Here is a 72,089-nt window from a genome sequence, read left to right as displayed (position 1 = left end):
TCTGCCACCATATGAAATGTACCTTTTACCTTCCACCACGATTGTGAGGCTTCCCCAGGCACATGGAACTGAGTTCTTCATTAAATCTCTTTCGTTTATAAATTACCCTGTCTTGGGTATGTCTTTATCAACAGCATAAAAATGGACAAATACATCCATATATCCTACATACATAGAGTCTGCTTTACTCTCAAACTTCTAGAATTTCTGCCCATGGACCATAAAACAAAGTGTCCTGGGAGAAAAGGCTGGTTGCAAATGTAAGCCTAGGCCATAGAGTTCGTTCACCTTGTCTAACCTCAATCTTTGTAAGCTTCCCACCCTAACCCAACCAGGCAGATTGACCTATTTATCATCATACACTTAATCCACCTCCATTTGAGTCTTTGCCCTCACCCCTTCCCTTGTCTGGATTCCTTTATTGCTTCCCATTTGTCCACTGTTAAACATTTCTGCTCATCTTTCAAGTTCTACTTCCTTGACCCATGGAAGTGACATTTTATATTGACCACCCCATCCCATACAACACTTACTCTCTAGAACACAGCTTCTCAAACGACCTGTGGTGATGCCAGGTCTGTCCCACAGATCCTGGTTGAGTGATGGATGAAAGGAGTGCTCAGACAAAGGTATTCAGTGTAAGAGCAACTAGGGGTCTGTCAGGCTCTAGTGAGCCAAGGTTCAGCAGCCGCAACAAGCTGGAGCTGCTTGCTTTTATTCGGTGTAGACATAATACTGAAAGCCTGGAGCATACACAATCAGCGGGTAATTAACATTTATTCTTCCCGCTTTCAAGGAACAGTCACGCACATGAATGATCAAAGGTCAGCTCCTGGTCAACATAAGTAAACAAGACTGTTTAAGATAAATTCCCCTACACTCCCTTGTACCTACTCCTCGCCTTCTACCCTTGAAGCTCTGCAGAGCCTTCTGACCTTTCAGAAGTCCTGCTCCTTTCCCTGTAGTTTCTCCCACCATTCTGACCGACCTCCTACATGGTGAAGGACCATGGGTTTTGTTTTGTTCCTTGTTCAGTGAGATAAGTCCATTGACCATGGGCTTGACTGCTGTGGCAATGTCAAGTTGCTATAAAAATGCTTTCTCTCAGTCGATGTTCTTATCCCATCAAGTAGTTCGGAGACTAGTGCTAGTCCACAGACCACACTTTGCCTTAGAAGTCTCATTTGTCATTAAGCATATTCAGCCTTCAATGTTAAACAAGTGACATTTCTTGTCTTGCCAGCCAAAAGGTAACCTCCATATCTTATTTATCTGTGAAACCTCCTGTGCAAGTGGTAGTATGTATGCACTAACCGACAGTGGACCCATAGAAGATTTCATGGGAAGTCTGAAATTAAAGTAAATGAAAATATAATGGCAATCAAATAAATCACTCTATTATAATCTTAATACAAATATCAGAAATATGGGACCAGTGAACCAAGGATATGATTACAGTTGTTACAAATTCCTGCTTCCTTGATCCACACATCCCCAACCTCCTCACAGCACCCACTAAAGATACTGCCCCTAAGATGAACGAGAGAAATACCTGAAAGCTGACAGACTCAGATGTCTTCCACTCTCTAACTGGAATCATGTCTCCCACTCTCAAAGCCTGTTTATTTTACACAGACCATTAATGTACCTGGATTTCCTATCATATCCCATGGGACTATGCAGAAAACAAAAATATGTTCGTAATTAAAATGCAATGAAAAGAAAAAACTGTTATGTGCATTTGGGTGAGAGTAGAAGTTGAAAGTTTCATGGCCAAGAATGTAGTAAGAGAGAGAAAGAAAAGAGGGGAAATGTGGGAAAATAAAGAAAAAAGAATAAAAGTAAAGAAAAAAGAACATAAAGGAAGAAGAAAGAATGAAAAATATGAGAGAAAGGCAAAAACAATGAGAGGAATGGGAGTTACAGAAAAGGGAAGTATGCCTGAAAGCCTGCCCTACAAAACAGCTGGTGACAACTTGTTTCTGATAGTGAATTTGTGTACTCTGATCTGAGTGACAAAAGTCAGTAAGTCTCCCAAAGGCTTTCATTATAATCACCCTGACATGACTTTCTTAAAATCTTTAACAAATTAAGGCATATTGCTCTCTGAAAGAGTCTCGATTTCTAGAAGGAATTATACGGAGGTGATTCTCACTAAGTGCCCCCATATAAATACCTTCAATTTCTAGAAATATCTTTGAGAATAATACAGGTTGGGTTTTCCATACCCAGAATGCTTGGGACCAAAAGGGTTTTGAATTTTTTTTTTTAAGATTTTGGGACATTTGCATATACCGTGAGATATCTTGGGAATGAGACCCAAGTCTAAACACAAAATTCATTTGTTTTACATGTACCTTATACACATAACCTGAAGGTATTTTCACATAAAATTTTTAATAATTTTGTGCATGAAATAAAGTTTGTGTACACTGAACCATCAGAAAGCAAAGATGTCAAGTGTAGAATTTTGTGGCATCATATCAGCACTTGGTTTCAGATTTTGGAGCATTTCAGATTTTTGATTTTCAGATTAGGAATGTCCAACCTATAGTGACCAAAAATATCCTACATTATCAGACCACTCCAACATCAAGTAATCCCTGCTCAGTATCCCCTACTTTGAGTATTGGAGAATCAGTGAGGATGCTCTTATTGAGTAATGCTGAAATTCTGTAAGCAGCAAATAAGACTTTGGAAACAGGGAAGGGAAATGAAGTCTCACCCACAGAAGTCAGACTTCTGTAGTTCTCTCACATAACATCCCTGTAGAAGGCCCTCTGTGTAGAGTCCAAACATGCCCACTCTTCCTAAGAGAAACTCACTGCCATCTCCTCCAATGTCAGCAGTTCCTGGAATGGCATGAGAACATAAGCGTGAGACCCACAAGAGACTAAAAGACAAGAAGGGACACTTGGGCATGTAAGGGGCAGCAAGATACAAAGAAAGAGAAGAATGGCATGAAAAGCAGACAGAGGGTGACCAAAAGAGAAAATGGGGCCAACTGCAGGGAGAATAAATAAAATGCCCAGCACTGTTTAACAAGTAGAATCACAGCATCAAGATTCACTGGGGGATTTGAGCAGGAAAATGAGTTCATCTGGTCCAGTCTCATCATTTTGGAGATGAGAAAACAAAGGCCTAGAGTGGCTATAATGTGTCCAAAGTCACACGGCAATCTAGAGGCTAAGTCAGAATTAGAACCCAGGCCTACTTTGGCCCAGGCAAGTTCTCTGGCCAGTGCGCTCCTGTTGCCTCTATCTGTTGAACAACCAAATAAATAAACCCTGCTCACTGAGTGTATTAGTCCATTTGCATGTTGCCAATAAAGACATACCTGAGTCTGGGCAATTTACAAAAGAAAGAAGTTTAATTGGACTTGCAGTTCCACATGGCTGGTGAAGCCTCACAATCATGGCAGAAGGCAAGGAGAAGCAAGTCACTTCGTCCATGGGTAGCAGCTGGCAAAGAGAGAGAGACCCTGTGCAGGGGAACTCCTCTTTTCAAATCCATCAGATCTCATGAGACTTATTCACTATCATGAGAATAGCATGAAAAAGACCTGCCCCAATGATTATATTACCTTCCACTGGGTCCCTCCAACAACAGGTGGGAATTGTGGGAGTTACAATTCAAGATGAGATTTGTGTGGGGACACAGAGAAACCATATCATTCTGCCCTGGCCCCTCCCAAATCTCATGTCCTCACATATCAAAACCAATCATGTCTTCCAAACAGTCCCAGTTTCATCATGAGACATCAGTCAAAGCTGTGGATTTGAAAGAAAAGATAGGGTCAGGCTTGTGGGAATTGAATAAAGAAAAAGAGATGGCTGAATACAGGCCCCAAGAGCAAAAAGGAAAAGGAAGACACACACACACACACACACACACCAAACACACACACACAGAGTGAGTTACCACAGAAGTGGGAATGGGAAAGAGAAACAGGTGGATGAAAATATACAGGGGAAAGTCAGGAGGCCACATTCTCACCTGAACTCCAGGTGCAGAGTGCATGGATGCCATGGCTAGCCTGTGGAGGATAAAGACAGGAAAAAGTTAAGCTGAGGGGAGACCATCAGTGACCCCCATATTGAGCCCTCCACTCCATTCTACCTCCCCAAACCTAAGAACTATCTCCTCTGCTCATGACTGCCCTTGCCCCCGAGCAAGCCCTGGCCTGTTTCTTGAATTCCTACTGCTCTGTCCTTAATGATTCCTCCTTCCAGCGTTTCTCCCCTGACACTCCCTACCTTAACTTCCCCAACCCCATGGGACCCACTCGCTATAGTCCACCCCAGCACCTGATGGTATCTGCTACCAGAGGTTTCCTCATTCCTCGGCTGTGCAGAACTGAAGTAAGAAGTGACTGGGGCATCAAGGAGAGAGGGTAGAAGTCAGATGGAAGAGAAGTAAGAGAGAGACAGGGAATAAGGCAGGCTGAAGCACCAGGTAAATAAAAGGGAAAGAACAAAAAAGACCACAGAGGAAAATTACCTGGTCGTAGGGAAAGCCATGTCTGTGCATTCCGGCCAGTCTCTTGACCTTCCAACTAAGAGCTTACTCCTACAGCTTATACTTACTGATTCCCCCATCAGCGCCTCCTATGGCAGCCTGGTCCCCCACTTCACTGCTCCTCCCTGAGCTCTCTGAGATTTACAGATCAGTGCCCCAGGGAGGGCTTGGAGAGCCTAGCAGGTGGGGATCTCACGGTCTCACACAGGGCCCAGGAAAGGGATGTAGGACTCAGGAGAAGATACCGTACACTGTACAAAGGCTCCAACTCAGTCCTGGAAATGGGAGTGTGTGCTTGTCCATTGCCAGCCTCTCTGCCTCTCTCAAGTGTCTGCTCTCACTGGCCTTCATTCTTCCCAGGCAAGGTGGACTAGGAAAGGGTGGGAAAAGAAAATGTTTGGGAAAAAGGGACAGAACTGAGGTACATCAGGGCCACTAAGAAACAGAGGTCCTGAGGGGCATGGAGAAAAAGGGAAGGAAGAGGAGCTGACTGGGCTTGCTGCTCCAAAGATTCCTGGATTGGTCCTTGGACTGAGAAAAACAAGAGGTGGAATCTCAGTGCAGACTTCAGATTTCAAAGATGCCACCCACTGCCTATTGAATCTTCTTTATTTCGGCTAACCCTGTGCCCTTCTTTCAAGCCAGTGAGTAACAGCGCAGGAAGCGAGCAGCTGCTCTAAACCCAGGGATGCCCGGCTGAGCTGGTAACACTCAGCGGGACCTGGAGCAAGTCGTCCAACTTTTCAGCCTTCTTACCCGAAAAATGAGCCTACTGAAGCACGCCTTTATGAGTAGCTAAGACATGGGATGTTGAAAGACCTTTGAAGAGTGAGAAAATGCAACAGTGGTAGCTGTTAAGCTCGGAAAGTACACCCGTCCTCAGTTCCCCAGCTTGCATTCGCCTTCCCAAAGGAACGCCAGGAGCTGGCTGGCCAGGGGGCGGGGCCCCGGGTGAGCGCCTGACGGGGACGCGCAGCCGCTGCCATGGAGACGCGGAAGGCCCCCGCTTCTCCCTCTGCTTCGTCCGCTGCCCCCTGCCCTGGGCCCCTCTAGGATGCGCAGGAGGTCCGACCTTGGTGATCTTAACGCTGTCTTTTCGGAGAACAGCCATGGTTTCCATAGAGCTGGGGCAAAGCGGTGCTGACAGAGGTCAGCCCTGAAAGAGCAGGAATAAAACGAGAGGCTCTGGGGAGCCGGTTGAGCCTCAAATCCAACAGGAGAGACCTTTGCAAAAGCAGAGGATGGGGGAAACAAGGAGACAGGGAAGTAAAGCGAGAATGGTGGGAATGAATGAGAGTGGAAAGAAGGATGGACCAGAGGATACTCAAAGGAAGGAAGGCGCCGTGCCGGGGATGAGAGAGTGGGAGTGGCTTCCAGTGGCTGGAGATGATGGGAGGACGGAGTGGCCATTTAGGGGGCGAAACTCGTATGACAGAGTCCAGAGATTGTACGAGAGAAGTGGGAGTCCACGCAGACTGGAGGAGAGGAAGCGTGAATTACGAAGGGGACACTGGTAAGCGTGATGGGGGTGGGAATAATGGAAGTTTTGCTTTCAATGAAAATAATACAAGTTTCTACTCTTGAAGACATCTCTGTCCACCTGCTGACATCCATGGTGATGATTCGAATGATTCTTCCTTCAGATTCTGAAGTTATCGCTTCTTCACCCTGCACTTTCACAGAACATCCTTACTGCCTTTCTGTTTGCTTGTTTGTTTGTTCTGTGTTTTTTGTTTTGGGGTTTGTTTGTTTTTCAGACAGGTCCGTTCTGTTGCAGTGGTGCAATCACAGCTCACTGCAGCCTTAACCTCCCAAACTCAAGCGAGCTTCTTTATTTTTCAGGAGTCTCCCTATGTTGCCCAGACTGGTTTCCAACTCATGGGCTCAAGTGATCCTCCCACTGTGACCTCCCAAAGTGCTGAATTTACAGGTGTGAGCCACCACATCAGCCCAATTAAATAATTTCTAATACCTCACACCTTTCCCACACTACTATCCTTCCAAGTATCTAATTATTATCACACCATGTCCCTGTGTAGAGAGTATTTCTGTGTCTGAAGTATTTCACTTAAGATAATGGCCTCCAGTTTTATTCATATTGCTGAAAAAAAATCATGATGTCATTATTTTTATGTCCGAACAGTATTCCATTGTGTATATATAGAATATCTGGTCATCCGTTGATGGACACCTAGGTTAATTTGATATCTTTGCTATTGTGACTAGGGCTGTGAAAAATACACAAATTCAAATGTCTTTTTAACAGAACAATTTCTTTTCCTTTGAGTAGATACTCAGTAGTGCTTTTGCTGGATTGTATGGTAGTTCTATTTTTAGTTCTTTCAGTAATCTCCATAGTGTTTTCCATAGAGGTTGTATTATGGTTCTCTAGAGGGGCAGAACGAATAGAATATATGTATAAGAGAGAGTTTATTAAGGAGAATTGACTCATACATCACAAGGTAAAGTCCCATGATAGGCCATCTCCAAAGTGAGGAGCAAGGAAGCCAGTGGTGGATCAGTCCGAGTCCCAAAATCTCAAAAGCAGGGAATCTGACAGTGCAGACTTCAGTCTGTGGCCAAAGGCCTGAGAGCTCCTGGCAAACCACTGGTGTAAGTCCAAAGGCCCAAAGCTGAAGAACTTGCAAGTCTGATGCTCCAGGGCAGGAAATATCCAGCATTGGAGAAAGATGGAGGCCAGACGACTCTACAAATCTGCCCTTTCGTTGTTTCTTGCCTGCTTTATTCTAGCCCAGCTTGCAGCTAATTAGATGCTGCCCAATCACATTGAGGGTGGGTCTGCCCCTCCAAGCCCATTGACTCAAATATTGATCTCCTTTGGCAATACCTTCACAGGCACAACCAGGAACAATACTTTGCATCCTTCAATCCAATCGAGTTGACACTCAATGTTAACCATCACAGAGGTTACACTAATTTACATTCCCATCAAAATTGTGTAAGCATTCCCTTTTCTTCACATCCTCACCAACATGTTATTTTTAGTATTTTTAATGATTTATCATTCTGATTGGTGTAAGGTGATATCTCATTGTAGTTTCAATTTGCATTCTTCTGATGATTAGTAATGTTAAGCATTTTGTCATGCTTTTTGACCATTTGTCTTCTCTTAAAAATGTCCTTTGCCCATTTTTAATGGGTTTTTTGTTTTGTTTTGTTTTGTTTTTGGTATTGAGTTCCTTGCAAATTATAAATATTAGTCATCTGTCAGTGCATAGCTTGCAAATATTTCAGTTTGCAAGTTGTCTGTTCACTCTTGATTATTTCTTTCCCGTGCAGAAGCTTTTTAGTTTAACTAAGTCCAGTTTGACTGTTTTTCTTTCTATTGCCTATGATTTTGAGAGCTTAGTGATAAATTATTTGCCTAGACTAATTTCCAGAAAAGTTTTCCATAGGTTTTCTTTTAGTATTTTTACAATTTGAGGTCTTACATTTAAGTCCTTAATCCATCTTGAGTTGATTTTGTATATGGTGAGAGATATGTATCCAGGTTCATTCTTTTGCATATGGTAATACATTTTTTCCAGCACTATTTATTGAAAAGCATGTTTTTTTCCCAGTGTATGTTCTTGTTAAATTTATCAAAGATTAGTTGGCTGTAAATATTTGGCTTTAACTATACACGGGGGTCTGTTGTGGGGGAGTGGGGGGGACAGCGGGGTGTGTGGGGAGTTGGGTAGGGACAGCATGGGGAGAAATGCCAGATATAGGTGAAGGGGAGGAAGGCAGCAAATCACACTGCCACGTATGCACCTATGCAACAACCTTGCATGTTTTTCACATGTACCCCAAAACCTAAAATGCAATAAAAATAAATAAATAAATAAATAAATAAATAGATAAAAATATTTGGCTTTAATCCTGGGTACTCTATTCCATTCCACTGATCAATGTGGTCATTTTTATACTAGTACTATGCTGTTTTGGTTACTATGGCTTTGTAGTATAACTGGAAGTCAAGTAATGTGATGCCTCCAGCTTTGTTTTTTGTTGTTGTTTCTGTAGTTGGTTTGGTCTGTTTTTGTTTATGACTGTGTTGGCCATTCAGGCTCCTTTCTCATGCTATAGCAATTTTAGGAATTTTTTTCTAATTCTCTGAAAAATGACATTTATATTTTGATAAGTATTGCTGTCAATCTGTAGCTTGCTTAGCACAGTATGGTCATTTTAATTATATTATTTGTTCCAGTCCATGAGCATGGGATGCATTTCCACTCATTTTTGTTATCCACTATTTCTTTCATTAGTGTTTTGTAGTTTTACCTCCAGAGATTTTTCACCTTTTTAGTTAAATTTGTTCCTAGGATTTTGACTTTTGTGGTTATTATGAATGGAATTGCCTTCTTGATTTGGTTCTTTGCTTACTCGTTATTAGCATATAGAAATGCTACTGATTTTTGCACATTGGTTTTATATACTGAAACTTTACTCAAGTCATTTATCATGTTTAAGAGTTTATTGGAGGAGCCTTTAGAGTTGTCTAAGTTTAAAATTATACCATCAGTGAACAGAGAAAATTTGAATTCCTCTTTTCCAATTTGGATGTTTTATTTCTTTCTCTTGCCTGATTGCTCTGCAAGAAATTCCAGTACTATGTTGAATAAGAGTGGTGAACATGAGCATCCCTGTCTTGTTCCAGTTCTTAGAGGGAATGCTGTCACTTTGTCCCTGTTTAGTGTGATGTTGGCTGTGGGTTTATTGTACATGGCCTTTATTATGTTGAGATATATTCCTTTTACGCCTAGCTTTCTGAGAGTTTTTATCACAAAATGATGCTAAATTTCATCAAATGTTTTTTCTGCATCTATTGAGTTCAGCATATGGATTTTTCTCCCCTAATTCTATTATGTGACAAGCCACACTTATTGATCTGTGTATGTTGAACCATCCTCGCATCTCTGGAATAAAACCCACTTGATCATGGTGAATTACCTTTTGATGTGCTGTTAAATTCAGTTTGCTAGAGTTTTTTTTAGGATTTTTACATCGTTGTTCATCAGGAATATTGGTCTATAGTTTCCTTTTTTTTTTTTTTTTTTGTTGTTGTTGTTGTTGTTGTGTGCCTGTCTGGTTTTGGTGTCAAGGTGATACTGGCTTCATAGAATGAGTTATGGTGAAGTCCGTCCTCCTTGATTTCTTAGAACAGTTTTAAAAGGAGTGGTACCAGTTCTTCACACATTTGGTAGAATTCAACTGTTATTTTATTTGGTTCTAGGCTGTTGTTGTTGTTGTTGTTGTTGTTGTTGTTGTTGAGAGACCTTATGTTATGATTTAGTATCACCACTCATTTTTTGTCTGTTCAGGATCTCTATTTCTTCCTTGTTCTATCTTGTGAGGTTGTATGTTTTCAGAAATTTATTCATTTCCTCTAGATTTTCCAGCTTGTGAGCATAGAGTTGTTCATAATAACTTCCAATGATCTTTTGTATCTTTGTGGTATCTGTTGTAATGTCTAATTTTTTATTTCTGGTTGTATATATTTGGATCATCTTTCTTCTTTTCTTGATTAGTCTGGCTAGCAGTTAATCCTTTCAAAGAACCAACTTTTTGTTTTGTTGATCCTTTGTATTGTAGAAGGGGACTTTATTTCATTTGGTCCTGCTCTGATTTTTGTTATTTATTCTGCTAAATTTGGGTTTTGATTTGTCCTTATTTTACTAGTTCCTAGAGGAGCAACATTAGGTCATTAATTTGTAACTTTTCTGTTTTGTTTTGTTTGTTTAATATAGGTGCTTAACATTATAAACTTCCCTCATAGCATTGTTTTTGCTGTTTCCCAGATTTTTTGCCCTTTGTTATATTTCCAATTCATTCATTTCAAAAAATTGTTTAATTTTCATTTTAATTTTTTGTCATTGACTCAAAAATGGTTCAGAGGCATGTTGTTTAATTTCCATTCACTTCTATTGTTTCCAAAGTTCCTCTTGGTATTGATTTTTAGTTTAATTCTGCTGTGGTCTGAGAAGATACTTGATATTTTTACAATTTTTAAAAATATATTGAGTGTTTTGTGGCCTGACCACAGATATATCTTGGAGAATCCCTTTTGTGCGCATACAAAGAATATATATTGTGTAATTGTTGGGTACAGTGTTCTGCAAATGTTTGTTAGGTCCATTAGGTATAAAGTCCAATTCAACTCCAATATTTCTTGGTATATTTTGTATCTCAATTATCTGTTAGTGTTATGAATGAGGTGCTGAAATTTTCCACTGCTATTCTATTGCCATATATCTTCTTCTTTAAGGCTAGTTAATATTTCTTTTATAAATCTAGGTGCTCTTTTGTTGGTTGCATATATATTTAAGATGGTTACATGCTCTTGCAGAATTAATCCCTTTATCATTATAAAATGATCTTCTTTGTCATTTTCTATTGTGTTTGATTTAAAGTCTATTTTATCTGCTGTAAGTATGGGTACTCCTGCATATTTTAGGTATCTATTTACATGGAATATCATTTTCCACCCCTTTAACTTTCTATGTTCCCTTAAAGATAGAGCAAGTTTCTTATAAACAGCATGTAGTTGGATTTTTTTAAATTTATTCTACCAACAATTTATTTATTTATTTATTTAGAGACAGAGTCTTGCTCTGTCACCCAGGCTGGAGTGCAGTGGCACATCTCAGCTCACTGCGACCTCCGCATCCTGAGATGAAGCAATTTTTCTTCCTCAGCCTTCCAAGTTGCTAGGATTGCAGGCATGTGCCACCATGCCCAGCAAATTTTTGTATGTTTGGTAGAGATGGGGTTTCATCATGTTGGCCAGGCTGGTCTCGAAATCCTGACCTCAAGTGATCCACCTGCTTCAGCTTCCCAAAATGCTGGGATTACAGCTGTGAGCCACCACATCCAGCCCCTATTTTTTTTTTTTTTTTTTTTTTTTTTTTTTGAGACGGAGTTTCGCTCTTGATACCCAGGCTGGAGTGCAATGGCGCGATCTCGGCTCACCGCAACCTCCGCCTCCTGGGTTCAGGCAATTCTCCTGCCTCAGCCTCCTAAGTAGCTGGGATTACAGATACGCGCCACCGTGCCCAGCTAATTTTTTGTATTAGTAGAGACGGGGTTTCACCATGTTGACCAGATGGTCTCGATCTCTTGACCTCGTGATCCACCCGCCTCGGCCTCCCAAAGTGCTGGGATTACAGGCTTGAGCCACCGCGCCCGGCCCCCTATTTTTTTTTAAGTAGAACATTTAATACACTTACATTCAAAGTTAATATTGATATGTGGGGTTTTGTTCTTGTCATATTGTTAATTGTTATCTAGTTGTTTTATACATTCTTAGTTGTTTTTTGTCTTTGTGATTTGGTGGAGTTGTGTCATGTTACCATTTAATTCCTTTCTCTTTCTCTTTTGTATAATTGTTTTGTAAGACTTGTGAGTTTAGTGCTTTTATGTGTTTTTATGAAGGTAAGTATCAATCTTTCCTTTCCATATTTTGAACTTTTTTGAGCATTTCCAAATTGCACCTTTTAAATAAATGCAGTTTTGGGTTTTGTATGTGTGATACATACTTGGTGTATATATTAATGGGGTACATTAGGTATTTTGATGCAAGTGTGAAATGTATAATAATCACATCAAGATGAATGGGGTATCCATCCCTGGAGGCATTTATCATTTGTGTTACAAACAATCCAATTATACTCTTTTAGTTATCAGAAAATGTACAATTAAATTATTATTGACTATAAGCACCCTGTTGTGCTATCAAATAGCAGGTCTTATTAATTTTCTTCTAAGTATTGTTTGTACCCATTAACCATCACCACATCCCCTCACCCCAACTACTCCTCGCAGCCTCTAGTAAGTATTCTATCTCCATGAATTCAGCCATTTCATTTCCAGAACTGTATTCAATAACAGTAATGGAAGTGGACATTCTTGTCTTGTTCCAGAGCTTTCAGTTTTTTTCTGTTCAGTATGATACAAGCTGTTAGTCTGTCATGTGTGACTTTTATTATGTTGAGGTGTATTCCTTCTATACCAAGATTTTTTAGAGCTTTTTATTATAAAGGGATGTTGAATTTTATCAAATGTTTTTTCAGCATCGATTGAAATGATCATATGGTTTTTGTCGTTCATTCTGTTGATATGATGTATCACATTGATTTGTGTATGTTGAACCATCCTTGCATCTCTGGGATAAATTTCACTTGGTTATGAGGAATGATAATGTATTGTTGAATTCAGTGTGCTAGTATTTTGTTGAGGATTTTTGCATCAATATTTATCAGAGATAGTGACCTGTAGTTTTTTCTTGTTTTGTTTGTGTGTGTGTGTGTGTGTGTGTGTGTGTGTGTGTCTTCATCTGGTGTTAGTATCAGACTAATTCTAACCTTATAGAATGAGTTTGGAAGTATTCCCTCCTCTATTTTCAGAATAGTTCCAATAGGATTTGTATTAGTTCTTTAAATATTTGGTTGGATTCAACTTTGAAACCACTGGATCCTGGGCTTTGCTTTATTGGGATTTTTTTATTACAGCTTCAATCTCATTACTTGTTATTGGTCTTTTCAGGTTTTGGATTTCTTCTTGGTTCAATCTTGGTAGGTTTTTTATGTCTCAGAATTTCTCCATTTCCTCTAGATTTTCCAATTATTTGGCATACAGTTGCTGAGAGTAGCCACTAATCATCCTTTGAGTTTGTGCATTATCAGTTGTACTGCCTCCTTTTTCATCTCTTGATCGTATTTATTTGGGTCTTTTCTCGTTTTTCTTAGTCTGGCTAAATAGTTGTCAATTTTATTTATTTCTTAAAACCAACTTTTTGTTTCATTGATCTTCTGTGTTGTTTTTCTCATTTCAAGTTTACTTATTTCTGCTCTGACCTTTTTCTCTTCTACTAACTTTGGGTTTGTTTTTCTCTTGCTTTTCTAGTTTTTTAAAATTAATCATTAGGTTATTTGAAGTTTTTCTTCTTTTGTAATGTAGGCACTTATAGCTATAAATTTTCCTCTTAGTACTGCTTTTGCTATATCCCATAAGTTTTAGTATATTGTGTTTCCATTATCATTTGTTTCAATAATTTTTTCAATTTGCTTTTTAATTTCTTCATTTACCCATTGTTCATTCAGGAGCATAATGTTTAATTTTCATATGATTGTATGGTTTCCAAAATCCCTCTGTTATTAATTTCTAGTTTTATTCTATTTTGGTCAGAGAAGATGTTTGATATTATTTTAATTTCTTAAATGTTTCAAGACTCATTTTTCGACCTAATGTATGTTCTATCCTTGAAAATGATCCATGTGCTGAGAAAAAGAATGTGTATTTTGCAGCTAATGGAAAAAATGTTCTATAAATGTCTATTAGTTCCATTTGTTCTATAGTGCAGATTAACTCTGATGTTTCTTTATTGATTTTCTATCTGGAAGATCTGTCCAATGCTGAAAGTATTGAAATCTCCCCCATTGTTGTATTGAGATTTATTTCTTTCTTCATTCTAACAATATTTGCTTTATATATATGGATGCTCCAGTGTTGGGTGTATATATATTTACAATTGCTACATCCTCTGGTTGAATTAAATTATTTCAAACTGATGGCAACTTAACAGTGATTGAATAAGCAAACATCAAACAAGCAAAAAGAAAACTAATAAAAACTCAACAATAAATAAATAAATGTGTGTGTACATATATATATATGTATATATATATATGTATTAGACAGAGTTTTGCTCTTGTTGCCCAGGCTGGAGTGCAATGGCATGATCTCAGCTCACTTCCACCTCTAACTCTCAGGTTCAAGCGATTCTCCTGCCTCAGCCTCCCAAGTAGCTGGGATTACAGGCATGGGCTACCACATCCGGCTAATTTTTTAATTTTAGTAGAGATGGGGTTTCTCCATGTTGGTCAGGCTGGTCTCAAACTCCTGACCTCAAGTGATCCACCTACCTTGGCCTCTCAAGGTGCTGGGATTATAAGTATTAGCCACCACATCCACTATAATTTCATCATCCCGCTTTTTAACTTTTCATTTCTCTTTATGTCTTATTATACTGTGTCTTGAAAAGTTGTTGTAATTAGCATTTTTAATTGGTTCGTCATTTAGCATTTCTACTTAGGAGGATTATACACACCACAGTTATCATGTTATAATATTCTGTGTTTTTTGTGTGCTATTTACAGTGAGTTTTGTGCCTTCAGATGATTTCTTATTGCTCATTAATGTCCTTTTATTTCTGGTTGAAGAACTCCCTTTAGAATTTATTACAGGATAGATCTGGTGCTGATGAAATTCCTCAACTTTAGTTTGTCTGAAAAGATCTTTATTTCTCCTTCATGCTAAAAGGATGTTTTCACTGGATACATTATTCTGGGTAAAAGTTGTTATTTTTTTTTCTTTCAGCACTTTAAATATGTCATGCCACTCTCTCCTGGCCTACCACCCAAAAACACCGTGGTTCTTACAGACTAATAGCAATACTGCCTTCGTGGTCTTGGATAAAATCTGGAAGAATTATCTGAATTACCATGCAGAGATTCTTGTTCTCTTATCTTACTTCCTCCCAAACAAGTAAGTATCTTTCTTATGCTGAGCCATATGGAACTGGCAATGGGCTGACACAGCACCCCTGTGACCACAACCACTGGGATTGTGCTGGTTCCGACTTGAAGCCAGCACAGTACTGTGTCTCACCCAAGTCTTGCTGTTATCACTACCTGGCTGCCACCTAAGTTTGCCAAAGGCCATAGGGCTCTATGATTAGCAGATGGCATAGCCAGCAAGGTTTGTGTCCTTCCCTTCAGGGCAGTAAGTTCCCCTAGGCCTTGAGTAGGTCCAGAAATGCTGTCTTAGGAGCCAAGGACTGAAGTAAAAAGCTTTAGAAATTTATTTGATGTTCTGTTCTACACAGCCAAAATGGCACTTGAACCACAAGACAAAGTCTTTCCCACTCTTCCATCCCCTTTCTTCATGCAGAAGAACCTTTTCCTGTGGCCACTACTACCACTGGCCCGTGGAGAGTTCTGCCAGGCCACCACCAGTGTTCACTTAAAGCCCAAGAGCTCTTTGGTCAGCTTGTGATGAATGATCCCAGGCCTTGGACTCACCCTTTGCCCCAGGGCAGGTCCAGAAATGCCGACCAAGAGTGTAGGCTAGGACTCAGTGTCCCCAAGAGTCCAGTTGGTACTCTACCCCCACTGTGACTGAGCTAAAACCTAAGTTGCAAGACAGAGTCTGTTTTACTTTTCTCTCTGCTTTTTGCAGACAGAAAGAGTCTTTAAGTGTATCCACCACAGCTGAGAATGTGCTGGGTCATACCTGAAGCCAGCACATCTCAGAGCCCAATGCCCACAGGGTATTACTTGGGTATTGCTGTTGGTAATTCGGGCTCAGCAGCTCTTTAGTCAGCAGGTGCCAGAGCCAGTGAAGGGAGTACAGAATCTCCATACTTGGGAGAGGGGTGATGTTGGCACTTCAAGACTGTCTTTGCTACCCTCTCCCATGTCTCTTTCAGTAATGAAAAGTTAAAGCAGGTACTGTGATTGCTCACCTCATTTTTGGTTCTCATGTTGGTGCTTTTGGGTGTAGTTAGCTGTTAATATTTGGTATTCTCCTGGTGGGGACAGTGGAGGCTTCCATTTTGCCATCTTGCTCTACTATCTCCAGAACATCCAATACAGTTTAGTATGTAAATGATAACCTAATAATGTTCATGTAAATTTATTAAAATATCAAAACATACATCATCTATAATAATATCTCACTCTGTTTTATAAAGTACTTTCAATGCAATCAAATATGAGAAATATTAGCAATCCTAATATACAGGCACTGAGGACACAGCTATAAACAAGATAAACCTTATATCTGCCCCTCTAGAGTTCACATTCTAGTTAGGGAGACAATAAACAAATAAATGTTACCAATATGTTGAACAAGTATAATTCCAAACAGTGGGATTGCAAAAGAAAACAACTATGCTTCATTCCTTCAAATCAACTATGTGGGCAAACCAACTATGTGGGATCACTTCCCAACTGATTGGGCGAAATATTGGACAGGCCATTCAGACAATAAATGTAGTCTGATTACCTTCTGTCCCAAAAGTCTACTTAAGTAAATAAAATGACCAAAATTTTATAAAGGTCAATATTCTGAATTTCTTCCTTCTCTGAACTAGGGCCTTCCTGTGGTCGGACTTGAGAGAAGTGTCTGCCTCTATTCTACTCTTCCACTCACTAGATTGCCTGTATCTCCTCCAGATTTGGAGGTGGAAGGGAGGTGGGTATGGAGGAATAAGTTAATGGTCATAAAAGGACTTACTTGACCAGTATCTATGATTTGGCAGCTTTCCACTCATGATGGCAAATATTTAATGCTAACTGCCTCTGGACTGAGCAAATCCCAAACTAACACTTTTCCTTGGGAAGCATACATGGGGTCTCCACATACCTCCCTACTACCATCCACAGTATCTCACCTCCCTTCTTGCCATGCTTTTTATGGATGGCCTCTCACTATCCCCTCTTAATCCCCATGATTGGGGTCTCTACTCCTACTTGAGACGTGCTCTAAAAGATGATAAGGCACCAGTCTTGGACAAGTGAGGAGGAAAGTATTCCAGGAAGAAGAAACAGCAATACAAGGAGTTTACCTTGTTTAAGAAAAAGAAAGGTAGCCTATGTGCCTGATCCATAGTAATCAAGAGGTAAAAATAGCACAAGATGAGCATGATCGGGTACACAGCAGCTACAAGTAGAGCTTTGTAGGCCTGGCCCTGTGCCCACAGACATGGTGTTTTACATGCACTTGGCACAGAAAGCTATATATATATAGTGCAACTTTAAAATAATAATTTAATCTTTCACCTGTAAATGGGCAGATATTTTATTTGAATGAGAATATTTAGCAATAACTGACAGGTCGCAGAGAAACATATACACTGTACACAGCTGATAGAAGTGTACACAAAACAAAATTCTTCTGAAAAGCTGTCATTTGCTGAGCTCCTACTATGTGTCAGGGGTTTTGATACATCATATCTGATCCTCACAGCAAAGAACACTTCCATTAAGGCAGGTATTCTACTCAAATTACAGATGAGGATACTAATGCTTACAGATGTCAAATGAATTGTTCAAGGCAAGGCATCATGGCCAGTATCCAAGCCTAGGTTTTCCTGTCTGCAGAGCATATGCCCTTTCTGCTTTGTTCCCAGAGAGATAGATATGCAGATAGATGATACATAGACATATGATTGATAGGTAGGCAAGGAGAGTGACAGAGAGAAAGACAGAGAGAGACTCCACTAATTCTGAGGGCATATTTAATGGAATCTATTTCCAACACTCTTTTCTATAGAAAAAGATAAGAATACAGAAAAGTAATACTGTCTCTTATAATGTTATTTTTACTACTTTTTTAAAAAATTAAAATAACCTAGATATCCAAGAAAAGCCAATAGTTAAGAAAATTATAACAAATTTACACTGTTGACTACACATGTATCTTGTGGATACTACAGTGCCTAGTTGTTAGCAGGTGATCAATAAATGTAAATTACTTTTTTCTCTTTATAAGAAACCTTTAATAACATGGAAATTCTGTCATTATAATGTGAGATGGCTAAAGCACAGTGAAAACATAAATTTTCAGAGACCATAATGCACTCAGCTATGTTAAAAATTGAAGGAAAGGGGTGCAAAAGGGAATGTATTAAAAGATTGAAGGTGGTTAATGACAGTATTGGTTGGCTGGATTACGGGTAGGCTTTTTATCATCTATGTACTCCATATTTCCCAATTTTCCATAATCAGTATATATTACTTTATTTCAAAAAATGACTTTTGAAGTAAAAAATGAAGAACAATGTGTAAGAAAGGTCATGCATGCTGATGCAAACTATAAGAGGTTTTGGAAGTAAGAGGAAGCTCAGGAAGGCTCCTGGGGAAGGTGGAGCTTGTGCTGAGCCTTCAGGGTGAAAGAGAGCTAAGATAAAGTAGAGAGAACAACAAGGGCATTTTACTGAAGCAAAGACAAATGGAAATGCAAAGATGTGAGATAAAAAAATCATGGGCAGTCACCCAATCTGACCAGTAGTGTCATTTACATGAGGAGAAGCAGAACACCTGCTGGGCCTAAAAACTTGGGGCTGGATTGTTGGAAGTCTCCGTTGTCAGCTTTAGCTAGAGAGGAATGCAGGAGGTAGTTACATCTTTTGAACCACTGCTGATCCCTCTTACTAAGGCAGGAGACATTTAGGTTAAATTCAAGGCACATACAAAAACTCTGAAAAGATCCTGAGGGAAGAGGAAAGGAAACAGAATGAACCATGGGAAATCTTCTGTGTGTTATTATATTAATCAAGTTGTCTTTACTATGCCCCAAACACAGTTTAAGGTGCATAGAATTCTGGCCTTTTGTCATGGCCCCCGTATCTGCCATGCACATTTCTCCACCAACATCTTTGTTTGAATCAGCTCTCCTGGACTTTAATAGGAGCCTACCATGGTGAGATGAAGCCCCTGCTCCTCCTCTGAAAAGCCCTCTCCACTTCTACCTGTAATGCATGCCCCACCTTCTATCCTCACAGCACTCACTTGCCTTTCCTTGGTTGTTTACTGACTTGTGCCCTAAGTGCATTTTAAAGTAGTATTTTGCTTTGTTTTTAAGGAATTTAACTTGCCTTCTCAAATAGAGTACAAACTCCTATGGCCAGGACCTTTTATTGTGTTTTTTGTAACCCCAGTCCCAAACATTACGCTTCATAAAAAGCAACTTCTCTGAGATGATTCTGTCTCCCATTGGGACATTTGGCAATGTCCGGAGCCATTCTGATTTTCACAATTGGAGAGGTGGCACTATTGTCACCTAGTGGGTGGAGCCCTGGGATGGTTCTAAATATCCTACAATGCACGAGACAGCACCCCCAAGAAAGGATGATCCAGTCAAAAACATCAGTAGTACTAAGGTGGGGAGCACTGATTTTTATGTCTCGTGACTAGGCTTTTTCTTTCCAAGTAAGATGGAAACTGTTGGAAGATTTTGAGATAAGAAGTGGTATGATCTGAGTTGTGTTATAAATGGGTTACTCTGGCTTCCATGTTGAGAATACACTAAAGGCTAAGGGAAGAACCAGAGGATTATTTCAATCATCCAAGCAAGAAATGATGATGACAGGGACAGACCAGAGTGGTGATCCTAACAGTGGTAACAACTTGTCAGTTTTACAGCATATTTTTGCAGATAGAGCCAATAGAATTTGTGGATAGATTATATGTGGGCAAGATAAAGAAGAGTCAGTATCCCAAGATTTTTGTCTGAGAAACTAGAAGAATGAATTTTTACTACAGGAGATGAGAAAGGCTACAGAATAAGCACATTGTGGGGGAAAGGGATGGGTAGTAAGGAGCTCAGTTTATGGCATGTTAAACTTGAGATGTGTATTAGATACCAAAATGGTGCTGGTGGGTACACAATTGGACATAGAAATATGGAGTAGTTAGGAGAAAAATCCAGGCTGGTAATATAAATTTAGGAGTCATCAGCATATGATACTGGATGAGGAAAGTGCATATAAAAAGGGAAAGAGGGTCTGTTGCTGCCATGCCGCTGCTGGCTGCTGTCCCCGGACCCCTACCATGGAGAAGACTGTCGAAGATCCCCCAACATCAGCTGTCTTGCTGGATCACTGTTATTTCTCTCAGGTCATCTTTAACAGTGTGGAGAAGTTCTACATCCCTGCAGGGGATGTAACATGTCATTACACCTTCACCCAGTATTTCATCCCTCATCTAAATGATTGGATTGGCATCTTTAGAGTGGGATGGAAGACTACCCGTGAGTATTACACCTTCATGTGGGTTAATTTGCCCATTGACCTAAACAACAAATCAGCCAAACAGCAGGAAGTCCAATTCAAAGCTTACTACCTGCCCAAGGATGATGAGTATTACCAGTTCTGCTATGTGGATCAGGATGGCATGGTCTGGGGAGCAAGCATTCCTTTCCAATTTTGTCCAGAAAATGAGGAAGACATCCTAGTTGTTACCACTCAGGGAGAGGTGAAAGAGACTGAGCAGCAAAACAAGGAGCTTTGCAAAGAAAACCAGGAGCTGAAGGACAGCTGTGTCAGCCTCCAGAAGCAGAATTCAGACATGCAGGCTGAGCTCCAAAAGAAGCAGGAGGAGCTAGAAGCCCTACAGAGCATCAGTAAGACGTTGGAACTGAAAGTGAAAGAGCAGGAGGACTATTGGGAGACAGAGCTGCTTCAACTGAAAGAACAAAACCAGAAATTGTCCTCAGAAAATGAGAAGATGGGAATCAGAGTGGATCAGCCTCAGGCCCACTGTCAAATCAAGAGAAAGAAATGAGAAGCTTGTTCAGGGAGATCAAGATAAGACAGAGCAGTTAGAGCATCTGTAAAAAGAAAATGACCACCTCTTTCTCAGTTTCACTGAACAGAGGAAGGACGAGAAGAAGCTCGAGCGGACAGTGGAGGAAATGAAGCAGAATGAAACTACTGCGATGAAGAAGCAACAGGAATTAATGGATGAAAACTTTCACCTGTCAAGAAGACTGAGTGGGGACCCGGGTCGGCGCGCCCCGCCTGCCGGCCGCGCAGCTGCTGCTTCTCCTGCTGTGGGACCGCTGAGCGCGCGGCTGCTTGCTCTCCCAGCTCCAAGTACGGGCCTGGGCACCCGCCGGCAGCATAGACGCTCGCCGCGTGCCGCAGAAAGATCTCAGAGTAAAAAACTTAAAGAAATTCAGATATGTGAAGTTGATTTCCATGGAAACCTCATCATCCTCTGACGACAGTTGTGACAGCTTTGCTTCTGATAATTTTGCAAACACGAGGCTGCAGTCAGTTCGGGAAGGCTGTAGGACCCGCAGCCAGTGCAGGCACTCTGGACCTCTCAGGGTGGCGATGAAGTTTCCAGCTCGAAGTACCAGAAGAGCAACCAACAAAAAAGCAGAGCTCCCACAGCCCTCCGAGAATTCTGTGACTGATTCCAACTCCGATTCAGAAGATGAAAGTGGGATGAATTTTTTGGAGAAAAGGACTTTAAAGCAAAACAAAGCAATGCTTGCAAAACTCATGTCTGAATTAGAAAGCTTCTCTGGCTCATTCCCTGGAAGACATTCCCTCCCAGGCTCCAACTCGCAATCGAGGAGACCTCGAAGGCGTACATTCCCAGGTGTTGCATCCAGGAGAAACCCTGAACTGAGAGCTTGTCCTCTTACCAAGTAAAGGTCCCGGATCCTCGGGTCCATTGACACCCTACACATGGAGGAGGAGGAGGACGACGACGACGACGAGGAGGAGGAGGACGACGAGGAGGACGAGGAGGAAGAGGAACATGTTGGTGAGAAAGAGGAAGACCATGGACAGCTACATGAACGAAGATGACATGCCCAGAAGTCATCGCTCCAGATCATCCTTGACCCTTCCGCATATAATTCGCCCAGTGGAAGAAATTACAGAGGAAGATTTGGAGAACATTTGCAGCAACTCTCGAGAGAAGATATAACCGTTCACTGGGCTCTACTTGTCATCAATGCCGTCAGAAGACTATTGATACCAAAACAAACTGCAGAAACCCAGACTGCTGCGGCGTTCGAGGACAGTTCTGTGGCCCCTGCCTTCGAAACCGTTATGGTGAAGATGTCAGGGATGCTCTGCTGGATCCGAACTAGTATTGCCTGCCTTGTCAAGGAATCTGCAGCTGCAGTTTCTGCTGGCAGCGAGATGGATGCTGTGCAACTGGGGTCCTTGTGTATTTAGCCAAATATCATGGCTTTGGGAATGTGCATGCCTACTTGAAAAGTCTGAACAGGAATTTGAAATGCAAGCATAATATCTGGAAAATTCACGGCCTGCCTTCTGCTTCTCAAATCTTTCTTGTTAAAGTTTCCAATTTTTTCACTGAAACCTGAGTCAAGGATCTTGATGATCAGCCTGTTTTATAAGAAACTCCAATCAAGGTAATCCCAGTAGATGTGTTTCTGGAGCATCAAAGAAGGTATATTACTAGTTACACTTTACCTTTCTGCAGTTTCTTCTCTGCTCCCAACCCCCACCTCATAGCATCCCCCTCTATTTCCAGTGGTCCTCTCTAGCCACTTAGTTTTGTAATTTCTTTTAAAGTATAGTTTTATGAAAGCCTATTTTATTTACTTGGTGTTGAAATAGACCTCATAAAAGCTAAACACTTAGAAACACAGTAATAGTATTAACTAACTAGAGAATTTCAGAGAACAGCCTTCTAACTTGTTTACATAAAAACAAGTATGATTTAGCATTCATACTAGTTGAAATTTTTAATAGAATCAAGGCACAAAAGTCTTAAAACCCCAAAACCTAAAATGCAATAAAAAAAGAAGAAAAAATAATAAAATAAAATTATTTACTAAATTAAAAAAAAAAGTCTTAAAACCATGTGGAGAAATTAGGTGATTACTGCAGATTGGAGTATGTTACTTCAGATGCCTCTCAAACCCATGTATTGTGCTTATATTACAAGTTGTTGTCACAGTTGAGACTTAATTTCTGCTAATTTCTTGTGCCCAAAGGGTAAGTGGTGCGTCTAGCTTACACAATCATGATTCAAAGGTTGGTGGGCAAGTAATACTTAAAACTGTGTTAGAAAAGCTATCTGAAAATTACGTGTAGGCTGATGTGAATTTTTAGTATAAAACTTTAGTATGATTGTAGTTTGCCAAGTTTATTTCAGTTCACATGTAAGGTACTGCAAATAAATTCTTGGACAATTTTGCTTGGAAACTTGATATTAAAAACTAGTCTGTGGTTCTTCACAGTTTCTTGAAAATTTATAAACCTAGGTGCAGGGTTCAAGTTTAGATTTTAAGCACTTTTGTAAGAATGAGAAGTGCCTTTTTGGAGATGTAACTTTCAGCAGTTTGTTAACCTGACATCTCTGCCAGTCTAGTTTCTGGGCAGGTTTCCTGTGTCGGTATTCCCCTGCCTCTTTGCATTAATCAAGTTATTTGGTAGAGGAGGAATCTAAGTGTTTGTGTGTCTGATTTACTTGCATGTGTAAACCATTGCTGACCCATTCAGTGTTTGATGCATGATTGGACCTTTAATCACTAAGTGTAAATACAGCTGTTGATCTGTAATGCTTTTATACAAAAGTGTTTATTTTGATAATAAAATGTTTGTCCTAACTTGTCTGCTTTTTAAAAAAAATCTTACTGTACTTAATTCTAATTTTTTTCTCATATTTAAATAAAAGGCTATTTCCAACTTTTCTAAAAAAAAAAGAAGAAGAAGACTGAGTAAGAACAAAATAATATGTAATATTCTACAGATAGAGAAAGAGAGACTGGAAGGAGAAAATGATCTTTTGAAGAAGGAGAACAGCAGATTGCTCAGTTACATGGGTCTGGATTTTAATTATTTGCCGTATCAAGTACCTACTTCAGATGAAGGAGGCACAGGACAAAATCCAGGACTTGTCTATGGAAACCCATATTCTGATATCCAAGAAAGTTCTTCCCCAAGCCCGCTCTCCATCAAGAAATGCCTCATCTGCAAAGCAGATGATATTTGTGACCACACCTTGGAGCAACAGCAGATGCAGGCCCTTTGTTGGAATTGTCCAATTTGTGGCAAGATCTTCCCAGCAAGAGAGAAGCAGATATTTGAAGACCACGTGTTCTGCCACTCTCTATGAGTGTTCCAGCCTCTTGGATATATACAGAGATTGTATAGAGTAGAACCTATAGCTTCTACCATGATATGAGTCAAAATCCTGCCTAACCTGAAATTATTAGAGATTTACTCAGCCCTGCTGCCAATAACAGTGAAGTCATATCACTTATCTGAAGGACACTGTTAAGAGCTTCTGCTGACATCCTTGTGGGTTACTACCTTTAAGTCACATAACTCTAGCTGTATCATCCTCTCACCTATCATTCTTCCAAGGATCTTCAGTACAAGGGCCCTGGCATGGAGCCAACTTAGGTATTCACAACAGGTCTGACTTGGCACTAAGTCATTAGTTTTCCAAGTTGTCCCACTGCCATTCAACGGCAGGCCTTGAGTGTATTTGTTCTCAGTCCTAACCCTGGGGCCAGAGATTGGTCTGAGGTTGAGAATTCCTTTCTCCTCCTCCTCCTCCTCAGTGTTGCTTTCTCCAACTGATTGCATTAGACTAGTGAAAAATAGCACAGCAAAGAGCTCAGAAGTCCAATTTGGATACCAAAGGTTTCTCATGTAAATTTCTCAGCCCCTAAAGAAGCATCTTATTCCTGAATCTTAGACAGGAAGTATTATTTCAGTCACAGAAAGCTTTTCTGGGTGCCTCTGGTTAATACTTTCTACTCTCTGATCTTTCCTATGTACATAACTTTTATTGTAATAAATCCTTTCTTGGTGGTTAAGTAGAGACTGTTAGAAACTATGGGTTTGCAGTTTTCTGAGCAGGTGAGTTTTGAAAATGGGTAAGTCAAAATAATGAGATAACTGTTGTTAATCACTTTCATACTAAAAATAAATTACTCTTCTGTTTCAGGGACTTAATTTAAAATTAAAAAAAAAAAAGGAAAGCGGGGCCAGGCACAGTTTCTCAAGCCTATAATCCCAGCACTTTGGGAGGCTGAGGCAGGTGGATCACCTGAGATTGGACTGTAATCCCAGCTACTCAGGAGACTGAGGCAGGAGAATCACTTGAACCTGGGAGGCAGAGGTTGCAGTGAGCTGAAATTGTGCCACTGCACTCCAGCCTGGGCAACAAGAGTGAAACTCCGTCCTGAAAAAAAAAAAAAAAAAAAAGGAAAGAGGACTAAGAAGACTGAACCCTGGGCACAGCAGGGAGATGTGGAGAAACCAATAAAGGAGATTCAGAAGGAGCAGCTGGGAGAGTTTGATGCTTTTGAAGCGGTCAGTCAGCTCAGACTGCCAAAGCAAAATACTATAAACTGGGTGGCTTGAACAACAGAAGTTTATTTCTCACAGTTCTGGAGGCTGGGAAGTTCAAGATCAAGATGCTGGCTGATTTCGTTCCTGGTGATGGCTCCTCCTGGCTGAAAGCTGACTTTTGCTGCCTCCTCACATCCCTTTCTTATCTTTCTTATGCTCTTACTCTCTTTCTTCCTTTTTTTTTTTTTTTTTTTTTGTGTGTGTGTGTGTGTGGAGACAGAGTTCACTCTTGTTGCCCAGGCTGAGGTGTAATGGTGTGATGTCAACTCACTGCAACCTCTGCCTCCCAAGTTAAAGCAATTCTACTGCCTCAGCCCCCTGAGGAGCTAGCATTACGGGTGCCTGCCACCATGCCCAGCTACTTTTTATTTTTAGTAGAGACAGGGTTTCACTATGTTGGTCAGGCTGGTCTTGAACTTCTGACCTCATAATCCACCTGCCTCAGCCTCCTAAAGTGCTGAGATTACAGGCATGAGCCACTGTGCTCAGCCCTTTTCCTCCTCTTTTATAAGGAAACTAACCCTATTAGGCCCTCACCTTTGTGACATCATTTAACTATAATTACCTCCTAAAATGCCCATTTCAAATACCATCACATTGAAGATTAGATCTTCAACATATGAATTTTGAGGCAAACACAATTCAGTCCATAGCGGAAGTCAAGTGAAAGGCAAGTTCCAAAAAGGAAACCTAAGTGCACTCTATAGATAAGCTTCTAATTAGTTAAGTAGTATGAGGACTGAAAACTACTATATCAATGTGGAGGTTGGTTTGTGATCTTTGATGAAAGATTTCCAGTCCAGAAGCCTTGTTGGCGCCAACTCAAAAGAGAATGGGAAGAGAGAAGTGGTGCAAAAGTAAGGACTTGGATGGTAGCTAGGGGGAGGTGAAATCAAAAGACTATTTTTTAATGAGGGAAATCCAGTATGTTTATGTATTGATGGGATGGTCCACTGGAAGGGCAAATGATGTTACAGGAAAGAGGGGGAAAGACTAGAGTAATATCCCTGAATAAGTGGAAAGGATGGAATGTGGTGGGCAAGTGGAGATACTGGCATCAGACAGATGCAAAACAGTCTCTATTCCTAGCAGCATCAGAAAAAAAGTTAGTCCTATATGCGAGCACAGATCCAAGTAGGTGAACAGATAGGTTGATAACAACTTCTCTTTTGATCGCTTTACGTTTTTTCAGTAAAAAATGAGTAAAATTTTTATCAGAGAAAGATATTATTTGAGAGAGAGGAGGAGGACTGGAGATTTGAGGAAAGACCAGAAAGTGTGCATGAGTTATGTAGGAGAGGAGAAAGTGAGTGGACTAGGGAAATATGATTATCCATGACATTATCCCCTTCCCCTAATAGTAGTAGTCATGAATGTAAAGTGAAGCCTCTCAGTGTGGCTATGGGCTTTTCTTCAGCCACAGTCAGCTGAACAAATATAGGGAGAGAGTAGAATTATAGTTGGATTTAAATGGGAGAGCAGTTTAGCAAAAGAGTCTAACAAGTGAAAAGGGCAGGAACATTGAGAGCATGCAAAGGAGTAATTATAATGATTGACCAGACAGTCTAAGCTTGGTAGAGAAGTGAAGATGCAAGGGACCATGATGAATTTGCAGACCTCTCACTGAGAAAGGAACTGAAAGGAGAGATTATGGAAGGATAATCTATGTGGATACTGAATTCATCAAGAATTATCACAAGTTGTAGGACTGGAGAGAGTGAGAGGGGATCAGGGACAAAGATCTGCAAGGACAAAGGAAGAGTGAAGTAGAAGAGAATGATGACAGTCACAAGCAGGAAGGCAGGCTTTGGCGCAAAGCTGATGACATAACAGTCAAAGCTACATTCGAAACTGAGAATGACTTCAACAAATCTACAAAATTTCTGACAAAAAAGATTATTTTCCTTGTTTTACAGATGATGACATTGAGAATCACTGAAGTTAAGCAATTAGCTAACTTCATCACTCCATCAGAGAATGAAATTCTAAACCAGTTCCAATTTAACAGTAAAAATGATAATGAGAGGGAATTATGCTGCCTCTGGCCTTCATACACTGCCAGAGACGCATTACCCTAAAGGGACTTTCCCTCTAGAATTTCCTCTTCCCCACTCTTGGGGACTCCTCTCCAGACACCTTCATGCAAAGTACTAATGATGGGAGTGGGACATCGATTCCCCGGAGCTCCATCCCTTCTTCTAAATAACAGGGAACATTGATTGCTTTGTTTCTTCTCTAGTGAGAGCACTCATCAGCATGCTTCCTCCTTCTCTCTAACTGCTGTGTCCTTTGGATCAGGAAGGATATTTGCTACCAACACCAGCTGATGCTGATTTGCTACCAGTACAAAGCCTTGTCTTGTCTGTACCCCATTACAAGGCTCTCCAGGAACAGACATCATCATCTCTGCCTAGATCTCAAAATTTCACAAACTTAAGTTCTTTCTTATCCATTCTTTTTATTCCTCTATTGACAAGCACAATAACACCCACCCCCTGTCTTTTTCCTGAGATACCTGGCTTTGATCTCAGGAACCCATTCCAGAAATTAACACAGGCATGCAATTGCATCTTTTATTAAGTCCTCCCAACTGCCATTTCAAATCCAGAGAATCCAGAGCAGGAGCAAGAGACCAACCTATCATCTGGAAACTCAAGGTGTAAACATCAGTGCCAAAGACTAGATATGAAGGTAAGTTGGATATTAGAGTGCCCTACAAAAAATTAAATGGTCTTATGCTGAGAGGCACATTCTGAAATACCAAGTGAAGTTTGATGACATATTATATATTTCACAACAGATTTGTCTTCTAGACGTGTGAGGGCAATGATGGGTTTATGTGTACAGGTGCACATATGCCTATGTATTGGAGAATTTTTGCATACATGTAACAAGAATGTTATCTGTGTAGTTTTAGTATTGTGTGCCTGTTTTCATGGTGTGGTATATTTGAAGAGGAATGTTTTAGAGCTTGCCCGGCTAAACTGTTGTGTGCCTGTGTAATCACAGCACTAAAGAATTTGACTTTTTGTAACTCAACATCTCTAGCCTCTAGCCACCATTGGTCTGTAAGCCTGAACATCACCTCTTCTACTTTATTCATCTCTGATATGACCCCAAATTATAAAATTATCTATAAGGATAGGTCAGACTTTGCATGTCCTTTTATACTCCACAGTCTCTAGCACAGTGGAGCCTGGTTGATAAAACAGGTAAGGCTCTCTAAGATAGTCAAATACAAGTTGAAACCTATTAAGCATTTACAAATGATTTGGCCTTGGGCAAATAATTTAACTTCAATTACTCTCCTAACATACTCTATAAAATAAGACTATTGCCTAATTTTCAAGTGAGTAAAGATTAGAGTTAGTAAACGAAAAGGGATGTAAATGTTCATAGCAGTTACATCACTGCCTAGCATAAGAACCCCTTAGAAACCTGTTTCTTGGTTTGGGAAACAGATGTGACAATAGTTAGCATCTATTAAGGGATGACAATAGTTAACACCTGCTTTGTACCAGGCATTGTTCTAACAGCTTTTCATATTTAGCCCATTTAACATATTTCTATTTTCATATGAGGAAACTGAGGCAGAGAGAGGCCAAGTAACATGCCCAAGGTTGCTCAGCTAGAAAATGGCAGAGTCAGGCTGCACACAGTGGCTCACACCTGTAATTCCAGCACTTTGGGAGGCTGAATGGGCAGATCATGAGGTTAAAAGATAGAGACCACCCTGACCAACATGGTGAAACCCCGTCTCTACTAAAAATACAAAAATTAGCTGGGCGTGGTAGCCCGCACCCGTAGTCCCAGCTACTCGGGAGGCTGATGCAGGAGAATTGCTTGAACCCAGGAGACAGAAGTTGCAGTAAGCCAAGACTGCACCACTGCACTCCAGCCTGGTGACAGAGAGAGACTAGGTCTCAAAAAAAAAAAAAAAACAAAAAAAAAAAAACTGAAGGAAAGAAAAAGAAAATGGCAGAGCCAGAGCTTGAACCCAGGCAGTCTGGCTGCTGAGCCCTGGTTCTTAATCACGACACTAATGCTTGTTCTGCCCAGTGAGGATAAAAGGAGAGAAACATGCAATCAAACAGGATGTTTTGGTAGGTAACAGTGTTTTCTCCCCTGAAAAATGAAAAATTAGATTATTGTAACTTTTTAATTAACAACAGTGAATATGATGTGCAAAATAAGTTATCTATACAATAATTTATATCAGGATTCGTGCAGCGGAAAGATTCTTATCCATCACATAAACTTTTATCCATCATATAAACCATATGTTTCTGTACCATTAAGACACTTGGTTCAACAAGACCCTTTGGAGAATGAGGTTCCTTTTGTTTTCTGGGTTCTCTTTTTATTTCGTTTTTTGATCAATATTTGATAGTAAAGCCTGGTAGATGGGACAGGAAACTTAGATGTCATCTAGTTCAATATCCTTGATTTACACATGAAAAAACTGGGACAGAGGGAAATGAAGACTTCTCCATATCAGGTAACTGGCTACAGGGAGCTATGCTAGGTAAAACCAAGATCTCCTGACTTCTGGTTTACCAGAAAGTGTTCTTTTTCCTACCCAACTGATCCCTGATTTAAAGGCTAGTATGCATATGCTGATCTCCCCTCAGTGGGAGGGGCATGGACATTGGGAGTATTCTCTATTCACAACAAATTAAAAATCAGTAATCAGCAGTATAATGGGTTGTGTTAGAAAGTAAACTAAGGCCCAATAAAATATTTAAGAGTTTATTTGAGCAGTGATTCATGAATTGGGCAGCTTGAAGTCAGAAGTGGCTAGGGAGCTCCACAGAGAGAACATGAGGAGGAAGATTTTTAGAACAAACACAAATAAAAGCAAAGATAATATTTCATTGGTAGTTATACAGTTGCCTTATTTGGTTTATCCCATGAGGAAGTCCTTGGTTATATGATTATGTTTTGTTGACTGCTTCTGATTGGTTGAGCTTAAGTTCTGTGTTTCTTTAATATAGGCATTTACAAGACATAACACAAAGTTTCAGACATGCTTGCAAATCAAGCAAGGTTAAGGTCACTTAGGAGGCCCAACTGTATCTATCTGCTCAGGGATTCTTCTGGTCTGGTCTCCATTTTACATGAACAGTTGCATAAATAAAAGCAGAGTACCTGAAACAACAGAGGTGATCATTCTGTCTACCAAGCGTTGGCTAGGCCAAGCTTGGAATATTGCTCTTATTCTTAGGGGGATTATTCTTGAGTAATCTCGTCTGTGAATGGGATTACAATTCACAAACTAACCTGGCGTATGTTTCCATTCCTTCGCCCAGCCCATTCCCACACTCCAAGGTTTTTCCTTTGCTTATAAGGGGTAGTAACCCGTTTTTATTTCGACCTTCCAAACATTCTGGGAGTTTTCCTCCTTTAGGCCAACTACAGCACAGAGGAGCGCTTCCTCCTGCTGGGTTTCTCCGACTGGCCCTCCCTGCAGCCGGTCCTCTTCGCCCTTGTCCTCCTATGTTACCTCCTGACCTTGACCAGCAATTCGGCGCTGGTGCTGCTGGTGGTGCGCGACCCGCGCCTGCACACGCCCATGTACTACTTCCTTTGCCACCTGGCCCTGGTGGACGCGGGCTTCACCACGAGTGTGGTGCCGCCGCTGCTAGCCAACCTGCGCGGACCGGCGCTCTGGCTCCCGCGCAGCCACTGCACGGCCCAGCTGTGCGCATCGCTGGCGCTGGGTTCTGCCGAGTGCGTCGTCTTGGCTGTGATGGCGCTGGACCGCGCGGCCGCAGTATGCTGCCCGCTGCGCTACTCTGGGCTCGCCTCCCCGGGCCTCTGCCACGCTCTGGCCAGCGCCTCCTGGCTAGGCGGCCTCACCAATTCCATCGCGCAAACCGCGCTCCTGACTCAGCGGCCCCTGTGCGCGCCCCGCCTGCTGGACCACTTCATCTGCGAGCTGCCGGCGCTGCTCAAGCTAGCCTGCGGCGGCGACGGATACACCACCGAGAGCCAGATGTTCGCCGCCCGCGTGGTCATCCTGCTGCTGCCGTCCGCCGTCATCCTGGCCTCCTATGGTGCCGTGGCCCGAGCTGTCTGTCGCATGCGGTCCAGCGGAAGCCGAAGGAGGGCGGTGAGCACATGTGGGTCCCACCTAACAGCCGTCTGCCTGTTCTACGGCTCGGCCGTCTACACTTATCTTCAGCCCGCGCAGCGCTACGACCAGGCGCAGGGCAAGTTCGTATCGCTCTTCTACACCGTGGTCACACCCACCCTCAACCCGCTCATATACACCCTCAGGAATAAGGAAGTGAAGGGGGCGGCGAGGAGGCTGCTGGGAAGCCTGGGAAGAGGCCAAGCTGGACAGTGAGAGGATTGGGAAGGGGAGAAAGTATTAAGCCAGAACCCAAGGATGAAAATACCTAACCGTGAGTCAGTTTAGTCTTCAGACTGTTCATTTTTGTATGATAATCTCCAAGATTTGTCCTAAGGAGTCCAATGGGGAGAATACTTTCCTCCCATGAGGAAATGTTTAGATTCTTGAGGGAACAACCCTACATCCTCTATATATACAGATTTAGGGAGGGAAAACCTTACAACTCCACGTGCAGGTAAGATGATGGACATGATGCTCGCCTTTAGCTTCCTACTTATCTGATGGAAGACCATGGGAGACCCCTTGGTCTCTGCCATCAGATGTCTCAAGTTGACAAGAAAATTATAATCCCTATCCTCCAGGAGAGGGTACACCCAGAAAAAGTGGCCATGGACTCTCTTCTAGGAAATCAGTCCAACCTAGTGCAGAACTTGACAGATGACCAGTGCCCTCCCAGGAGCATTTCACTCTTAAGTGTGATGAGGAAAGCCCATAAATGGTGGTGAATTTTGCTGAGTGCGGTTGAGATGGGAAACCCTCCTACAGGAGTTGGTTCTTGAGCAAGTTTTAAAGAAACAAGGAACTAGGATGAGTGTGGAAGAAGGCAAGCATGTCTCAGGCTGTGAAAAAAAACAAGTGATCAGTTGTGAGACATGAAAGAACAAGAGAGAGAGTCAGAGGAATAAATGGAGGAAGGGACTCAAGTTCTCAAGACAGGAACAGGGATCTTCAAATGAAAAAAAAGGCAGAGAGGAAAATGCTCAATCAGCAGAACCTGACCAGAATATTGAGGACAACCCAGAAGCCAGCTCCTCACCCACCCTCACCCAGACTGGTGCCCTCATCCTGGAGAAGACCTGACAGACCCTAAGACAGGTAGGAGAGATGGTGGCCCACAGTCCCCCAGCTACAGAAAGTTTGTTCCCTCCCGATGTCCATCTACCCCTAGGAACCCTCACTAGTTAACGCAGAATCACTAGGTCCCTGTGGAAAATACCTATCCTTGTCCACCATCATCCCCAGAAATAATAACTATTTTAGTTGGGTGTGGGACATAAAGAATAAGAGAAGGCCAGACTTTATTTCATACCAAATAGCTTTAAAGGAAAAGGGGGTGGGGTAGGAGAAGTAGCTTAATTTAATTTCTAAAATATATAGTAATTTGATTATGATCATGTCAGAGAAATTAATTCATTTTATAATAAATTATTTCACTATGCTCTATAAATAGAAGTTCAATTTGGTTCAAACATTGTTAAGTGATATAAATAAAGCACTGGTCTTAACAAAGACATCAGTAGAACATGGAGCCAAACCTAAAACTGACTCTTGTCATAAAGGAAAGAAGATAGGAGTTTTTCCATAAATAACAAAGTATCAAGAAAGAATTAAATTCCAAGCTGGCTTTGTATGCTCTCTCTATTATCCCTTAAAAATTTATTTTCTGGCCGGGCGCAGTGGCTCACGCCTGTAATCCCAGAACTTTGGGAGGCCGAGGAGGGTGGATCACGAGGTCAAGAGATGGAGACCATCCTGGCCAACACGGTGAAACCCCGTCTCTACTAAAAATACAAAAATTAGCTGGGTATAGTGGCCTGCTCCTGTAGTCACAGCTACTTGGGAGGCTGAGGCAGGAGAATTGCTTGAACCCAGGAAGTGGAGGTTGCAGTGAGCTGAGATCGCGCCACTGCACTCCAGCCTGGCACCTGGCAACAGAGCAAGACTCTGTCTCAAAAAAAAATATAATTTTATATTCCCAGTAATACATTTTAAATATCCTGCCACTTAATTAATTGTGTTAGAATCAAAGAAACATAGAGTTGGACAATATTCTTGATCCTACCCATCCCACCCAAATCTTACCCTACTCCTCTCATTCTCATTAATTTTGGGAAATCATCAAAGGATGTGGTCATTGAGTAAGAGATTAAAAGAAATAGGCTTTTTGGCCCCTGACAACACCCAGTCCCTAGGGTGGTCACCCTCCAATGCAATAATATGTCAGGAAGAGTAAATTGTCCTTTCTGATTCTGTAATCTGCCATCTTCTCCCATCTTCCAGTTTCTTTCCATTGCAAGTCACAATCTGGGTCTCAGAGGTTACACCCGTCTTGGTCTCGATCATTGCTTTCACATGTGCCACTGAGCTTGTTCTTCACATCCGGAGGAGGTGCCACTGCCCCTCATCACCTGACTCCACGAGAGTCAAGGGCACCTCCTCATCACTGGGCTTCACCACTTTCAGAGTGAGATGAATGGTCGTCTCCTTGTCAATGCCATAAGATGAGAGTCTTCTCTGTGGCTTTAGGACCTCAGACACCATCAGAAGAACCTGGTCCTGCACAGGAACCTTGGTCTTAGAACAGACATGTTCACTGATTTTCTTCATGCTGTCATCTGGGTTGGCATCAAAGGTCATTAAATCCCACTCCTTGGAAAGGACAGGCACCTGGGAAGTGAAAGCCACAAGACAGTTGCCTAGGATGCCTGCCTCCCTTTATACTTCTGCTCCCCACCACAGTGGCTCCCACCCTTCCACTGTCTATCTGGTCCTCTAGCTCCTGTCCAATAACCAGTGCCCCTCTCTTTCTTGGGACTTCTCTTTTGGAATTACCAAGTTACAACACAAATAAGAAAATTTGTCCCATTCCATGTATAAGGCCTAACTGTAATGTAATTAAATGTTAAGGCTCCACTTCAGAGTGACTATGGGCAGTATGTAATATACAAGCTTATTCAATATGCATACATTAGGAGCCCCTTCATGAATAGTCATTGTCTCTGCTATAACCTATTAGATATGTATACTTAGCAAACCCCTTTAGCATAAATTCCTGTGCAAAGTGCTTTCCTCCTGCAAAGTGCTTGCTTTTTTTTGGTCTTCAACCATAACCTGAGCTTCCCAGCCTGTCAGAATGGCTACCCTGCAGACTATAACCCTTCATAAGAAATAAAGTCTCCTTTATAAAATTATAAATGTGTGATTTTTTTAGTTGGTCATGATGGTGTCCTAATTAACTTCTGTCTTTAGCACCGCTCCAGCATGCTGTCTGGCACAGGAAATACTTTATAAATGTTTGCTAAATGCACAAACAAATTAATAAATGAATGATAAGTAAGAAAATAACAAAAAAGGAAAAGTAATATTTAGTGAGTACTTTAATTTCAAGAACTGCACAAGATACTATTAAATGTTACCTCATTTACTGTTTCAGTATTTTAATAAAGTACAGGTGATCCTTAACTTATGATGGGGTTACATCCCAGTAAACCCATTGCACACTGAAAATATCCAAAATCAGAACTTCATTTAGTACACCTTACCCACCAAACATCATAGCTTAACCTGACCTACCTTAAACACACTCAGAACACTTACATTAGCACACAGTTCGACAAAATTATCTAACAAAAAGCCTATTTTCTACTGAAGTGTGAAATGTCTCATTTAAGTTATTAAATATTATACTGAAAGTGAAAAGCAGAATGATTGGATGGGAACTGAAGTATGTTTATACTGAATATGTATTGCTTTGGCATCACTATTAAATAAAAAAATTATAAGTGGAATCATTGTAAGTAAGGAACCACCTGTATTAGTATCCTTGTTAATAAACAAGAAGCTACCTCACCTGCAATCACATTAGTAGTAGCTGGTAAGCAAGTGTTCAAATGCTAATCTGTATTTCTATAGTCCTTGTATTCTTCTTATATTATGTTATTTCACTGGGAAAAGGTAGGGAGAAAAATGCTTCTGGAGTTGGGGATTTCCAGCATGGGGTTACTGTGAGGGCCTATAATGCCTGCCTTACCTCGGGCAAATCTATTCATCTCCTTAGATGCTGGTTTCCCAGTCTATAAAAACAAAATAAAAATTTGTTTTTCCGTGCATTTCAATGGATGTAAAAAACATACCTTTTATCCACCTCAAAATGTAATTAATGATTTTCCACCTTATTTATCTGCCTCTCCTATCCAGATAAAGTTTGTCAAATGTCAAAAAGTAAATACAAAGCTTCAAAACATGTACACCAAACTCTCAAAACAACTCTCAAAGAGAATTTCCAAAATATGACAGCCTCATAAGATACTCACAGACATAGGAAACCCTCTGTCACTACTTCAGAAGGAAATCCTGAGTAGGACACATAATCACTGAACTGTTAGTTTCTTTTCAAATATCCCACTGCTTTGTAATAATAACTTACATACTACAGTGACACTATGTTCAGTGTTTCTTGTTAATTTATATTTCTTATATTTTTATATCTACCTAATATAGAATGTGATCTCCTTTGATTAGACTAGGGCTTCACTCACAGAAGGTAGGGACTATATCTAAGTCTTATTTCAATAACTGGAAAATCCTAAAAGATGGGAAAACTCAACCCTAATGGCCGCTTGAAAGCCTGAGAAGACCTCCCTCACACTCCATTCAGAAATACTTTCCCAATCTAGATATTGAAGACATTTCTTCACTGGAGGATCTGTGTTAAGTGTTGCCTTAATTCCAGGTTCTCTCCATAGTGCATATTTTCTTATATAAAGTAATGTGTTCGATCATTAACTACTTTAGATAAATGAGTTTTGTGAAGCTATCCTTTGAGGGGAGAGAAAAGATTAAGAACTCTAAAAAATGTTTCCATAATTTTAAATCTCACCAGCCCTGTTGAACACAAAGCTCATCCTCACTTTTTTTCCTATCGTTGATTCCAAAGAGTAACTAGTGCAAGGTCTGATTTCAAAAAGAACACAGAAGCCAGCTAACCAGCTTCTCTTCAGACAATCACCCTTCCCATATGCACATGTCAATGCCAGCCTCTTCTGCTTAAGGATGCCTGCCCAGTCACCCAGAGCCCTGAGCACTGTCCATCCTGTTTCTAAGATCTCTCCCCAACTCTTGAAAGTGTTTTTCCTTTTCCCATCCCTTTTATCAAATCCCAGCTTACAAAGAGGCTGGAAGCATTGGGAGCCATCTCTGCAGTCAAGGGGGCAGAAACGAGACTGAAAAAGGAATTTGCATCCAGTTTATATATACCAGCAGATGAGCTGGAAATCCCCTGCCTGGATTGCTGTGTTTGTCCAGCTTTGCTGTGCTCTTTGTTCTTGCAGGTTCCCATGAATTTTCTTTTGCTTTTGCTGGACAGGAGTTAACAAAGAATGCTTTCTGACTGCATACTTCTCCCCTCAGGCAACCTATTTGCACTTCTCATTCCAAACATTAGTTGGTGCTTCTGAATTGAAAACTTTTCCCTGATTAACAATCTACCTCTCCTCTCCCACTCCTGACATTACTGTCTGTCCCGTGGCGTGGGCCCTCACAGGCTTAAAGACCTATAATGCCTGCTGACCCTCTCCTGCTGCTTTTAAGAGCACCTCATAGCCAGGCACAGTGGCTCACACCTGTAATCCCTGCTACTTGGGAGGCTGAGGCAGGAGAATTGCTTGAACCCGGGAGGCGGAGGTTGCAGTGAGCCAAGAGCGTGCCCATTGCACTCCAGCCTGGGTGACAGAGCAAGACTCCGTCTCAAAAAAAAAAAAAAATGAGCACCTCATTACTCAAGGGCTGTCATTAGAATAAGAACACCCAGGAAAGGACAGTCAGCATTGTGTGGAGTGCTGTGACTGTGAGCCTGACATGGCTAGTCTGGCAAGATGTAAAACATGCCTTAAGAAGACATAGGAGAAATAACCTCAGACTGAGAGGAGACATGAGTTGGAGTCCCAGGAGGGCCACTTGCTACCTTACCTCGGGCAGATCTATTTATCTCCTTAGATGCTGGTTTCCCAGTCTATAAAATGAGATGATTGGAAAGGATTCCTAAGTGTCTTCCAAGTTCAGGAAACTTTGCTTGTAAAATTCCCTTTCCAAAACAAAAACATTGGATTTCTGGGTCTTGAGCTTTCAACACACTTCCTGTGTTTTCCCAGAACCTGCAAACCAAATCCACTACTTGAGAACAATCCTAAGCCAACAATTAAATGCTGACTCCCTGTTTCAACGCGCAAAACAATCAACATCCACTCTCACACCACAGTGCCTCTATTTCTCTACCTTTACTCCTGGATGCACCTCGCCACTGTGATCTCAGACATACGTAAAAGTGCTTCTGTGTCCCTTGCTCTTGAAACTTGGATGAAGACAAGAAGGGTGTGCATATCCTCAGGAACTTTATTCCATCACTCTGATCCTCCTCACATCCCATATTAACTACTGCTGTCTCCCAAAGTCTCACAACATTGCCATGGGACCAATTTTTAAAAGCATTTTTTTTCTCACTCTGTTGCCCAGGCTGGAGTGCAATGGCATAATCTCAGCTCACTGCAAGCTCCACCTCCCTGTTCAAGCGATTCTCCTGCCTTAGCTTCCCGAATAGCTGGGATTACAAGTGCCTGCTAATTTTTGTATTTTTAGCAGAGACAGGGTTTCACCATGCTGGCCAGGCTGGTCTCGAACTCCTGACTTCAGGCGATCCCAAAGTGTGAGATTACAGACATGAGCCACTGTGCCTGGCCTAAACGCATTTTTTTAAAGTGCTTCAAATATTTTAAAAGTAGGAAGCTCATAAAAATGCCAAGTTTTCATCTCTGTTTGCTGTGTTTGCAATGGCCATTTATGGTACCTTCACTCACTGACAGATCTCAAATGACCTTATTTTATTCTAGGAGATTCTGTTCTGGAGAACTGGATTTACAGAAGTCCTGGATTGATGTAGAGTAATGAGATGCAACGGCTCATTTCTGTACTTCAAAAGCTTACTATAAATCATGTTCTTCTATATGAAGCTATTATTAGCTAATAAAATTGCAAACATTAATTATTATTTAAATGTATTTTGTGGAGTAGACATACTTTTTTTTTAACACGTAGCAGGATAAATATAAAGTGGAAGAGTGCCTAATGGAATAAACTGGGAACCACTGGCCCTGCTATTTTCCTTTCAAATTTTTCTCCAGGTCCCTGTTGCTCCTTTGTGTTTAGAAACCCACGTTCTGACCTTTGGCTGCTACACAGCAGATAAAGGTTGCCCTGCATTCGTTGTCCAGTGGGATTTGGGGATTCTGAAACATTATCAGTGACTAATGTCAGATCAGGTTCAGGGTGACCAGGAAACAGAAAGCGCTGCAGGATGGCAGGGATGGGGGAAGCGCATGGAAAAAGAGAAACGAAAAGCTGTACAAACCCAGAGTAAACTGCTCTCACTTTTCAAACTTTGTGTGCACCCACTACTCTCTTAGATCCTCATGCTATTTCCAGGAAGACAAGAGGAAGAGAAGATGGTTAAAAGCTGCTTAAAATTAGATCATTTTCTTCTCAGACCTTTCCCACTTTCCTTCTTTCTCAGTAGCCTATACCATCTTGGTGCCAATGTCTGCAGTATCAGGAGCAAAAAGGAACCTTGGCCAGAGGCTGGCTCCAGAAGGAGAAGCCCAGGATCATATTTCTCAGGAAAGATCTTTGTCTGTTGATTCCACCCAGATCTATACCCACAGCCCCAACCTGAGCTGCAGATCTATGTGTGTAGCTGTGTCTTTGGAAATTCTCGTTCCCTGAATTCCCTGCATATCCTTGAACATCCCAATCTATCTGCCATCTCCATGCCATTGAGCATGGCTTTTCCTCCAACTCTACCCTCACCACCATGAATTCATGAGAACACACGGTGTAAGCAGCATCTTTGTCAAAAAGCCTTCCCTAACTCTCTTCCTCCCCATCCTGGGTTATGTGCCCATCTTTTGTTCTCTACACTTCCTTACAAAAGCCTCTCAGAGCCTGTTTCTTCAATGATAGCATTGTCTGCTTGTCTGTAATCGTTAGAAAACAGTAGGAATCTTGAGAGTCATGATGGTATCTTAATTAACTTCTGAGTCATGATGGTGTCCTAATTAACTTCTGTCTTTAGCACTGCTCCAGCATGCTGTCTGGCACAGGAAATACTTTATAAATGTTTGCTAAATGCACAAACGAATTAATAAATGAATGATAAGTAAGAAAATAACAAAAAAGGAAAAGTAATATTTAGTGAGTACTTTAATTTCAAGAACTGCACAAGATACTATTAAATGTTACCTCATTTACTGTTTCAGTATTTTAATAAAGTACAGGTGATCCTTAACTTATGATGGGGTTACATCCCAGTAAACCCATTGCACACTGAAAATATCCAAAATCAGAACTTCATTTAGTACACCTTACCCACCAAACATCATAGCTTAACCTGACCTACCTTAAACACGCTCAGAACACTTACATTAGCACACAGTTCGACAAAATTATCTAACAAAAAGCCTATTTTCTACTGAAGCGTGAAATATCTCATTTAAGTTATTAAATATTATACTGAAAGTGAAAAGCAGAATGATTGGATGGGAACTGAAGTATGTTTATACTGAATATGTATTGCTTTGGCATCACTATTAAATAAAAAAATTATAAGTGGAATCATTGTAAGTAAGGAACCACCTGTATTAGTATCCTTGTTAATAAACAAGAAGCTACCTCACCTGCAATCACATTAGTAGTAGCTGGTAAGCAAGTGTTCAAATGCTAATCTGTATTTCTATAGTCCTTGTATTCTTCTCATATTATGTTATTTCATTGGGAAAAGGTAGGGAGAAAAATGCTTCCGGAGTTGGGGATTTCCAGCATGGGGTTACTGTGAGGGCAAATCTAAGATACTCCCAGGAAAAACCAATTCAGAGAGTTCCCTACCCAGAGAGGACCTGGATTTCGAGAAATAGTGCCCTTTCAAGAAGACACATGAACAACAAACCTGGACTCTCACCTCTCTATCTCTCTTTACTGTTCCCTTCCAATGGGAAATTCCCTCCCTGCCCAAAGCCAAGGATAAGACTGTCCCAGACACCCTGGTGCCCTTTTGCTGACCACAGGCAGGACTTCTTCTTGGGACCTGGCCTCCTTGCTTCTTAACCGGTGTCAATTTGACTTTTTGTCACTCTCTATCTATGTCACAATAAGTTCTTTCAGAGACAGAAAGATTTCTTTTCCATTTCCTGTATTAGTCTATTTTGCATACTATAATGAAACACCTGCGGCTGGGTAATTCATAAAGAAAAAATGTTTAATTAGTTCATAGTTCTGCTAACTGTACAAGAAGTGTGGCACCAGCATCTGCTTCTGGTGAGGCCTCAAGAAGCTTTTACTCATGGTAGAAGGTGAAGAGGAGCAGAAGTGTCACATGGCGAGAGAGGGAGGTAAGAGACAGTGGAAAAGATGCCAGGATCTTTTAAACAATCAGCTCTCAAGTGAGCTAATAGAGTGAGAACTCATTCATTACCATGAAGACAGCCCCAAGCCATTCATGAGGGATCTGCCACCATAACCCAGACACCTCCCACTAGGCCCATTTCCAACATTGGAGGTCACATTTCAACATGAAAACTGATACTATTTCATCTTGCCATATTCAGAATCTAAAGTTTAACGAAGAGAACTTAATGTTTCTTAAAGCAACTTATTACTTGAGAGACATGACGCATACTTTATTAAAGGTAAAGTAATATTTGCAAGGTTCCTTGAGTTGATTGTACCATGTACTACACCATGATGACCCCTGTGACCCGCACGTACACCTCCAGATGAACTCCCAGAGCCAGAAAGTCTAAGTCAACCTTGTGACACTGGACCCTGCAGTCTGATTAACTGACCTTGAAATATTCTGCCTGCCTCAACCATTGCTGATAAGCCAACTTTGTGACACCGGACCTTGGACCTTGTGACACCCCCTCACAGCAACACCCCCTGCTTGCAAAAACCACCCTGAACTATAGCTTCTGTAATTTTCCACTGCCAACCCCAAACCTGTAAAACCAACTCCTATCCCACCACCCTCCACAGACTCTCTTTTTGGACTCAGCCCCCCTGCACCTGGGTGAATAAACAGCCTGGCTCCTCACACAAAGCTTGTTTAGGTGGTGTCTTCATTCAGAGCACGCCTAACAATATTATCTAAAACAAATGTTTTCAAGAAAAATAAACATAAGCAAAACTGACTATAGTATCTAGAACTACGTATGTAAACAATAAACTGTTATAAAAATGTAAAAACCATGACTATTCATTACACTACTTTATGCTTTATAGTGTTACATTATATTATCCTATATATGCTACATTTATTTATCTGTAATATCAAAAATTGGGATAAAAATATAATTTAAAAATTTTCATATTCATATCCTCTAGCTAAGCAATTGTGCTTCTAGGAACTTACCCTATTAGTACACATTTTGGTTTTTTAGATGAAATTTCACTCTTGTCTCCCAGGCTGCAGTGCAATGGTGAAATCTCAGCTCACTGCAACCTCTGTCTCCCAGGTTCAAGTGATTCTCCTGCCTCAGCCTTCTGAGTAGCTGGGATTTCAGGCATGTGCCACCATGCCCAGAAGTAGAGATGGGGCTTCAGCATGTTGGCCAGGCTGATCTTAGACTCCTGACCTCAGGTGATCCACCCACCTCAGCCTCCCAAAGTGCTGGCATTACAGGTGTGAGCCACCATGCCCAGCCCTATTAGTACAGTTATATATTTGTGAAATAAGCCAAGTACAAGAATATTTGCGTGAAATAATTATTTGCAATTGAAATAAATGGGAAGAACACTTATCAATAGACAACTAAATAAATGCTGGTTGAATTAACTTTAAAAAGCCAAGTTGCAAAATACATGTATAATATTTTGTTATTTGGAAAGAAAGAAAATATACACATATGCTGAAATGTGCATACAATATCACTGTGAGGAGATACTGATTCTGCAAAGAGTAACTGAGTTGCCTGAGGAACAGGAATGACAGGTGGACTGTTTATTATATGTCTTGTCTTATTATTATTGTTATTTTTTAGTTTTGCAACTGTATGTGTTTTACATATTCAGATAGGCAGATAGTATGGGAAGGAGTGGTAGCCTTTTTATATAGTCACCAGCTCAGAATGGAGCTGGCTATAAGCTATGCACCAATGGGAACAAGTTTCAGTGCTCCTCACTAGTTGACAGGCAAAGGACCATGAAAAGTTGGTGGTGATAGTAGGTTAACTATTGTGATTCTGTGCCTTCCCTACTCCCAAAAATTTATTTTCCACTAATATTTTATATACCACAAAACTTGGAAACATTGATAATATAGCCCATAATAGATCTGAAAGTAAAGGAATTTATAATTAGCTAAAATCAGAGACCAAACCTAACTAAAAAAAAAAAAAAGGTAATTCTGAAACAATTGCTGAGCCTGGTACTTGGGTCTGATATCAATGTGCAAAAATTGTCTGACCTGACAAAGCAACTGGAATAACTGGAATAACTAGTGCAGTCATAGGTGCAGGATGATGTGTTGACCAATGGCCTACATCCACTTTGTAGCAGTCAGGCCATCTTGGAGTGAACCTAGGCTCTGCCTCCTACTTCCCATGCAAGTTACTTAGTACTTTCTTCTGTCAGCTGGGGATATCACTTAGGAATAGGCTCTGTTTTAGCAGCAGAACAGAGACCTGAAAATAATGTGGTTTTAAAAAGATGGAAGTATATTTCACTACACATCAAAATTTAGAGGTAGAAAATTCAGAATCAGTACGGTAGTTCTTTTTTTTTTTTTTTTTCTGAGATGGAGTTTTGCTCTTGTTGTCCAGGCTGGAGTGCAATGGTGTGATCTTGGTCACAGCAACCTCCACCTCTCAGGTTCAAGTGATTCTGCCTCAGCTTCCTGAGTAGCTGGGATTACAGACATGCACCACCACATCCAGGTAATTTTTTTTTTCCTGTATTTTTAGTAGAGACAGGGTTTCTCCATGTTGGTCAGGCTGGCCTCGAGCTCCGACCTAAGGTGATCTACCCACCTCGGCCTCCCAAAGTGCTGGGATTACAGGCATGACCCACCATGCCTGGCCTCAATATGGTAGTTCTATTCCACAGAGAACTCAGAGTTGGGCTTCTTTAACTCACTCCTCAGCTATTTTTAGGGTCTGGCTGCCATCTTTGTAGTCTAAAATGGTACTTAGTGCTCCAGGACTTTCATCAGAATTCCAGGAAGGAGAATGACAGAAGTGATGAAAGAAGATGGCAAAAGAGAGGGCTTTAACTGGAGGTTAAGAGAGCCTCTGAGAAGAGGGGATTTCCCTCCTATTACCTAGCATGTCATGGTCACATCAAGCAGCAAAGGAGGTTGAGAAATAGACTTTAAGCAGGCACAATCTAAGTGAAATAGTATGGGAGGAAGGCAGGACTAACACTCAGGAGTGACAAGCAGTCTATGACACAATGGGAAAAACAGCATGTACATCATATGACTGCTGTGATGATTAAATGAGATTTCATATGTGATTAGGCTTTGGTAGTCTACAGAATTAAGACCATAAAGTGGAAGTAGAAATGAGGCAAATTTTAACACAGAATAATTTTTAAAATGTAATCTGTACCAAAAATTGGAATAGGAAAAAAACGGCCTGAAATAATTCAAAAGATGGTGAGTTGTAAGGGGATTTTGGTGTATTAAATGAAGATTACACAAAATGTTCTAAGAGCTCTTCCAACCTTAGCTTTCTATGATTCTCTGTTCCTACACTGTAGTCCCACAGTGTTATACAACACAGAGAAAAATGTAGAGTTTGAGAATTTACAACAAATAAAGAGGGTAGTCAACATTGGACTAACTCTCCCACCACTAACACATACAAATTGTGTAAAAATCATGTACAGTCATACATAGATTAATGACAAGGATACATTCTGAAATGTGTCATAGGTGACTTTGTTGTTGTAAGAACATCATAGAGTGTATTTACATAAGCCCAGATGTTATAGCCTACTACATACCTGGGCTACATGGTACCCTATCACTCCTAGGCTAGCTACAAACCTACATAGCGTGTTACCACACTGAATACTGTGGGAAATTGTAATACAATAGTATTTGTTTATCTAAACATATGTAAACTAGAAAAGGTACAATAAAAATATAATACTATAACCTTATGGGGCCACCATTATATATATGGTCTGTTGTTGAGCCAAATTTCATTATGTAATGCATAACTATATATATAAACAACTCTTTGATATAGGCGGGGTGTGACCAAAAGTAAGGAGAAACTATGGGAGAAAATGCATTTGTACTTTTTTTAGAGACAGGATCTTGCTATGTTGCCCAGATTGGTCTCAAACGCCTGGGCTTAAATGATCCCCTCCTCTTGGCCTCCCAAAGTGCTGGGATTACAGATATAAGCCGCCATGCCCAGCCTGAAGTTGATTTTAAAAACAGAAATGAGCTACTGATACATGAAGCAACATGAATAAATTGAGAAAGAATTACTCCTAGTGAAAGAATTCTGATTGAAAGGAGTATATATTGTATTATTTCATCAAAATTAAAAATAAATACATCAAAGTGAATCAACACAAATGTCCTTCAATAAAAAATACATTTTTCAAATTATAGACTATCATGCAGCCATAAAAATGATTAATTATAGCTGTAAACTATGATATGGATGAATCATAGGAACATAATATTGAGTGTAAAAGAATAATCAAGTCCCTGATGACTATTTGTCTTAGCTTGTGTTCTGCTGCTATAACAGAATACCAGAGGCTGGGCAATTTATAAAGAAAAGAAACTTATTACTTACAGTTTGGAAAGCTGGAAACTCCAAAACTGAGGAGACAGTATCTGGCAAGGGTCTTCTTGCTGCATCATCCCATGGTGGAAGACAAGAGGGTGAGAGACAGAAAGAGAGAAAGAGACAGACAGACAGACAAAAGGTTTCCTTTCATAAGGAACCCACTCATGGCCTAATCACCTTTATTAGGCCCCACCTTTCAACACTGTGGCATTAAGGATTAAGTTTCCAATACATGCTTTTGGGATGACACATTCAAACCATACCACTAGTTAAAGTATAATACTCTTTTAACAAATTGCAAAAATAGCCAACACTTCATAAAGAGATAGAGAACCAGGTGCAGTGGCTCACACCTGTAATCCCAGCACTTTGGGAGGCCAAGGCGGGTGGATCACCTGAGGTCAGGAGTTCGAGACCAGTCTGACCAACATGGTAAAACCCTGTCTCTACTAAAAATACAAAAATTATCCAGGCATGGTGGCATGTACCTGTAATCCCAGCTATTCAGGAGGCTGAAGTAGGAGAATCACTTGAACCTGGGAGGCAGAAGTTGCAGTGAGGCAAGAGTGCCACTACATTCCAGCCCAGGTGACAGAGTGAGACCCTGTCTCAATAAATAAATAAATAAATAAATTTGAAAAATACAAATAAAGAGATAAATACACAAATGACCTTCAAATTCAGGGCGTGTCTGCTGTATAATATAGAAGAAGCCTGTAGATCAGAGATAAAGCCCAACACAATCCTGGGATAGTCACTTGAAGGAGATTTTTTTCAACAGGAAATAAGACCCCAAGGGCCTTTATAATATTATATCATCAAGTCATATTCAAAACCTAGAATTCCACGATAAGGACCAAAGCAACTTATTGAATGAAACTAATGAATTCCATTATTTATTACTTGATTACCACAAATGCCATTACCTTATAACTTAGTAAAGATAGAATAAAGCATGCTGTTACTTATTTGTAACACAAAGATTATAAAGCGTAAAAATATTAATTATGTTTTTTAGATATCTATACATACAAAACTTAAAAGGAGGAAACTTATAAAGCTGAGATTCAGGGCTTAAAAAATTATAATCCTTGAGATTCCAAGGGGGAGCCAGTTGGGTGAGACAGAGAAAAGAACACAGAAGATGTGAGTTAGTGATAATGTTCTAGTTTCTGGGTTCAGTGGTGGGTTAACAAGTATTTGCTGGTTCAACAGTATTATAACTTACATTTGCATAACATGTATTCTTTTTGTGTATAAAGTTTTGTTAAAGGTTGGGCATGGTGGCTCACGCCTATAATCCCGGCACTTTGGGAGGCGGAGGCGGGTGGATCACGAGGTCAAAGGATCGACACCATCCTCATCAACATGGTGAAACCCTGTCTCTACTAAAAATACAAAAAAATTAGCTGGGCATGGTGGCGCGTGCCTGTAGTCCCAGCTACTCAGGAGGCTGAGGCAGGAGAATTGCTTGAACCCAGGAGGCGGAGGTTGCAGTAAGCCGAGATTGCACCATTGCACTACAGCCTGGGTAACAAGAGTGAAACTCAATCTAAAAAAAAAAAAAAAAAAAGTTTTGTTAAAAATATAATTTTAAAAAATATTCATGTACCTGTCTTTGACCCAGAAATTCCGCTTGTAGAAATGTATGTCAATATACTCATGTCAATAGTATATGTACACAAAGATACTCATTGCAATATTGCTTTTAACAGAAAATGATTGGAAATACATTTAATTTCATCAATAAAGGACTGATGAAATAAGTGAAAGTAGATGAAGTGGAATAATATGTAGCCTTTGAAAGAGGCAACTTTCTACATACTCATATGAAACTCTTAGCAAATGAACAAAATGGGGTAATATGCTAGTATTTTGTTTAAAAGTAAAGATATACATATTTATAATTATTTATATTTGTATATGTGTGCCAATTGTCAATGTATTGGCTCTCAGCTCCAAATTCAACTCCAATCATTGCTCTGCATTAATGGCAAGAATTCCTTTAAGGATTTCTCCTTTGCAATGAGTAAGCCTAAGCTTTCTCAGTAGAGAGCTCTAGAGAAACATGGCAGGAGAAAGGGGCTTCTCCTGCTTGGTCCAGTGTTTACGTTGTCAGTCCAGGTGCAGTGGTGCTCTTCCCAGACACGCATCTGGAATACATGGTGTCTTGGCAACCGCACAGCCCCAACCCAACCTGGCCATCACCTTCCCACAACCCTCCCAGCATGGACACTCCACCCTCCTGATCCCCCACCCACACTGACACTTCAGCACCCTCTGATCTGATCACCTCCCCAACAAAAGTTTGGCTTCTACAGCTCTCCCCATTCACACACTTGCCTGAAAATCATCCCGCCTTTAGTGACGTCCATACTCCCTCAGCATGTCCCCATACCTCTCACAAGTTGTAGCTTTTCTGTGTCCCAAAGAGGTGCTTCCTGCTTGCTCAGCAGTTGTGGATCAGGTCTGGACTAAGCAAGCCACTGATTTCCCTGCTAGCCAGTCAGCTGCAACCAGCTGTTCACCAGTGAAGTTTGAATCTCAGCCTAGAAGAAGAGGCCTATCTTCATCCTTCCTTGGTACTGTTCCTCAGCCCAAGAGGATCCTTTAGAATTATCTTTACATCTAAGAGTTGTTTATTATAACTTAATGATGCTTTAAACTAAACATTTCCTGTTTGAATCACTGTGTGGTTTCGTTTCCTGATTGAACCTACATCAATAAAATACACATATAATATCACTAGAAGAATACATAACAAACTGGTTGCAAGTGTTAACCCTGGGAGGGGTAAATAAGTAGCTTGAGGAAGAACAGACATAGAAGAGAAATCTGCTTCTCACTTTATATTTTTGCCTGTCTTTTAAACGTTAGAGCTGTGCATGCTTTACATATTCAAAATAAATTGTGTGTATATGTGTGCATCTGTGTAAATTTTAAGCTGCTAATAGGCTCAAGACAGAAGTGGCTACAAGTTTATGCCCCAGTAGGAATCTGTTCCAGTGCTCTTCATTAATTGCCAGGCAAAATAGCCATAGTAATGGATTAGCTATAAACACTCTACCCATTATCTACTCTCAAAGCTGCTTCATCCATAAATATTTGGTATGCCACATAACTATCAGGGATTGCTAATATATCCCATAATATAACATAAAACCAAAAGATTTTCAAAAAGCTAAACTTGGGAGAGAATCATAGCAAAATGTCATGTAATTCTGAGATCATCACTGAGTTTGGTACTTGAGTCTACAGTCACATGTGAAAAGCATTTGAATATAATCCAAAAAGCTAATGCAGTCATGGGCTGCAGAATAATGTGGTGGCCAAGAGGCTGTAGTATTATGATATGCTAAGAAATATATATTTGGCCTCTGATCCCAGTTCCTGGCACACAGTTCCTAAGGCCCTTGTAATTTTCTGAGCAATAGGGGTGCTAGGAGAGTATTTGTCCTAACATTTGAGCAAATATGTCAGTTCCTAACATTGAGCTCTAATCCCCTTGAAGTTTCCTGTGTAATAGGAGCATTTGTTCTAATGAAGTGACCCTTGGTGGACCCCTGAAGGGGGACTCTTATCAGAAGTACCAAGCCATGATTAGGAGTTTGAAACTTTCAGCTCCACTCTCATCTTCCAGAAAATCGAGAGGCGCTAGACATTGAGTTAATAATCAGTTATGCCTATTCGATGAAGCCTCCACAAAAATCCCTGAACTATGGAGCTCAGAGAAATTCCATGTTGGTGCACACACAGAAGTGCTGAGAGGGCGGCATGCCCCAGAAGCTCTGGGCCCCTTCCCACACACCCTGTCCTGTGCATCTCTTCTATTTGGGTGTTCACCTGTATCCTTTAGAATACCCGTTATGATAAACATATAAATTGAAGTAAAGAAACTTCACGTATTCTGTGAAGTGCTCTAATAAATTATCAAACCCAAGGAGAGGACTGTCGGAACCCCCAATAGGGTTCCCAGTAGGTCAGAAGTTCCAGAGGCTTGGACTTGTGATTGGCATCTGAAGTGGGGAGCAGTCTTATGCGATCCTTTAACCTGTGGGATCTGACTCTAACTCCAGGTGAATAACATCAGAATTGAATTGAATTGAATTATAGGACACCCAGTTGGTGTCCACTGAAGAAATTTATTGTTCAGTGTGGGAGAAAAACCAACATGTTTTGGCGACTAGAAGTGTTGAATGTTGAGAATACAATAAGAGAAAAATGGTCAGTTTGGGGTTTTCTCCAAATACACAGAGCCCTTTCCCCCGTGACAGATTAAAGATTGACACAAACTATCTGACAATCATCCCATCAGGAGGGCTATCTATTTGTCCTCCCCTTCAATCTGTGCTGGTCTATAATTGTTTGGACAAAAATAGTGTGGCAGAAGTGATACCACGCCAGCTCTGAGGCTAGCCTATAAGAGAATTGGCTGTTCCTCCTTCTTGGAGTCCTGAGTTTCCAAGTAAAAAGTTTGACTATCATGCTGGGCAGATCATGTAGAAAGGCCCTGAGATAGCATGTAGAAAGGCCCTGAGATAGCATGAAGACAGAAAAGAGTCAAAATGAGCCCAAACTTACAGCGAACCCACCAAGGTGCCAGGCATGTGAGTGAAGCTGTCTCGGACCCTCTAGAGTAGTCCATCTGCCAGCTGAATACTTCCAAGGGATCCCAGCTGATGCAACATGGAATATAAGAAAACCCAGCCAATCTCTTCCCAAATTCTTGGCCCACAACATGTGAGATGCAATGAAGTTTGCTTTCATTTAAGCCGTTAAATTTGGGGAGATTTTGTTATGCAGCAATAGATAACTAGAACACTCCCATGAGCCACCAGTGTGAGCAAATGGGGAGGTACCAAGGCCACATTGTGGAGGACATGGGGACCTGGGTCCTCCACTTCAGCACCTTGCATTTGCCCTCCAGTTTTGCCCACGATTGATCCAGGATATACTATTTCTATCTTACAATTGACGATGTTATAACCACCAGACCACATCACTTGATTGACTTGACAGGACCCAGCTCATAATGGACAGTTCTAACCTCATGGCCATTTGATGTCTCATGATCAGGAGCTCTATCTCTAATAAAGCCCAAGAGCAGGCTAGGACTTGTTTCCTAGTGGGGTTTACTTTCCTGCAGCAGACAGCATAGCTTTGATCAAGAACCCCAGAGGTCTATGTTGTGATTCTCCTCTGGAGGCTTGCCCAAAATGCCACACTATATCTTTTCCCACCACTGATACTTTTAGTGCCCCAGAGTCTATTAAGTCATATGGCCAGAGCAGTGCCAGATGGCTGGTACAACAGCCTAGAACAGCTGCAGAGTCCATTTCTGCTCTGGGCTTCAGTCAGTCACTAGTAAACTGTTCCATGTGGTATTCCCATGAGTGTGAAATAGGCTTCTCCTAGAACCTTAAGACAACCAAGCATTCCCCACCCTGAAGAAGAGGAAAGGAGAAGGCCAAGATTCTGGTTCCAAGAGCTGTTTCTACTGAAAGAAGAAATAGCTCGTGAGGCTACAGAAACAGGCAGAAAAGAACGTGGAGAAGAAAATTGGCAAATACCCACAGGTTTCCTCAAGACCCATGGACCACTGGCCTGAACCTGATAAAGACTAACAAACAAACAAACAAAAACCACCTCTGTATTATAAACTCTTCTGTGTAATGGTGTATTATTGTGCATCTCTTTCCAACTCTGCATTAGCGGTGTTAAGTGTGAAATGAAATAATGTGTTCTTACTTTAGAGGGATGTCCTAGAGTGAAGTCTGAAGACTTCAAAGATGTGGAGGATACTGAATCTTCACAGGATATATCTCCCACTCCCTGGAGTGCATTTGTCTTACCAGTGCTGCCAATATGCTTGCCCTCATGGCTTATTCTGTTTGATTAGTAAGATATTGTGGATAGAGGGGAACACTGTGATGTTTTGTGGAATGTCCGGAAGGTCTGCCCTCAGTGGTGTGCTGCATACTACCTCACAGAGCCAAATGTTAAATTTTCAGAAATTTTGCAAACCAATTGTTAAATATAACTAGTATTTTAAAATGTTATATTAAGACATAGGTAACACATTCCTAAAATCTTCAGTTTCTAGGTATTTAACTATCTTACTGTATTTTCTATACTCTTCTTGCTATTTATATTATGTCTCTATAATAAAAATACTAAATAATGTTGTCTGTATAATAAAAGTATTCTGTATTAGTGATGAGCAACAATCACCATCTTTCAAATGAGTCTTGGCCATGAGACCAGCCCATGTACTGCTCTGAGACCTGCAGCCACTCCCGTTCCTGGGATGCAGACCTTCTAGCTCAAAAGTAATTTTCCATTGGGCTATCTTTTAATTTAAACATGAACTCCATTCTGCCCATCACTGTCTGTGTGCAGTCACAGGTAGAGGTAGAGCCTTCAGGTGGCACCCTCAGCACTTCGTAACCCTTTCCCTCCCTCTAGGCTGGAATAAGGTGGTCGTGCACTGCAAGAGCGTCAACATTTCTTGCAATTTCTACCCAAGTTGAAGTACCTGGCCTTTCTCCACAAGCAGATGAACACCAACCCTTCTCAAGGCCCTACCATTTCCCAGCCCCAGCCGCGTCTTCTGGTGGATGGTGCAAGGCCCGCTGCCCAACGAGACCCGGCGAGGCCAGGCCACTCTGAACCACCTTAAGGTGTTTGATGGTACTGCACTGCCCTGTGACAAGAAAAAGCCATGGTGGTTCCTAATGCCCTCGAGGTTGTGCGTCTGAAGCCTATGAGAAAGTTTGTCTGCCTGGGGTACCCAGCTCATGAAGTTAGCTGGAAGTACCAGGCAATGATGACAGCCACCCTGGAGAAGAGGAAGGTGAAGGCCAAGATCCACTACCAGAAGAAGAAACAGCTCATGGGGCTACAGAAAGAGGCGGAAAAGAACATGGAAAAGAAAATTGACAGGCCAGCACGGTGGCTCATGCCTGTAATCCCAGAACTTTGGGAGGCCGAGTTGGGTGGATCACGAGGTCAGGAGATCAAGATCATCCTGGCTAACACGGTGAAACCCTATGCCTACTAAAAATACAAAAAATTAGCCGGGCGTGATGGCGGGTGCCTGTAATCCCAGCTACTCAGGAGGCTGAGGCAAGAGAATCGCTTGAACTATGGAGACAGAGGTTGCAGTGAGCCGAGATTGGCTACTGCACTCCAACCTGGGCACGGAGCGAGACTCTGTCTCAAAAACAAAAAAAAAAAGAAAGTAAAAGAAAGAAAGCAAGGAAGAGAGAAATCAAGAAAGCAAGCAAGCAAGAAAGAAAGAAAGAGAAAGAAAACTGACAAATACACACAGGTCTCCTCAAGACCCATGGACTCCTGGTCTGAGCCTAATAGAGACTGTTTATTTATTCCTCAAAAAAAAAATAACACTTCTGTATTATAAATTCTTCTATGTAATGGTGTGTTACTGTACATCTCTCTACTACTCTGCATTTTTAGTAATCTCACATTGACAGTTTAATACTGGCCATGGTGTGAATACTGGCCACACTTCAGAAATCAGCAAATGATGTAAATCAAGGCTTTTTTGCCTGGAATTGCAGCACATCACTATTCACGTCCCATGGGACCCTATTATGATGGGAGAGTTTTAACATGTTACTGAAGCAAAATTATAAATGTACACTTACATCCATACTCTGTAAATTCAAATTGCCTTTGGTCTTCCTTCCTGACAGTACTTGAAAAGAACACATTCGCCAGATTAATAGCTATATAACATGGACCTGAAAGCGTGTTCATCAGGCACAACAGCTGCAATTACAGCTATTTCTGGGTGGAGTTTGTGCTAGTCTCGTCATCTTTCAAGATACATCTGACTTTTGTAGTGACCAGACTGGTGAATTAAATGTGAAATATGATAGGGACAAACCTCTGCATCCTTTAAAGGTGGCATCAATCAGCCATTTCCCTTGAATTGTGATACTGTTCTTGATTCACTGTCTTTGTAGTAAGAGACGTAGATTCAGGGCTTCCACTTGAATCTGTAGCTCTTACTCCACAGACTAAAGAACTATGTGAGGATTCTGCCAACTGCCAAGCATGTGCATTCCAATTACAGATTTGGAGACTACAGAAATGACTACTGGGTAGATCCATGGACCTAGTACATGCCGTTTATTAGCTGACCTCATAGGCTCCCATTCTGATGGAAGAGAAGCATAATGATTCAGTTACATTATACGAAGATTGGCTAAATGGCCTAAGTACTCTTCAACCCCAGAGTTTTATAATTCTCTGTTACTACAGTGTGGTCCGTCTCAGAGAAAATAATTAAATAGAAAAGGAAGAAGTTGAGAACTTTAAAAACTGGGGTGCTGAATGGACGAATCATAGGCTTGAGAGAAATATCAGGATGCCTGGGACTCACTGGAGGTGGTAGGTGGAGACACTGTCCTTTTTCTTTCTAATGACAGTGATACCTACCACAGTGATGACTATTGTTGGTATATTTCCTCTAGATATTCCCCCGCCCCCTTTACCATAATTAGTGGCTAATTAATTGTCTGTGGGCTATGGACCCTAGGGTCTCAGCAGAATTAATGAGCTCTTTCCCTCCGTGGGATCCCTCTCTCTATCACCATACCTTGTCAACATTTCTGCCTCCAGTGCCACTAAAACAAAGGCGCACTTCTCCCTAGACTGAGGGGGAAAGTTGTTGGCAAAGAACTCAATGGCAAAGAGGTATCGCTGATCTTGGCCTCATCCTCCCTCTAGGGATTTGGTGGGCTTTCGTTGGTGCACAGTCTCTACAGTTAGCAGATTTGGGTTCAAACATCAGCTCTGGTGCTTACTAACTATATTGCCTTGGGAAAGTTATTTATATTTCTTTGTATAAACTTCTGCCTATTGGAATGAAGAGAACAGTATATAGAATTGAGAAGGACAATCAGCAATGTAAAGGTAAATGTTTAATAAACAGCTTGGTTGGTGGCAGAGGGAGAAAGCCCCAATTTGTTGTGTTTGCCAATTTTCATAGTGTAAATATTCCTGCCATCGCTGTCTCAAGCCACTGATGGTTTAATAATTGTCTCACAAAATTTCTGAAAATGTACTAATCACGAGATAGTCTGAGCCAGCTCCAGCTCATCACACACATGTGTGCTTAGAAAAGTGCCAGACGGTCAGCACTAGCAATCCCTATTGTGACCAGAGATCCAATTGCCCATTCAAGGAGGCCTACTCCTTTTTATTTTTTTGTTTCTTCCTGATGTACAAGTGGAGGGTGGGCACCAATTAAGAGCTCTGTCATGGGGGATTGCTGGTAGAAGAAGAGATTTTTATTTGATTGAAGGTAAGTAGAACCTTTGCTCTTTGGCTATGAGATAACCGTTTCCACCTGTTTTCAACACTGGAGCACCAGATTTGGAGTTAAACATCCAAAATCCTAGTCCTAGCACTTATTGGCTAGGTAACCTTATACAAGTTACTTATCCCATCTGTGACTGTTCACTTTTTGGTAAAATTGGGTTAATTATATCTCTTTGTAGGGTTACTGTGAGAACCAGATGTTCAAGGAGTTGCTTAACACCATGCTTGCCACATAGGAAGCACTCAACAGATGTTAGCTACTAACAGCAAGGGTAGGTCATGGTCACTAGACTATCATAAACCCCTTTCAGGGACCTCCCAACCCCTGCCCCAGCTCCTAGCACAATGCTGGCACTTTGGGGCTCAAGAAATGAATAAATGCATAAACCAATGAATGAATATGTCAGAAGGAAAAGAACTAGGAGAAAAATAATGAGGGTGGAAAAGACAGAGATCAAAGTGGGAAAGGGAAACAGAGTCACTAAGAAAAGTGTAATCTAAAGAGATTCAGCAGTACAGCAGAGAAAGAAAGGGAGTGAAATGCCAAGAGAATGACAAAGTTAGAAATGCAGAAAATCAGTTGGGATGCTATGTGATGGATGAATAAGAAACAGTTAGCTATTGTTCAAGGGTACATGCAAATAATTTTATATTACAAAGAAAACAAAGCAGGAGGTGGCAACTAATGAGGCTGAGGTTTCTTCTAGGGTGATGAAATGTTCTGTAAGTAAATGGTGTTGGTTGCACAACTTGTGAATATACTTTAAACCACTAAATTACACACTTCAAATGGGTGAATTTTATGGTATGTGAAATACATCTGAAAAAATGAAAGCAAAGGAATAATTAATTAAAAATTTAGAACACTGGTGATGTCTTGAGGGGTGAGAAAGTGAGAGGTCAGGGAGGGGCACACAGGAGCTTCTAAGATACTTGAAACGTTTGCTCAGTTTCTTAACCTGGTCGATGGGCATACCAGGGGTTGACATTTTTATTCTTTAAACAGCAATTTGCCCTACTCATACTTATATTTAAATATTTAACAACATTTTAAAAATATATTTTAAAGGGGAAAAGAATAATGGGAGAAAAAGGAGGAAGACAGAGACAATGGCAGAAAGTCCTGGCAAAAAGGGAGCTGTGATAGAACTTAATAGAAGATGAGGACCCTGTAAGAGGTAGACACTCCTACCATCCTATGAGCTCCACGGCACATTTGCCGGGCGGCCCACCGTCTCATCTGCTCCTCTCACAGCCTTCCTGAGGTCCTGTAAGGCCCTGAGTCCTTGTCTCTGACCTGCCAGAGTGGCTTCAGTCTCCCACCCTCAGCTCTCAGTTGACCTTCTATGCCCCGATATGTCTCTATTTTAAGGAAAAAAATCCAATCACCTGCTCTAGGAAGCTTTCCCTGATATATCCAATCAAATTGGTCAGTCATTCTACAGACCCTTTACTCTCATTCACCCAGAATGTTGGTGTTACTGGCCTTTAAATTCTGAATTCTTGTTTTTGGTGGTGTCTGAAAGACTATAGGACTTAGGGAGAGTGACTCTTGGAGTCATTATCTTGGAGTCTTTCAATAATGTTCCTGTGAACTCCTGGTGATTTTAACATGCTTGGGGCCACACTCACCTCCTACCTGTAAGCTACTCATAGCAAAGACGAACCATGTAGACCAGTCTCCACCCCTCCCTGCAGGTCGGTTGGTTTGGCAACTTGGGTTGCTAAAGAAAACCAGGCCAACCCCCCGATCTCAGGATATCTTAGAACAAAACAAAATCTCTCTCATAGATAAAACAGTCTCTGATAAGCTCACTTGGAAATGAAAAAATACAAAATAAATCAAATGTACAGAGTTCTATAAAATTCACTCAACCAACAGAGCAGTAATTGAGCCTACAGAGACAATTTATCATCAGAAAATTTATTCAATATACATTACCAGATCATCCAATAAATAAGCAAGAGACAACTCTAGAACAGCACTCAGAACACAATGGCACTCAGTAATTTTCTGCTGAATTAATTAATTAATCCGTATTTTAAGTCAGCCTCCTTTGCCCTCCCTCAGGAAGTCAGAGGCACCAGTGTGAGGCTCTATCTGCTGTCCAGTACATTCATGGTTTCCTCACTCTCACTGGACAATGTTTAACCAGGAAGAACAGAGAGCGAGAAGGAGCTGCTGGATGGTGATCACCCTGGAAAAGGGAGGCTGGGAGAGCAGAGACAGAAAAGAAACTCACATCCGCTGTAACCTCACAAACACCCAGGCTGAGTAATAAGACAGGTTGAATCACACTGGGGTGACAGACTCATCTCTCCAGGTAAAAACAGAAACAGGCCATGATTAACCAAAGCTCTCCCGTGGGCTTCATTCTTCTGGGCTTCTGTGAACACCCAGCACTGGAAAGGATTCTCTTTGTGGTTGTCTTGACTTTCTACCTTTTGACCCTGGTGGGCAACACACTCATCATCCTGCTGTCTGTGTTGGACCCCAGGCTCCACTCTCCAATGTACTTCTTCCTCTCCAACCTCTCCTTCTTGGATCTCTGCTTCACCACAAGCTGCGTCCCCCAGATGCTGGTCAACCTCTGGGGCCCAAAGAAGACCATCAGCTTCCTGGGTTGCTCTGTCCAGCTCTTCATCTTCCTGTCCCTGGGGACCACTGAGTGCATCCTCCTTACAGTGATGGCCTTTGATCGCTACGTGGCTGTCTGCCAGCCCCTCCACTATGCCACCATCATCCACCCCCGCCTGTGCTGGCAGCTGGCATCTGTGGCGTGGGTCATTGGGCTGGTGGAGTCACTGGTCCAGACACCATCCACCCTGCGCCTGCCCTTCTGCCCCCATCGGCAGGTGGATGATTTTGTCTGTGAGGTCCCAGCTCTAATTCGACTCTCCTGTGGAGACACCTCCTACAACGAGATCCAGATGGCTGTTGCCAGTGTCTTCATCTTGGTTGTGCCTCTTAGCCTCATCCTTGTCTCTTATGGAGCCATTGCTCGGGCAGTGCTGAGGATTAACTCTGCAAAAGGGCGGAGGAAAGCTTTCGGGACCTGCTCTTCCCATCTCACTGTGGTCACCCTCTTCTACAGCTCAGTCATTGCTGTCTACCTCCAGCCCAAAAATCCCTATGCCCAAGAGAAGGGCAAGTTCTTTGGTCTCTTCTATGCAGTGGGCACTCCTTCACTTAACCCTCTCATATACACCCTGAGGAACAAGGAGGTAACAAGGGCATTGAGGAGATTGCTAGGGAAGGAAATGGAGATCACACAAAGCTGAGGGAGAGCTGCTTAATATGCTTTAAAAGAGATTCTATGTGCTTTTATCAGAAAGTTTGAGTTCCCTGCTCCTCTGCCTTTCTCACACCCATCACACTGTGACAACAAAGGAAAGTCACACGTCTGTGCATGTATGCAGTTGTGCGTGTGTGTGCACGTGCAAGAGATAGAGTCTGAAATGTAAAAGGAGATATCCTTATGTGAAAATTTGTAGAAATCATGAATATTTTATCTTTTTTCTATTTTAAATCTTCGCCTCCATATTCATGTTCCTACCTTTATCATTTCCATTTCTAATTCCCCTCCCTTGCCATATCCCCACTATTCCTTCACCTCCAATTCTCATTCCTACCATGTCTTCTTTGCTTCTCCCTCATGTTTTTCCCACTGGGTTATATGCCTGTTTTGCATTCTCATTCTAGTTAATTCCCCAAATAACAGCAAAGGAGAAGCCGAGCCCAGATGAGTTCAGAAACTCACCCAGGAACACACAGCCACAGCATCAGAACTAAAATCTAGGCCCCATAATTTTCAGTAAGGCAACTCTCAAAAACACACCGTTGCTTTCACACCATAATCAAATATCCCAGTATTTTAGGCTAAGGCTTACAAAGAAAGCTTAGCCTCTTCAATCTCATGTCTTCTCTTACAATGCCCACAAATCCCAGATAAAGGAACGGCCAGAAAGACACAAAAATATGTTTAGGCTGGCACAATTTCGACATTGTGGACTTTGGTGTCCTCTACTGGCCAAATATGATATTGCAAGTGACATCCCAGACTTCTCCGGGGTCATCCAAACTGTACTTGGCTCAAAGAGATAGATATTGCTACAAAACTATAAAGCATTTATGTAATTGTTGTGATAACCCAAGTAACATTTAAAGTATAGATGCTCTTTGATTTATGGTGAGGTTACCTCCCGATAAACCTATCATATATTGAAAATATTGGGCCGGGCGCGGTGGCTCACGCCTATAATCCCAGCACTTTGGGAGGCTGAGGCGGGTGGATCACGAGGTCAAGAGATCGAGACCATCCTGGTCAACATGGTGAAACCCCGTCTCTACCAAAAATACAAAAAATTAGCTGGGCATGGTGGCGCGTGCCTGTAATCCCAGCTACTCAGGAGGCTGAGGCAGGAGAATTGCCTGAACCCAGGAGGCAGAGGTTGCGGTGAGCCGAGATCGCGCCATTGCACTCCAGCCTGGGTAACAAGAGTGAAACTCAGTCTCAAAAAAAGAAAAAAAAAAAAAGAAAATATTATAAGTTGAATATGCATTTTATACACCTAACCTACCAAACATCAGAGCTTAGCCTAGCTTACCTTAAACATGCTCAGAACACTTACATGAGCCTACAGTTCAGCAAAATCCTCAACACAAAGTCTATTTTATAATAAAGTTTTGAATATCTCATGTAATTTATTGAATACTGTACTGAAAGTGAAAAACCGAATGGTTATATTGGTACTCAAAGTACAATTTCTACTGAATGCATCTCTTTTGCATCATCATAAAGTCAAAAAATGGTCAAAGTCAGGAACCACTTGCAATTTACACAAATTGACTCATTTAATCCTTGTAACAACACTATGAAGCAGATAATATTATCCTTTCTGAGGCAAAAACTAAAACACAGAATTTATGTTGCAGCTTGAAATTGTGCAATCCAGGATTTTAACCCAGGAAAACTGGCTGCAGACTCCATGCTCTAAGTCCTGCCTTGTGGTACAAATAATGCCCCCTGAGTCCAGGTGAGAAGCTTCAACTTCTCAACAAACTTTGAGGAAATCCTTTCAATCTAGAACTACATCTAACTTGATCCCCCAGTCGAAGGGGTTTTGCTTCCTTAAAATGTGAGTTTTTAAAATACTTCCAAGCATTTCATGAAAATAAGAAACAATAGAACAATAAAACTTTTAGAACGTTTTGTTACAGTTCATTGTATGTGTGTTTCTGGATTAGTTCACCCACTAGATTTCAAGCTCCCAGAAGGCAAGGACCAGAATTTTGCATAAATTGGCAACCAGTTTTATAAATGTATAAATGAATAAATGAATGAATCTTACTCTCCAAAAAGAATATATAAAAGGTTCTGGGGTTCCAATCCCACAGACACTGTCTCCCAGCTTTTCCCTGGCAAGGGCAGCAATACCAAATTCCCCTTGAGTACATGCTGATAAAACAACAAGAAGAAAAATCTTAGTTTTAGTTCTAGTTCCAATGTAAAATGATTTTGATTCAACATTTACCCTGGCATCAGCACAGAACAGCAACATGAATTCTATTATAATCCTAATCTTTATCCTAGCCATCCTTGTGCTAATCTTACTGTCTCCTTGACCTCATTATTAGAGCATATCCTAATCTTAATGTAGAGCCCCATTTTACATTTAATAATCCGAATCGTCCAGGCACAGTGGCTCATGCCTGTAATCCCAGCACTGCAGGAGGCCAAGGCGGGCAGATCCTGAGGTCAGGAGTTTGAGACCAGCCTGACCAACAGGGTAAAATCTAGTCTCTACTAAAAACAAAAAAAATTAGCCAGGCATAGTGGTGCATGCCTGTAATTCCAGCTAGTCAGGAGACTGGGGCAGGAGAATCACTTGAACCCAGGAGACAGAGGTTGCAGTGAGCTGAGGTCGCACCACTACACTCCAGCCTGGGTGACAGATTGAGACTCTATCTGAAAATAATAATAATAACAATAATAATCCTAATCTCAGCCCTATAGGTAATGCTAATCTTAATTCCACTTTTTGAATTACTGTAGTACGACCTTTTTCTCATGACCCCCTCTATCCTCTTTCTCTTACTGGCACCTAGAAATGTCTACACTTTTCTCCTATTTATAGCTCCCTATAGCCAGAGGTTGTAATGTTTGTGTACAATAAAATCATTTCTGGACAGACTCTAGGGGAACTGCAACAGAAAATTAAATAAAGTAGTCTAAAAGAATCTGCTTTGTTGATTAAATGGTTTAACATAGGTCTTAGGACTAACATCGCTTCACCCAAATTCATTCAATTTTTATGTGACAATCATCTCTTGGATACTCTGGGAGAAAATCCAATATAAGATGCCCAATCACAATCCTCACAATGTCCAAGGAAGATAGGGATGGTCAGAGACATAGTTCCAGCACACATGAGAGCTACACAACTGAATTAGAGCAAGTAAGAGTGCACAGGAATACAGAATAAAAGAATAAGGTGTTTGAGTGCTTGGAGCGGGGGTGATCACAGAAATCTTCTTAGAGATTTGAAACACAGAAGAGTAAATAAAATTAATAAGAAATATTTGCTGCTGGCCGGGCATGGTGGCTCACGCCTGTAATACCAGCGCTTTGGGAGACTGAGGTGGGTGGATCACCTGAGGTCAGGAGTTCGAGACCAGCCTGGCCAACATGGTAAAACCCCATCTCTACTAAAAATGCAAAAATTAGCTGAGCATGGTGGCAGGCACCTGTAATCTTAGTTCCTCAGGAGGCTGAGGCAGGAGACTGGCTTGAACCCAAGAGGCAGTGGTTGCAGTGAGCCGAGATCGCGCCATTGCACTCCAGCCTGGGAGACAAGAGCAAAACTCCATCTCAAAAAATAAAAATAAAAAAAGAAAATAAATATTTGCTGCCTTACTGTGTGGAAATGAAATGATGCAAAGACTCCCTTTTTAGGGGCCTGTGGACTCCCAAGCATGGAAATAAAGCAAAATCTTGAGTTTCTTCAAGGAAAGTTCTAGGTACCCGGCTAGCTCTGAGAAATAAATAAGCAACTTAATAAGCAAGAAGGTAATAGCAGCCTAAGACAACAGAAAACCAAGGCAGTTAGAGTTTCGGATAGGTTTGCTTTCCTCTTAGAAACTAAGGATAACATCTTAACATATGTCTCTGAGTTGTCTCTCAGAAACTCGGACGCCCACCAAATGGATCTGCTGGCATAGACCTCAGAGGACAGGAAAGTGACGACTGAACTTTAACCATCATTCTTTGTTCTAAATTTCTTTCTTAGGGGCTTGGAGAAAGTCACACCCCTAGCCAGTTAATATTTTTCTATTGGACCCCAAATTTTTAAAGAAAGCTTCTCTTCCTTAACCAATTGCAAATCAGATTCTTTTTTTTTTTTTAATTGAGACAGGCTTTTGCTCAGTTACCCAGGACAGAAGGCAGTTGCAATCATAGCTCACTGCAGCTTAACCTCCTGGGCTCAAGCAATCCTCTAATTAGAGGCTGCCTTAACCTCCAGTTTAAAAAAAAAAAACAAAATTTTATGTAGATACAGGCTCTTGTTATGTTTCCCAGGCTTTTTGTTATGTTTCTCAAACGCTTGACCTTAAGGGTTCCTCTCACCTTGGCCTCCCAAAGTGCTGGGATTTCAGGCATGACCCACCACACATGGCCAGGAAAATCTTTGAATCTCTCTACAATCTGTAAGCTCCTGATTCAGGATTCCCACCCTTTTAGATCAAAACCAATGTGGAACCTGTATGCATTGATTTACAATGTTCCTTGTAGCTTCTGCTTTTATGAAACTTACCCTTGACTTTTTTTGTTTTGTTTTGGTTTGGTTTTTGAGACAGGGTCTTGCTGTGTTGTCCAGACTGGAGTGTAGCGGCACAATCATGGCTCACTGCAGCCTCAGCTTCCTGGGCTCAAGGGATCCTACCACCTCAGCCTTCTGAGTGGCTGGGAGTATAGGTGTGTGCCACCATATTTGGCTAATTTTCTTATTTCTTGTAGAGTTAGGTCCCACTTTGTTGCCCAGGCTGTTCTTGAACTCCTGGGCTCAAATGATCCTCCTGCCTGGGCCTACCAAAGTGCTGGGATTACAGGTGTGAGATACTGCACGCTGCCTTACCGCTGCCTTTCGCCTGCCTTTAAAAACCCGTGTTATAGTAGATAGACATGAGCAGGGCAAGAAAGGGCCTCCCTCTCCACCAGGAATGTCAGGCAACCATCAGGTGATAGGCAGTTGTTAAGCTGTCTCTCTAAAATAATCATTGGTCACAGCCCATGCTAAGGAAAACAGTCTCCCAATAAATAGAAAGAGTTGAAACTAATCAGATCTCAGGAATTGGGCAAGTGGGCTCATGCATAGGCACTAAAAGGGAAAATGGCAGAGTTTAACTGGTTTATAACCTTGTAGGAACACTCACTGGTAAGGAAAGAATGGCTCAAGGGAGCATGCGTACAACACCAGTAAACACACTGTGCATGCGGCCCCTCCCCAGCACTAGCAGGCCACTGCACATGCAGACAGCCCATCCCAAGGGGAGAATCAGGGGTGAAGGGACACAAGCCCCCGGAAGGACGCCAACATATAAAACCCTAAGTCAAAGGTCAAACTGTGCACTTGATCTCTCAAGTTGCCCTCTTGGCTCCCTTCCAAGTGGACTTGACTTTCTTTTATTCCTGCTTTAAAGCTTTTTAATAAACTTTTACTCCTGCTCTAAAATTTGCCTCAGTCTCTTACTCTGCTTTATGCCCTCAGATTCTTTATTCTGAGGAGGCAAAAATTGAGGTTGCTGCAAACCCATACAGCGTCGCAGCTGCTAACATATTTTTATGCCGTGTAACTCTGATACATTCTGCTGCTAACACACTTGCCTGCAAGATATAAGGGAGACCAGGATTTGAGCATTTAGCTGTCTGGTCCTCCTTGTGTGATGCCCTGCAATCAATGCCTTTCTTTCTTCTTTTTTTTTTCTTTGAGATGGAGTTTCACTCTCTTTGCCCAGGATGGAGAGCAATGGTGTGAATCCACAACGTGCACCTCCCGGGTTCAAGTGATTCTCCTGCCTCAGCCTCCCAAGTAGCTGGGATTACAGACATGTGCCACCACACCTGGCTACTTTTGTATTTTTAGTAGAGATGGGGTTTCTCCATGTTGGTCAGGCTGGTCTCGAACTCCCAACCTCAGGTGATCTGCCTGCCTCAGCCTCCCAAAGTCCTAGGATTATAGGCGTGAGCCACCACACCCAGCCAATGCCTTTCTATTGCTGCAATCCTTGGTGTAGGGATCTGGTTTTATTGCACCAGGCAAGCAGACTCCGGTTTGGTTCTATAACAGAAAAGGCTAAAGACAGAAATAAGCATGTTGTGCATTAAGATAGGGAGATGTGGGAAAAGGAGTTACACCAGGGAGCAAAATGATTAAGGAGGAAGGTATAGATAATTTCATAAAGATACAGAAGCTACTGAATTGAATACAATCAGAAAAAAAAAGGGGGATCTCTTACAGATGTTTCAAACCTACATGATTTAGGTCTACTCAGGGCAGGCACTTACCTATTCATCCTAACATGACATGTGAGTTGGAAGCCTTAAAAGAACCTTGTCTCTACTAAAAATGCAAAGCCTCTGCTAAAAATAAAGAAAGTCTCTGTTAAAAATACAAATAACATGGCTAGGAGCAGTGGCTAACACCTCTAATCCCAGCACTTTTGGAGGCAAAGGTGGGTGGATCATGAGGTCAGGAATTCGAGACCAGTCTGACCAACATGGTAAAACCCTGTCTTTAAAAAAAAAAAAAAATACAAATAATAATAACCAGGCATGGTGGCAGGTGCCTGTAATCTCCTGAGGCAGGAGAATCGCTTGAACCCAGGAGGTGGAGGTTGTAGTGAACCAAGATCAGGCCACTGCACTCCAGCCTAGGTAACAGAATGAGACTCCACCTCAACAAAAAAACAAAAAAAAGAAGAAGAAGAACCTCAAAGTTCACTTCTGAAGGGCTCACTGAATCATGAACAGATATTTATGTGTAGGGCCCAGTCCTGCCTTTATTTTTAAAAAAACTTTTTTTTTTTTTTCGCATTTTAGGTTTTGGGGTACATGTGAAAAACATGTAAGATTGTTGCATAGGTACACACATGGCAGTGTGGTTTGCTGCCTTCCTCCCCATCATCTATAACTGGCATTTCTCCCCATGTTATCCCTCCCCAACTCCCCACTTCCCACTGTCCCTCCCGTATTTTCGCCCCACAGACCCCAGTGTTTGATGCTCCCCTCCCTGTGTCCATGTGTTCTCCTTGTTCAACACTTGCCTATGAGTAAGAACATGCGGTGTTTAATTTTCTGTCTTATCCCTCTATCTCCCAGGGAAGGGGAAACCTTCTGGCTCTTCCTATGCAGAATTAATCGCTCATCCATGAAGGGTACCACCTTAAACTATCTTTAGCATGTGAATTATTTTGAGCTAACAATTGAAAACCATCAGACTAGGGAATGCTCTAAAACAATACAAGTTATCCTTTTGTAAATAAATTTACATCTGTAAAGGTACAACTCTTACTAATGAAGAAGACATCAGCTTAAATCTGCATAACAAATCTTACTAAACCACTTTGTTCCATATTTTCCTGGTCACTTTCCCATACCTTGCCTCCCCATCTATCATTCACCCAGAAGCCCCAAGATGGTATACAGTGGCTAAGAACAACACTAGTTTGAACTGCATGGGTTTACTCACACATGATTTTTTTTTAGTAAGTATATTGAAATTTTTTTTGGAGATTTGTGACAATTTGAAAAAACTCACAGACAAACCACATAGCTAATTGGAAAAATTAACGAGCCAGGTGCTGTGGCATACGCCTGTAATCCCAGAACTTTCAGAGGCCGAGATGGATAGATTGCTTGAGCTCAGGAGTTGGAGACCAGCCTGGTAACATGGTGAAACCCCACCTCTAAAAAAGAAAACACACACACATGCACACACGCACACATGCACACACACACATACACACACACACACATTAGCGGGGTATGGTGACATGTGCCTGTAGTCCCAGCTACTAGGGAGGCTGATCTGGGAGGATCTCTTGAGCCCAGGAGGTTGAGGGTGCAGTGAGCTGTGATCACACCACTGCACTCCAGCCTCAATTAAAAAAAAATTAAAAATATGTCATGTGTAAACCAAATACAAAACTCTAAGCCCCCCAACTGATAAGAAGAGAGGTAAGACATGTCAGTGATACCCTCCTCTCTTTAGAGTTTAGGGACAACTGACCAGCATTAACATTAAAATAGAGATCATACAATTGACAAAAGATTCTCTGTGGCAATAAGATAGTCAACTCCAAACTGACTCTGGTATAGCATCACATCACAGAGAGCAGGCCCTGAAGGAAATAAAAGTATTTTACCCCAAAATATACTTCTCTGACACATTTTGAAATGGCCCTGCAAAGTCATCGTTTACTAATGGAGTTATCTCCTGTGGAGGGATATTTGCTTTTGTAAAGAACCTCCTTCCCCTTCCAGGTCTTTTTCTGATCTAGGAGAGATTTTACCAATGAGTCTGACATGACATCTTTTAAGTGAGATAAGAAACATTTACCATCTATTCTTTCAGAAGACTGTAAGCTTCATCTACATAACAAGAACCTTTGCTTCAACAAATATACCCCCCAATCCCATCCCTGCACCCCCTTAACTCAAGCATTTCTTTCTGCTGACTTCAACTCTTTAGGCACAGCTTAACTTTTCAACCAATTGCTGATCAGAATGTCTGAATCCCCCTATGACCTATGAGCTCCCTTGTTTAGAGATGTCCCACCTTCCTGAGCTGAACCAATGTATACTTTACATGTACTGATTTATGTCTTTGTTGGTAATGTCTGTCTCCCTAAAGTGTGTGAAACCAAGCTGTACCCCAACCACCTTGGGCATATGTTCTCAGGACCCCCTGAGCTGTCACAGGCCACAGTCACTCATAAATGGCTCAGAATAAACCTCTTCAAATATTTTACATATTTGGCTCTTTTCATCAAAACATAAATGAATAAAATATATGTAGATAACTACCAAAAAATATACACAAATTTATAAAAACAAAAAAAAAATTTGGTCAGGCACTGTGGCTCACGTCTGTAATCCCTGCATTTTGGGAGGCTGAGGTGGGTAGATTGCTTGAATCCAGGAGTTCAAGACCAACCCGAGCAACATAGCAAAACCCCATCTCTACTAGAAATACAAAACAGTAGCCAGGCATGGTGGCACACACTTGCAGTCCTAGCTACCCAGGAGGCTGAGGTAGGAGGATCACTTAAGCCTGGGAGGTTGAGGCTGAAGTGAGCCAAGATCACACCACTGCACTCGAGCCTGGACAACAAAGTGACACCTTGTCTCAAAAAATAAATAAATAAAATTTATCACAGGGCACGGAGGTTCACGCTTGTAATCCCAGTACTTTGGGAGGTCCAGGGGGGTGGATCACCTGAGGTCGGGAGTTCAAGACCAGCCTGGCCAACATGGTGAAACCCTGTCTCTAAAATAAAATAAAAAATGAAAAAATAAAATAAAATTTATAAAAACTTATGCACACACTTACAGACCACACGTGGTGCCATTCAAAGTCAAGAGAAAACTTAACAAAAGATGCAGAAATAAATCATAATGGCATAAAATTAACTGTAGCACATACCATACTACTGTAATAATTTCATAGGCACCTCCTCTTACTATTGTAATAGCTCAATTGTTGCAAGTATCTGCCTAAAATGCCATGTGACACTAATCTTCTCTGCATGAGCAGTTCATCTCTCCAGTAAATTGTGTATAGCAGTAAAAAGTGATCTCTCAAGATTCTTGCATATATTTCATCACGTCTAGAGCAATACTGCAAACCTTAAATAACACCATGGGACCCATATGAAGTTCCACTAGTGACGCTGCAAATTATCCCAAGCAGCAGATAAAAGTCATGACTCTGTAAAAAGTTGAATTGCTTGATAAATACCATAGATGGAGGTCTGTTGCTGGGGTTGCTGCCATTTCAGACAATTCATCTTGTAAATGATGTAAACTTAAGGTATCAATAAATACAGTACAGTAACCTATATGTATTTTCCTTACGATTTTCTTGATAACATTTACTTTTCTCTAACTTACTGTATTGTAAGAATGCATATATAAAATGTATAGCACACAAAATACGTGTTGATCAACTGTTTATGTTACTGGTAAGGCTTTCAGTCAACAGTAAGCTATTAATAGCTAAGTTTGGGGAGAATCAAAAGTTATGTACAGATTTTCATTTGTGTGCGAGGTCAGCAACCCTAAGCCCTGAGTTGTTCTAGGGGCAACTGTATAAGCTCCAAATTGTTTTATTATTATTATTATTTTTGAGATGGAGTCTCCTCTGCCACTCAGACTGGAGTGCAGAGGCAAGATCTCGGCTCACTACAACCTCTGCCTCCTTGGTTCAAGCGATTCTCCTGCCTCAGCGTTCCAAGTAGCTGGGATTACAGGCACCCGCCACCATGCACAGCTAATTTTTGTATTTTTAGTAGAGGCAAGGTTTCACCATGTTGCCCAGGTTGGTGTCAAACTCCTGACCTCAGGTGATCCACCCACTTCGGCCTCCCAAAGTGCTGGGATTATAGGCGTGAGTCGCCATGCCCAGCCATGAGCCCAAATTCTAATGCATTGTTCACCACTGTGTATTCCCATGTGTACATGCATAAAGCAATTGTTAATAAACTTCTATTTGTTTTTCTCTCATTAATCTGTCTTATGCCACTCTAATTTATACAGCCACAGCTGGAGAATCCGAGAGGCAGAGGAAAAGGATTTTCTTTCCTACACTCCCTACATACACCTGAGGAAAGCACTCCACAGGCCACATAATGTTGCTTCTCCATCTGTCTCCCTAGCTTCACTGCATCACAGTCCCAGTGTCCAGCTCACACAGGCCTCAGTACGTGTCCCTACCACAGCTGCCGCTGTGCTGAACTCACCTTCCAGGAGAGTCTCCAGCATGTCCTTCCACGTTCCAGGGAGCCGTGTAAGTGGATGCCATATTGGTTGTTAAGTATTTTGAGTAGCATCCCATTTGCAGGAAGCTGTCACTTAACATGAAACCACCATAAGGTGGCTAATAGCACCTTTCCACATGCCTTCAAGTGACAGCATCCCTTAACATGAAGCCTACCCTATGGTAGCTTCATGTCAAGTGATAGGGCAAGATCACAGAATTCCTCAAGGGCAAGATCAGATTTCTCTGCTTCAAAACCCTGAGTGGATAAACAAAATGTTGCCTATCCAGGGCATCCTAAAATTACTGAGGACTATGGGAGGAGCAATTGGCAGGACCATTTTCAACACTTCCCATTTGCTGCTGGGGTGAGATCACAGCTGGCCCCAAAGCATCCAGAGGAATCCAGGGCCTGGTTAAGAGGCTGCATGACAGCAAATATACAAGACTAGGGTGCTCAGCTCAGAGGGCGGAACAAGAACGTGGTAAGGTAAAGTGAACACTGGCTTTGAAGCAGGCAGACCAGATGCAGCAGATTGTTTTTATCAAAGCAGCCTGCAACAGGCATTTGTCCCATTCCACATGTTCTCTTTTAGTGTGACTTATGCTCATTCCACCAAGAGGCAGAGTGTTTGCTCTCCTGAATCTAGGCATGGCCTTGTGACGGCTTGGATCAGTGGAATATGTCGGAAGTGATGCTATGTGGCTTTCAAAGCTTTGTCAGAAGAAAAAAAAAAATATATATATATATATATAATTTAAACCTGGCTGGCTCTCTACAACTGCCTCCACTTGCCTTTGAAACTATCACTAGGTCATAAGGAATCCCAGGCCACATGGAGAGGTCATATGTAGGGGTTTCAGCTGATATCCTTGCTGAGGTCTCTGCTGACATCCAACACCCCCTTTAGACCCTGAGTGAAGGACCCTTTGGACAACACCAGTCCCCAGACTTCAGATCTTCCAGATGCTGTAGAGCAGGGTGAACCCTCCCACTGTGCTCTATCTGAATTTCTAACTTACAAAGCATGATAGATAATAATTATTGATGTCTGAAGCCTTTTAGGGTAACAGGTTTTGTGGCAATAGATAACATATGCAGTTTGAATGCTGGCTTTGCTCCTTAGCAGCTGTGTGACCCCAGAAGATGAGCACACAACCCCCTCACCTTTAGAGCTGTCCTGTGCACCAGAGCTAATGGCTGTGAGATGCCCAATACTCCTGGCTGCTCTCTTAAGTGATCTCATTTGTTTTTATGCTCACTGGTCATCTTCCCATGTCGAGAATGTAAAATGCTTAAAAGCTATCTTACTCACCACTTTGCCCCAGTGCCAAGCAAAGCACCTGCCACAGCAACTCACCATCAACACTTGTTGGATTGAAGATAACAAAACTAATGCAGCAGCCAAGTGCGCACAAAATGCTCTCTATTGGTAGACAACCAACAGGAGGGCAGGGAGGCAACAGGCTAAGTCAGGGAAAAGCAGGGGATACGGAAGCCTGCAGGCAGTCTACATTCCAGGACATTCCAAAGTTAGAAGTGATCTGAACCCTACTCTAAGGAAGCACTGGAAATGCAAAGCCTGCCTCACAGTTCCCAGGAAGCAAGTCCTCCCAGAACTACCAACTGGTGGCCTCTTCACCTGGCAACATATCCCCTTTGCACCCCTTGGGGTACGATTATATATTAATTATATAATTATAATTTATAATTATATATTATATTTAATATATATTATATATAATTAATCATATATTAATTATATATAATAAATACACTAATAATTAGCATTAGCACTAATCAATAGCCCCTTTCTGCCTGAAAAGACACGTTAAGAAATGAAATATATAAAGTCTCATTGTAGATAAGCATTGACAGATAAACATTTGCAACAGATTTTTTTTTTTTTAACAGAGTTTCACTCTTGTTGCCCAGGTTGGAGTGCAATGGTGCAATCTTGGCTCACCACAACCTCTGCCTCCCAGGTTCAAGCAATTCTCCTACCTCAGTGTCCCCAGTAGCTGGGATTACAGACATGCACCAACCACACCCAGCTAATTTTTATTTTACATAGAGACAAGGTTTCTCCATGTTGGTCAAGCTGGCCTCAACTCCCGGCCTCAGGTGATCCTCCCGCCTTGGTCTCCCAAAGTGCTGAGATTACAGGTGTGAGCCAATGTGCCCAGCTGCAACTGATCTTAGTCAGCAGGAACATTAACTGTGAACTCAAACAAGTAGTTATCTCAAAATTGTTTTTCTTATTAGTAGGCTTGTATGAAAAACAGTGCTCCGTCATGCTTTAAATTTGGTCAGTAAAAATTTTACAAGTTCTCTTCTAAGTTCCTTTATAATATCCTCAATCTCACCCCTTCCCACCCCTTTGCCCTGGGCACTCTGTTAGTCCCATCATTTGGCTTGACTCTTGTTAACAGAGTAACTGGCTCATCCTTGGCCATTGTAGAACTTTTCACCCTTTGTTTATGATTTACAGCCCACCTAAGCGCAATACAAGTTTGAGATGATAATTTGGGTCTTTTAGGTTCTACCCAGGTCTGCTCTATAGCTTTTGCTACTGTTTTTTTTTGTTGTTTTTTTTTTTTTTTTTTTTGAGACGGAGTCTTGCTGTCAACCAGCCTGGAGTGCAGTGGCGCAATCTTGGTTCACTACAACCTCCACTTCCCAAGTTCAAGCAATTCTCTGCCTCAGTCTCCTGAGTAACTGAGACTACAGGGGCCCGCCGCCACACCCAGAGTGGCAGTGTTGCTCTGTCGCCCAGGCTGGAGTTTAACGGTGCAACGTCAACTCACTGCAACCTCCACCTCCAGGTTCAAGTGATTTTCACTGCCTCAGCCTCCTGAGTAGCTGGGATTACAGGCACGCACCACTATACCTGGCTCATTTTTGTATTTTTAGTAAAAACAGGGTTTTGCTGTTAGCCAGGCTGGTCTTGAACTCCTGACCTCAAGTAATCCGCCCACCTCGGCCTCCCAAAGTGCTGGGATTACAGGCGTGAGCCACCATGCCGGGCCTCCTGCTGCTGTTTCTGATGCCAACTATTCATTTTCCACACAGCAGGCTTATCTACTCCATAGGCGTCTTCTCTTTTCTTAGAGAATACTCCACTGTGGGAAGAAGAGAGACTCAAATTAAGTCCAACTGGTCCAAGGTGGATAATCACAGTGGAATGTTTTTCAAGTACTGGTCTAAGATTCAACCAGCCCTTGCTCTAGTGGAAGTTCAGAAATTGGTTCTTAACAGTCAATGAATGACAGGGCCCATCCA

At 41.4% G+C, this 72,089-nt stretch overlaps 3 protein-coding genes and 2 pseudogenes across 3 annotated transcripts; 4 read left to right on the top strand and 1 right to left on the bottom strand.

The window, feature by feature from the left end:
* Positions 1-20,132: 20,132 nt before the first annotated feature.
* LOC105734576 (calcium-binding and coiled-coil domain-containing protein 2-like) lies at positions 20,133-24,188 on the top strand (annotated as a pseudogene).
* LOC105734577 (cell division cycle-associated protein 7-like) lies at positions 21,227-22,553 on the top strand (annotated as a pseudogene).
* Positions 24,189-30,461: 6,273 nt separating the features above from the next.
* LOC105734580 (putative olfactory receptor 2I1) lies at positions 30,462-31,784 on the top strand. The gene is made up of 2 exons (XM_012477447.3): positions 30,462-30,481; positions 30,854-31,784. Exons 1-2 carry the CDS (start codon positions 30,462-30,464, stop codon positions 31,782-31,784), a joined length of 951 nt encoding a protein of 316 aa, XP_012332870.1.
* Positions 31,785-33,768: 1,984 nt separating this feature from the next.
* Positions 33,769-36,765, bottom strand: UBD (ubiquitin D). Its single transcript, XM_012477446.3, is given in 3 exon segments — positions 33,769-33,836; positions 33,839-34,238; positions 36,739-36,765. Coding segments are annotated over 3 exon segments (495 nt in total).
* A 20,347-nt stretch (positions 36,766-57,112) lies between these two features.
* LOC105734584 (olfactory receptor 2H2) lies at positions 57,113-58,051 on the top strand. The gene has a single exon (XM_064380655.1). It carries the CDS (start codon positions 57,113-57,115, stop codon positions 58,049-58,051), a length of 939 nt encoding a protein of 312 aa, XP_064236725.1.
* The last annotated feature ends 14,038 nt before the right edge of the window (positions 58,052-72,089 follow it).

Source organism: Aotus nancymaae, unplaced genomic scaffold (genome assembly GCF_030222135.1).
Source record: "Aotus nancymaae isolate 86718 unplaced genomic scaffold, 86718_ANA_hifiasm-v0.15.2.pri h1tg000027l, whole genome shotgun sequence".
NCBI lineage: Eukaryota > Metazoa > Chordata > Mammalia > Primates > Aotidae > Aotus > Aotus nancymaae.
Note: the sequence above shows the minus strand (reverse complement) of the source record. Positions and strands in the feature narration are given on the sequence as shown.

Excerpts from the sequence above, each read along its gene's own strand:
- LOC105734580 (XM_012477447.3), top strand. The coding sequence starts at position 30,462 with ATGCTTGCAAATCAAGCAAG. Across the intron at positions 30,482-30,853 it reads ATGCTTGCAAATCAAGCAAG|CACAGAGGAGCGCTTCCTCC; the intron begins GTTAAGGTCACT and ends GGCCAACTACAG.
- LOC105734584 (XM_064380655.1), top strand. The coding sequence starts at position 57,113 with ATGATTAACCAAAGCTCTCCCGTGGGCTTCATTCTTCTGGGCTTCTGT.